Source organism: Salmo salar, chromosome ssa15 (assembly GCF_905237065.1).
Source record: "Salmo salar chromosome ssa15, Ssal_v3.1, whole genome shotgun sequence".
Classification (NCBI taxonomy): domain Eukaryota; kingdom Metazoa; phylum Chordata; class Actinopteri; order Salmoniformes; family Salmonidae; genus Salmo; species Salmo salar.
Genome location: NC_059456.1, coordinates 43,634,707 through 43,706,795, shown reverse-complemented (window position 1 = coordinate 43,706,795; position 72,089 = coordinate 43,634,707). Strand labels below are relative to the sequence as shown.

General features: G+C 42.2%; 1 protein-coding gene and 1 long non-coding RNA gene across 2 annotated transcripts; both read right to left on the bottom strand.

Moving 5' to 3' along the window:
• Positions 1-12,013: 12,013 nt before the first annotated feature.
• LOC106571492 (terminal nucleotidyltransferase 5A) lies at positions 12,014-17,935 on the bottom strand. Its single transcript, XM_014144653.2, has 2 exons — positions 16,701-17,935; positions 12,014-15,496 (listed from the first exon to the last, which is right to left on the bottom strand). The coding sequence occupies exons 1-2, from the start codon at positions 17,136-17,138 to the stop codon at positions 14,615-14,617; spliced, it is 1,320 nt and encodes a 439-aa protein (XP_014000128.1). The 5' UTR covers positions 17,139-17,935; the 3' UTR covers positions 12,014-14,614.
• A 22,436-nt stretch (positions 17,936-40,371) lies between these two features.
• Positions 40,372-42,372, bottom strand: LOC106571491 (uncharacterized). The gene is made up of 2 exons (XR_001320934.2): positions 41,834-42,372; positions 40,372-40,492 (listed from the first exon to the last, which is right to left on the bottom strand). It is a non-coding gene; the product is annotated as an uncharacterized lncRNA (long non-coding RNA).
• Between the last annotated feature and the right edge of the window lie 29,717 nt (positions 42,373-72,089).

Genomic DNA, 72,089 nt, shown 5'->3' with positions numbered 1-72,089 from the left:
ACTTTTTGTCCTGACTACAAAGTGTTATGTTTCGGGTAAATCCAACACAACACATCACTGAGTACCACCCTTCATATTTTCAAGCATAATGGTGGCTGCATCATCTTATGGGTATGCTTGTCATCGACAAGGACTAGGGAGTTTTTTAGGATAAAAATAAACGGAATAGAGCTAAGAAAAAAATATCAACAATTCAATCAATTTGAATCCCACTTTTGTAACACAACAAAATGTGGAAAAAGTAAAGTGGTGTGAATACGTTCTGAAGGCACTGTATCCTAAACATTAGTACTATAAAAATAGTAGGGGAATAGCTTCCAATTTATATTGGCATATTTAGCCCATATAGGAATGCAATACACTGTATCCCTCCTGAGGAGGATGAGTTGGCCAATCAGCGGTCTACTTGCATGAATATTTTTAATGGCCGGTATACACCCACACCATTATTTGTTGGGGCACACCCACACCATTCTAACTTAATTACAATTTTTTGGAAGGGGAACTATTTCACTCATATGATAATTAATTTTAGGTCATATTTCATAGAAAAAAACAGCTGCAGCACCCCCTGAAAATCAGAATTTAAATAATAATAATAATAATATTCAATTTTTAAAACTTTTTGCACAAAAGTAGTGCACTAGGCCTTTAATAGTCCTGTATTAACATATATATATATATATAAAAACTTTTTCCAACCCCGCAGTACCTCCACTGCCAAACTACTTCCCGCGGCTATGTACTGGCTAACTACAAGTGGCTAGCTTAACTAACAAACTAGTTACGTTGGTTGCAGCGCATGACCAGAATGACACATAGATTAATCACCAAAGGGACACCACATTTCTGTTTTAAAATTTAGAAAGAGGGGGAGTTTGACCGTTTTTCGTGCCAAAGTCGACTGTTAAAGCAAATTTCCTGCAATTCTACACATTTTGCCATTGCTTTCATTGAACAAAATATTGCGAGGGACATATCCCTGCATCCCACGTGGAAATTTCACCTATGACACACACATGTGCATGCACACCACACACACACACTGCTGCAATCCGGGGGGAGCCAGACACGAGGGAAAAGGTCCAAAGAAAATTATATTTTTAAGGTGTGTTGTTTTAATGGTTGACGTACTGTGTCTGGGGCAGGCACTGACAGGCACTGAAACATACACTCAGTCCCTCGCAAGTCGGACGTGAACGAGATCTCCAGGGACATCAGGAAATATGTTACTAATTTCAAATTGAAATCTGTGTGTAACTCAAATCGCACAAGAATCACAAAGACAGATATCAAGATATTAAATTCAGATTTGGCCCTGTATTTTTTACATTTTTTATTAATCATCTTCATACTATGAATGTCTCAAATAAATGTTACTACTGTATTAGGTACTTTATGAGATACTGTATTAGGTTTCTCATTGACTATCAGTTGCAATGATTTGTGAGTGCATCTGGATGACTTCTGGGGAAGTTCTTTATGTGCTAATATCCGTAAGCTACGAACAGGGTTTTAATATGGATATTAATATTTAATATTCCAGGCTTACATCCTTTAGTCTATATCAGTCTCTCTGTCAAGCAATAGGGGGATTGGGACATTTTCATCTCTTCATCTTCTCATCTGTCTGTTTTTCCTCTCCCTGTTTTTGTGTATAAGTCACCCAGCAGATGTTATTTTACAACGAGGAGGACCCTTCCATCTGGCCCATCACAGAGAATTGTAACAGTTGTGGAAATACAGAGACGCACACAGTGACAGAGCACTGGCATCAGGAGGAACCAGAAGTATTGTTATAATAAAGCCTGTGATAAATCACTGATCTGGCATAGATGTGGTACATTTACACACACACGAGCTCGTGCACATCGTATGTCTGTGCCAGTGTGTGTGTCGATGAAATCTTCAAGGAGAGGGACACCCAAGGAAGATTCATATTTGTGTGTGTGTGCATGCTCTCTGTCTGGAGGGATTTTATATTTATTGAGGCCTCAGCCCCAGGCTCTCAGTATAAGTGGATAGATTTACAAAATGATTCATAATTGACTATGCCCAGTCTGTTCATTCCTATTAAAAAGAGTAGCCAGTCACTTTAATGGCCTCCTCTCAAATGAATCTGCTGCTGGACCCAAACCTGCGTCACTGTCTAATGAAAACCTTGTAACTCCATATTTTCATTGTTGCAGTAACTCCCTTCAATTTTCTGAGTGTAGAACCAAGAAAATGTATTCTATATAGCTTCTGAAATTTCTAAATTGTATGTTTGTTAAGGGTAAAACATGGAAGTTTTTCCATTTCCTGAAAATACGTTTTTATTAGAAAGCAATGATTTGTGCTCAGGCACTTGGTTCGCCTGCCAAAATATTTATCATCAGGCACAAACACACCAGATTATGAATGATTTACTACTAAAACCAAAGGCAGTTATTTGGAATGGATGCTGGGAAAGTTCTCTAACTTAGTTGTATAGAGATGAGAAAAATGTGTCATTTTCCATTGTTTTTAAAATGGCCTAATAATAAACCAGATTACATTTAGCCAATGACTGGAACAAAGTAATCTGCAAAAGCAACAATATCCACAGATGGTTTCAACTAAAAATGAGACACCCTCCCTCATTTTTTCCTTATCAATGTAGCACACACACAAGCAGAGATGTTTCTCACAGTCTCACCCCGCCGTTGTTTGATTTAGTCTCTGACCTTTGACATTGGCTGGGTCGTGTTGGATGGACTACTGGTGCTGGTCCAACTGGGAGGCTTGAAAACTGGCCAGACTGTGTGTGTGTGTGTGTGTGTGTGTGTGTGTGTGTGTGTGTGTGTGTGTGTGTGTGTGTGTGTGTGTGTGTGTGTGTGTGTGTGTGTGTGTGTGTGTGTGTGTGTGTGTGTGTGTGTGTGTGTGTGTGTGTGTGCGCCCGCGCGCATGCATGTGAATGCGTGAGTGTTTTTGCGTGTGTACATGATTAAAGATTCCTGTACACATTGATTATTAAGAGACAAGAGACTGGCTCTACAACATTAGGATCCCTTAGTCTCTCTGATTTACTGTGTTTGGATAAACAAGAATACATCATGTTCCAACTCTTTCTTATTCACTTATTTTCCCCCTCAGTCCTGTGACTTTGAGAGAAATAGACCTGAGTAACTGGAGTGCAGTATTAGTCGTCCAGCTAAATGGCCTTCTCAATGCAATGGCACACAGAATTTTACTTTTGGTTGCAATGACACTTAGATTGATTGGACCATAAGAGGAGTAAGGAGTAAGTTAAAGAATTAGGATTCCCTGCACATACCAATGTAACCAATGATGACAGCCACAACTCCGTTAGCCAATCAGAATACAACGCTGAGGTGAGTGTCAAGCCAGATGGTAGAAAGAAGAAGAGTAAGTAGTGCATCATTCATAAATTGACCCCTGGGGTCAAAACCTGCATCATACAGTAGGTGATAGATCGACCTCATAGAGTGTATCAGCACATCAATGGACCAGATAGCACTACTATAAGCCATCTGTGATGTGTGTGTGTGTGTGATGACCTGGATTGCTGAGACATAACAGCCATGATAATAGAAACCCACCCTTGATAACCAAAGGTCAACAACCACTAGACCCTTAATAAAGTAATTCATGATCGTTACAAGTGGGCCAAAAAGACAAAGCTGTCATCAGTGTCGTGACTCAGTCCTTTGTGACTCCAACTCCCATGAGACCACAGTCATGAACTCTGTATGTTAAAGGAGGGAGCTTGAATACAGAAAAGCACTTGGGTAATCAGGTACATGGGAGTCTTTCTGTGATATATGGGCTATGTACTGTACATTGCTGTAGGATATGTCTGAAGAAACATTTCCTGCGCTTCAAGTTGAGATTCTGTATGTAATGAATAGCGCTATAAAAGTTGAATAAATTATTATTATGATTAATAATGTGATGATACTTCTTATTTCCTGATATCTAAAAAACAAAGTGCATCAATGTCACAGGCGTCAAAATGAGTAGACCAAGGTGCAGCGTGGAATATGTTCATCTTGTGGTTTAATGAAAGAATGAACACTTTACAAATTAAACAAAAAATGACAGCAGACAGTTCCGTCAGGTACTTACAACTAAACGGAAAACAACTACCCACAAAACCCAAAGGAAAAACAGGCTGCCTAAGTATGGTTCCTAATCAGAGACAACGATAGACAGCTGCCTCTGGTTAGGAACAATACTTGGCCCAACACAAAGAAATACAACACATAGAATGCCCACCCCACACCCTGACCTAACCACATAGAGAAACAAACCCTCTCTCTCAGGTCAGGGCGTGACAATCAAGAGACCGTTGATTCATTTACGACTAATTTCATTGCTAATGGATAGTTTTTTCCCACTGTTGTTTCAGTGTTATTTGTACTTATTCTCTGAATTTCTCATTTGAAGTCAGCCCACAGATGTGAGGGTTTCCAGTTCAGTCTCTGTATTCATTTTTCAAATACGTAAATCAAAGCATCTCTGCATCGGCCTATCCTGCGTGCCGATACAGGAACTGAAAGTCCCAGCAGCTCAGTTCTATTTCAGAGCATTTCAACGTTTCTTCTGTTGAGCACCCTCAGCAGAGTTTTCAGGGGAAATGGAGAGTCTGTGACACGACTTCTGTTTTTGGATGTTAACAAGGCAACACTCCATCTTAACTCCTCCACATTTACTGGATTGGTTGAATAGTGCAGAAGAGAACCTCCCCAGACAGTTTTTGTCTCTCATCAGAAACAGAACGCTGCTCAAGCGTTTCTTTTACGCCTGCTACAGAAGCCTGTTTCATCCAGTGTTCCTGAGGAGTAAATATTCCCCTGGAAATATAAAGGATTAACTGTTTAGAAGCATTTAAGTTGCGGCCTCTAATAATCATCACATTTGGTCAGTTCTGAATGGGAACCTCACAATACATGACCCTCATTATGACATCGTTAAAGTACCCTCATTATTGACTCTTCTCACTGTCCATATGACATTAAATGAGGCACTCTAATCGCTGTCTTTGGGACATTACAATGAGGTATTCTCATCACAATGAGGAATTTTAATTCCGGTTTTGATGACATCACAATGAGGTATTCTCATTACTGTCTTTGTGACATCACAATTAGGTAAACCCTCTTATTCCGGTCTTTGTGACATCACAATAGGTTACCAATTATCACTGTCTCTGTAAAATCATAATCCACTTAGAATAGGTCGTTATAAATAAAATGTCACAATATGGTGCTGAACTTTCGATTTGGCTGCTGGGGGGGGAAGGAGACCCCCATCTCCGCAAACCATTGACAACTACATGCCGTTTTCAAGGGATTGTTAAATAAATGTTATAACTATTTGGTTTTAATAGCATCACCTGTTGAAGAGCAACAGTCAGATCTACACATTTCCGATTATTCTACATTTAGCCCTATCATCAGAGCCCTATCATTATACAGCAAATAATGTGACGGTATAATGTGAGGGTAGACTATCCATTTGTCATTTAGCTAGCTAGCTAGCTAAGTAAACAACGTATCATAAGATTGCTTAATCAGAGATTAGGCTTTTGGAAAGAGCTTGACATGAGCAAGTCCTCGTCCTGGTAAAGTTGTCAATTGGACGCCGGTCATCATCACCACTATAGATGGCAAGCAAATGAAACAATATTTGGATATATCCATCTACTGTAGTAGTAGCAGTGCATGGGTAAAATCAATGAGGAAGCCAAACCAAGCCAGTAACAAATCCATATTACAATCCATGTTGTGATAATTGCGTTGTTTGCTCTATAACCCATTCGTTCATTTGCCAGCGTGGTATACAATAAGGCTGTGACAACAAACAGTCACACAGTGGCGGAATAAATTCAACTACACATACGTTTGTTTCATCACAAAACCAGAGAGCAACATCTGTCCAGTTAAGTCAACAAAGCAAATATTGCATGTAACAAACAGTTACAGTGCATTCAGAAAGTATTCAGATCCCTTGACTTTCTCCACATTTTGTTACGTTACAGCCGTATTCTAAATTGGATAAAAGTTTTGTTTATTTATCATCAATCTACACACAATACTCCATAATGACAAAGAAAAACTGTTTTTTAGACATTTTTGCAAAATAATTGTTTTTAATAATAATTGAAATATCACATTTACATAAGTATTCAGACCCTTTACTCAGTACCTTGTTGAAGCACCTTTGGTAGCAATTACAGCCTCTAGTCTTCTTGGGTATGTCGCTACAAGATTTACACACCTGTATTTGGGGGTTTTTCCCATTCCTCTATGGAGATCCTCTCAATCTCTGTCAGGTTGGATGGGGGGGCGTTGCTGGATTGCTATTTTTCAGGTTTTTCTAGAGATGTTCCATCGCATTCAAGTCCGGGCTCTGGCTGGGTAACTCAAGGACTTCAGAGACTTGTCCCGAAGCCACTCCTACGTTGTCTGACTGTGTGCTTAGGGTCATTGTCCTGTTGGAAGGTGAACCTTCGCCCCAGTCTGAGGTCCTGAGCGCTCTGGATCAGATTTTCATCAAGGATCTCTCTGTACTGCTCCCTTTATCTTTCCCTCGATCCTGACTAGTCTGCCAGTTCCTGCTGCTGAAAAACATCCCCACAATATGATGCTGCCACCACCATGCTTCACCGTAGGGATGGTGCCAGGTTTCCTCCAGATGTGACGCTTGACATTCAGGCCAAAGAGTAAAATCTTGTTGTCATCAGACCAGAGAATCTCAATTCTCATGGTCTGAGAGTCCTTTAGGTGCCTTTTGGCAAACTCCAAGCGGGCTGTCATGTGCCTTTTACTCAGGCGTGGCTTTCGTCTGGCCACTCTACCATAAAGGCCTGATAGGTGGAGTGCTGCAGAAAAGTTGTCCTTCTGGAAGTTTCTCCTATCTCCACAGAGGAACTCTGGAGCTCTGTCAGAGTGACCATTGGGTTCTTGGTCACCTCCCTGACCAAGACCCTTCTCCCCCGATTGCTCAGTTTGGCCAGGTGGCCAGCTCTAGGAAGAGTCTTGATGATTCCAAACTTCTTCCATTTCAGAATGATGAAGGCCACTGTTTTCTTGGGGACATTCGATGCTGCAGAAATGTTTCGGTACCCTTCCTCAGATCTGTGCCAAGACACAATCCTGTCTCGGAGCCCTATGGACAATTCCTTCAACCTCATGGCTTGGTTTTTGCTCTGACATGCACTGTCAACTGTGAGACCTTATATAGACAGGTGTGTTCCTTTCCAAATCATGTCCAATCAATTGAATTTACCACAGGTGGACTCCAATCAAGTTGTAGAAACATATCAAGGATGATCAATGGAAACAGGATGCACCTTATTGCAAAGGGTCTGAATACTTAAGTAAATAAGATATTTCTGTTTTAAGGTTTTTCGCTTTGTCTTTATGGGGTATTGTGTGTAGATTGATGAAGAAAAACTGAAAACAAACTTAAAGATACCAAAAACAATTTAGTCCAATCAATGTCGCTAAATATCATGTGGCTGTCCATGGTACTACTTTCTGTGTGCGTGTGTCTGTGTGTGTGTGTGTGTGTGTGTACGCAAGTAAAACATTTTTCTTTACTCACCCTACTTGTAGACTAGTTGAACGCCAATGCCATAATCCTTGCCTCCATGTTGGAAAAACAGTCTATGGCTTTGTCATACAGAAAGCTTTTCATTTTTGTTGTCATAGGCTATCTAGTTCAAATGCTTGCTAGCAGAACTTCCTCGCATGGTCAACAATGAACCAGCTAAAAGTACTAGGCTACATCTAGGCTACATATTGAACTTCAATCGTGTCAGGCCAGTGGCACAATATATTCAATTCATGATTAAGCCAGAATGGCCATCATAATCAGAGAATTAAGACAAAACCACAAGTCCAAATTACCTTCTCCATCCATGGCTTACGAAAGGGCTGATTTACCAAGCTAGCTACTGCAGGACATCAACACAAGCTAACCAGAAACTAAAAGGAAGTTTTGGTTAGGATGTTTTGATTGGTGTGAAGCCAAATCCAAACTGGCCTCCCTTGGGGGGCATTTTGTGCATCAAGGGAGGCCACAAAGGATGGGAAATTAACCTAAGCCACTCATACTTATCAGGTATAGTTCATATCACTTTTATATCACTCTTTATATTGTAAGGCTACCCTCATGTATCTGAAATTACATTATCGTTGATGTTTACTGATCATGAAAAGCAGGCAGTTACTTGCTGTATAACTCTGATGATAGAGCTAAATGTGCACAATGGTTTTGCATGAAATACGCAGACAATTGTAGTTCTGACTATGCTCTTCAAGAGGTGATGATATTACAACCAAATAGTTAACATTTATTTAACAATCCCTTGAAAACAGCACGCAGATGTCAATTATTTTAGTGGAGCTGGGAGTCTCCTTCTCCCCCAGCATGTAAATTGAATGCTCTGCACCTTACAGTGACGTTTTATTGATAACGACCTATACTGTCATTATCTTCACTGTGACATCACAAAGTGGCAAACTTATCACCTCATTATTGCGCCATCACAAAATGGACAGCTACCTTGATTAGTAACACTATCACAGTACTATGTAGGCCACCTACAGTATTACTATATCTAGGTCAGTCCTGTGTTGTGCAACATAAGAAACATTTCTGGCATTTTTTTTTAAGTGTTCACCTGAGAAGGAAGTGAACTGGTTCAGTCAGCAGGGGAGACAGGGTGACCTAACAGAGTGATGATCAATAAAGTGGTAGTAAATACCCCTGCAGCAACCACAGTAGACCATGATCAAAAGCTTATAAAGGAGCTAATCAGCTTTCCCAGACGACAGGGTAATGTCCTTATGATGGCCAGCACTATATTTAGCAGCCACTCTCCCTCTTAGCAGGGGATAACATTGCCCTGGTTCCCTACTGTTGGTGATCATACACACTAATACCCCCAAAGGGACCACACATAGAGAGAGAGGGAGGGAAGCGAGAGTCACCTTATGCAACAGGTGTGAGGAAAAACTACCTTTGTCCTTTCCTCCTCTGAGAAATTACAGAAAGACAAGGGGACAGTGAGACAGAAGAGGGCCAGGAGAGCCAGTTTGTCACCAGGGAGAGTGACTTCTGGAGGCCTGTCCTGGTTACATTAGTATGGCGCAGGCCTGGAGCAAATCCCCTCATTCCTCTTCTCTACTTTGCTCCTCAGCTCTGCTGGGAGTGCCACACTCAAGTTCATTACATTTACATCATTTAACAGACTTATCTAGAGTGACTTAGACAGAGTGCACAGAGTGCACAGACAGATTTTTCACCTAGCCGGCTTGGGATTCGAACCAGCGACCTTTCGGTTACTGGTAGACACACACCTGGCTTTTGTTTGACAAATACTCCCAGTGATGGTGGGTGACGTCTGACGATGACATCTGTGAAAGGGAAATCCTACACGGTCTGCTTGATGTGATACGAGCATTTTGGGCAGTCTCCCTATTGGAACATTGGCCAAAGCTGAGCCACAGGGATTCGTGTCACTATTCATTGTTTTGCACGTTTCGTCATAATATTGTTTTGATCTTTCTCTTGAGGACTGATGCCCGACTGAAGGTTCCACTCAATACATTCTCAATGGGTACTGATAAAGATTTAATCTTAAGTGCAACATAGTGGCTTGGAAACACGATACAATTTCAAAAGGAGGCAAATAATTAATAGGAAAACCTTTTGTCATCATTGGGATGTCACCAGATTTACTTTAGATGCAGGTTAACTTTAGCTAGCTAGCTAATTTGAGGGGACAGCACCGAATTTTAGCTAGCTAACGTTAACATTGCTAGCCATTTTTGACTAACTTTGCTCACTAACGGCAACATTGCCATCTCTCTAAAGTACATTTGACGACATCATAATGATGGCAAAGTTGTTTCCTACGAATTATTTGCATACTTTAACAATGTCATTGTATTTCCAGACCACTATGTTGCACTTAAGACTAAATCTTCATCAGCGCCCATTGAGAATGATTTGAATATTCAAAAAATATTATAATGAAACGTGCAACCCATGAATAGTGACATTGCTCGCCGTAGATGAAGTCATTAGACAGGTCATTAGTGGACTTTTGGGCACCACTATGGCGGGCCTCTTTTTAGAATGTTCAAAAACAATGGCATGACGCGACCGAGTGACGGAAGTGCACCGTTGATAAAGAAAAGTAAAAATGTCTGTATAAAATAATAAGAAATACAGAGCTATAATGTGATCTAGAGGTGCTCACTGTTCATTTGAGCTTGCAAACAAAAACACACAGAGGCATATATGTTGAGTTTGACAAATTGGGGTGGCTGGTAGCCTATTGGTTAGAACATTGGGCCAGTAACCGAAAAGTTGCTAGATTGAATCCCTTAGCTGACAAGATAAAAATCTGTTGTTCTGCCCCTGAACAAGGCAGTTAACCCACTGTTCCTAGGCTATCATTGTAAATAAGAATTTGTTCTTAACTGACTTGCCTAGTTAAATAAAAATCATTGTGGTCTATTTCTATATGTGTATTGCTAATGCAAATCACTATGACCCTGCCTCTTTGTCTAAGCTTTTATTACATTCAATCGCAGTGGGGGCACCAAACAGACTTCTCCAGACGCTTCAAATGTATGCAAAAAAATTACTCAGAGAAAGATATTTTGTTTAACAAGCAATACTTTTTCTCAAAAAGGTAGAGGTCAAAATGATTGACACACCTGCTTTCAATACCTCACCTTGGGAGGATAACGGCACTGAGCTTTTTTCTAAAATGTTTTGAGTGGGAGAACACATTGGGAGGGATCTTAGACCATTCCTCCATACAGAATCCTTCCAGGTCCTTGATATCCTTTGTCTGCGCTTATGGCTCTTCAATTCAAATCACAGGTTTTCAAGTGGTTTCAAGTCCAGAGACAGAGATGGCCATTGCTAAATTTTGATTTAGTGGCCCATTAACCATTTCTTTGTGGATTTTGATGTGTGCTTGTGTTTATTGTCTTGCTGGAAGATCCACTTGCGGCCAAGTTTTAGGCAACCCGTTTTTTTGGCTAAAATGTCCTCGTACTGGGCAAAGTTAATGATGCCATTGACCTTAAGTGCCCCAGGACCAGTGGAATCAAAATAGTGCCATAACGTCAAAGATTCACCACCATTTTTTACAGTAGGTATGAAGTTATTTTCTGCATTCACCATTTCGACACCAAACACACCACTGGTGTGCGTGGCCAAAGAGCTCTATTTTCATGTCTTCTGACCAAAGCACTGGTTCCAATCCAAGTGCCAATGCCGTTTAGCAAACTCAAGGCGTATACATTTGTTGGATGAAATGAAAATAGAGCCCTGGCCATGCACACCAGTGGTGGGTGTGGCATCGAAATGAGAATTAATGAGCAGAAAAGAACCACATACAGAAAGAGCATGGGTCATGAGGGACGTACAGTTATGAGTATTTAAATACTGTATACATACACTGAGTGTACAAAACATTAAGAACACCGGTTCTTTCCATGGCAGACTGACCAAGTGAAAGCTACTATCCCTTATTGATGTAATTTGGTAAATCCACTTCAATCAGTGTAGATCAAGGGGAGGAGACAGGTTAAAGAAAGCCTTTCGGCAATTGAGACTTAAATTGTGTATGTGTTGCATTCACAGGGTGAATCGGCAAGACAAATAGATTTTAGTGCCTTTGAACGGGGTATAGTAGTAGGTGCCAGGCGCACCGGTTTGTGTCAAGATCTGCAACGCTGCTGGGTTTTTCCACGCTCAACAGTTTCCCTAGTGTATCAAGAACGGTCCACCACCCAAAGGACATCCAGCCAACTTGACACAACTGTGGGAAGCATTGGAGTCAACATGGGCCAACACCTCTGTGGAATGCTTTTAACACCTTGTAGAGTCCATACCCTGACGAATTGAGGCTGTTCTGAGGGCTAAAGGGGGTGGAACTCAATATTAGGAAGGTGTTCCTAATGTTTAGTATAGTCAGTGTAGTCATAACTGAGTGCATAACTGATTTTCCATCCTTTTTAATTATAAAAGTATTTCATCTTAGACACTTGCTTTTAAACATTATTTCCAACTCTTTGACAAACCCCATATTGGATGGCAATCAAAATAGACATTTACACAACAATAAGACTCTAAGACATTCTCTTTCTTACATGCCGACTACACCAGCCACGTGTGTGCGTCTGCATGTTGATTTTGTCTATCCCCACCAGACACGATCATGACACATAGGGTTAAAATACCAAAATCAACTGTGAATCAATTATAATATACATTAAACATTCATGGACATTTAGCTAGCTAGCGGTTGCTAGTTAGTTTGTCCTGGGAGATAAACATTGGGTTACTACCCAGTCATACAAAATCTACTCCGACGATTAATCCACTGATAAAAAGGGATACCTAGTTAGTCATCTATAATTCATCTCTCCTCATTTGTCTTTCAAGCATCCCCTTGGGTCTGTAACTTCGTGAAATCCAATAAGGAGGGGACTTGACGCTCGTGGATGTTAGCGCTTGGCTATGCAGACACTCGTTCGCGGGCTGTGTGGGTGAAATTATTGAATAACATGTGTACATTTATTCTGCAACACTCACGCACGCAACGTGTTCGGTGTGGTTTGCGTGTTAGTTAGAAAATAATGTTTTTAAAACAAAAAAGAAAGTTAAAAAAGGTTACATGAGCAACACCGTTAACCTTGTGTGTATGAGTCATCATTAGGTTTGCAAAATTCTGGGAACTTTCAATAAATTCCCTGTTTTTCTAGAAATCCTGGTTGGAGTATTCGAGATTTCCTGCTTATTCCTTCCTGATTCCGGGAATCCTCCAATCGGGATTTGGGGAAAACCAGAGAATTTATTGAAATAACACTCTCCCACACATGCAAACACACACGCACACTTGCATTAACACTCTCTGTACAGCCTCTTGGAACGAGGCAATCAAGAAAACTATGGCATGAGCCGAACAACATGTACAAAAATAGAGATTGATACAAAAATAAGATATCCAAGAACAGGTTTAATAGAATGATGTGAGGTGTCTGCATTGATAGGGTTAGTTTTACCCAGTATTTTCACATGCTCAAAGTTTGCGCCTAACATCTTTATAAGGGGAATACAAGATAATTAGAAAAATACCTTTGAGATGTTAACTTAGTTATCCTTCTCTTAATCTTTACTTTGTTCATTATTTGATGTTTAATTACTTAAAAATTACAGGTGCAAACTTTGCAGAGGTGAAAATGCTTCCGCTCCCCCTCTCTCACATCACACATGGAAACATCTCACAAATAAAACATCAGAAATGTCACAAAGAAGAAAATGGCAAAGGACAATTTCCACCTTGTGAAAAACACATTTCCCATATATTTCCAAAATACACTTTCAGGACCCTCTCTCTACTGGTAAAAACACCTACAGTACGCTCTGTTGACATACTCTCCTTGTAAACTCCTCCCCTCTCTTACACTCTAACCCATCCCCCTCTCGTCATCCAATTATACTTTCTTGAGTTGGGAGATATGAAACACACTAAGTCAAAGGTCCAAACCGTCTCCCTCTACTTCAATAACAATTCCACATTGTGTCCCTTTCTGGTCCAAAATACATTCATTTACACAGGTAACACACTATCACCCTTAAAAGGCCCATGGTCCTTTGTCTAAAATGAACAGGCCTGGGTTTATTGACAAAATATAACAACCTATTTCTTCCTTTTAGACATGTAGGCACTTAAAGCAAAATATTCACATACATATTGCATATTTTCCCCCTTGATCAGCCAAATGGTGGGTATCTACAAGATAGCTCTTTGGTTTGTAAACTATGTCCAGTTCTTCTTTTGCATGTCTGCGGTCAGACTCTCACACTTCTTGTTTTCACTGGTCAGAGAAATGTCAACGCTCTGTCTTCTTAGCCAACCAATCAGGACATGTACACAACTTCCTGTATTCTCAGTGATCACTTTCTTTCACCGTACACTCAGTGTGTGCCTATGTAAATGTATGCAATCTCTGGGGTGTGAGATGTTTAATAGTGTGTCTGTGTTTGTATACATGTATGAGTGTTAGACATTATACTGTGTATGTATATTCAAGCGTGAGTCTCAAATACAAGTCATTGTTTGCAAAAACATAACCATTATCACGGTGGTTATGTACATTATTTCACTGCATCAACACTGGTAGTATTCAGCCCTAAGCCGAATGTTCCTATACTTGTCACTCTGTGGCGGTGCTTGGTTGTTCAGCAAGGTGCCTGGCATCTAGGCCTGGCTAATAGCCATGGACAAACTGGCCTCCTGGCTTCAACCTCAGCATCATCTTAGATCAGCATTCTTCTGGCTCGCCTCTTTTTACCCTCCTCCACCGCTGGCTTTCTGCCCTGGATGAAAGCCTTCTATCCAGGGTCTGACCATATCCAAGTGGCCTCTTCTCTCCTATCCATCCTGCTCGAAACCAAAGCAAAACTACACCTCTCTTTATCTCTCTATCAGAATACAGAGAGGAACCACGATCATCCTGTGATCTATCCATTTGTTAGGATGAGAATCCTGTCGTTCCATGAGTGACTGTGTGTATGTGTGTGTGTCCACACACACTCAGTTGCAGGGCATCCATGCAGTGTACATGGGGTGGTGCGGAGGTGGATGGTGTGGAAGGGGATACTGTGACGGAGGGTGGTGTTGAGGTGGGTACTGCTGAGGGGGGTACTGCTGAGGGGGATACTGCTGAGGGGGGTACTGTGGGTAAACGTGCTGCACCTGGGCCACGTAGTAGTTACTGAAGTTGCCGTCTGCGATGTAAGGGGCCGGCTGGTAGTAGCAGGTGACGTTGGCCGTGTTGGGGATAACGTTCTGCTCGGCAAGGACCCGAAGGGCCAGGGAGGAGATGAGGCCCAGTGTCTGTCTCCTCTCGTGGCCCATCAGGCACACGGTGCTCTCCCGCACTACTCCATGCAGAGTGGCCAGATAGTCGTATTTCCTGTCCTCGAGACCCACAAAGTGGTTCTGGAGGTAGGATTCCAGCTTCCTCCTCTGCTCGCCCACCTCTGGGAAGTCTATGAAGAACCTGGAGCACATGTAGCGTTGCAGAAGTTTCATTTCGGGTCCGGAAGCCGCACAGAAACCCCGGACCAGCAGATGGCAGTATTTCAGTAGACCTCCACCGCGAATTTCCTCGGGACTCCGCGTGCAGATGAGGCGTTTGCGTAGGTGGTCGAGGGCGGCGGAGAAATCACCATAGACGCTCTCTCCCAGGATGGTGGGGTGGAAGGTGGCTGCCATGGGGTGCTCGGAGCACTCGTAGAAGAGGAGAAGGGAGTCCAGGCGAATCTGGAAGGAGTCCACACTGAACTCAAACTGGCGACGCAGAGAGTCCACAAACTTTAACTCCACATTCTTGCCTCTGTTGTTGGAGAGGGAGATGAGGCTCCAGCGGTCTGAGTCATTACACACCTTCACCATCTTCTGCACATAGGCCTCCTGAAAACACAACAATAAAGTCATAAGAATACATGTCTATGGTAAATGGTAATAATAAATGAAAGATTAGATACATTAAATACATTAATTATATTTTGTATTTTATTAATTGGTTGGTTCGAGACCTGAAAGCTGATTGGCTGAAAACCATTGTAAATCAGACGTATACCTTGGGTATGACAAAACATTTATTTTTACTCTTCTAATTATATTGGTAAACAGTTTATAATAGCAATAAGGCACCTTGGGGACTGGTGGTATATGTCCAATATACCACCGCTAAGGGCTGTATCCAGGCACTTAGCAGTGATATATTGGCCATATACCACAACCCCTCGGGCCTTATTGCTTAAGTATAGCATTATCAGCATATCTATTAGTGATGAGCGGAAAAAAATCATTGATACAGTTACATATCGGGATATTATTTTTGACGATATATCGTAGGGGGAGTGTGAGTGCTTTTCAAATGTATTGTTTTATGCATTCTCCACACTCTCATCCCCACAAGAACGTACTCAAGGGAATGTCCTCGGAGAATGCACTCAGAACATGAGAGTGTGGACCACGGTAGTATGCATATTGAGAAACACCCTATATGTTTTGCATTGAACAGAGGTAATCTTCTCCCTTATTTGGTCTGCTGGACAGCTCTAGTGTCGGGTCATTCGTAAGTAGGTATCTAGGTAAATGAGCGGATCCCATTCCAATTGGATTAGTTTGAATCCTCTTTGTAGTGGAAACCACCGTTTCTACTATCTGCAGCCTTATCACCATGCAGCTTAGAATCCATGAATGCATCATAGGCATACTGCAAAAAAATAATGTTATTACGATGTGGATTGACATAATTTATTGCAGTAAACTCATTGAGGGGAAATGAAGATGTAAAACGAATGTACTGCATTCTCATACTGGAACATAACTTTCACTGGTTGCATTGTAACGCAAGCCATGATACGTTCTGCTCCCGAACAAGGCAGTTAACCCACTGTTCCTAGGCCGTCATTGAAAATAAGAATTTGTTCTTATCTGACTTGCCTAGTTAAATAAAAGGTAAAATAAAAAATAAAATACAAAAAAATACGCAGCATGCAATATTCATACAAACATTTGCGCATCTAAACTGTTACGTAATACACTGTATTAACCAGCAGTATGAATCTGAAATGATCATGTCAAATGATAATAAAAGTTAAATTACCTTTAAGGTCACTGGTGTGATCTTCTCCTTGTTCACTCCCTCGGGTAAGAAGTCTAGTAGAGCGTCAAGAACTATATCCTTCACCGTCTGGAACTCTAGTTCGCCTTTCATGTCGGCACAGAATATCAAGTCCAGATCCTTCCATCCCAAACCGCTGTCCTCGTGGAGAACATGGCTGGCTGCGGAACCGTTCAGGCGGACCTCCCGGACATGTATGCGTTTCTCCTCCATGCGACACCGGACCACTTTGACGATGTCCCGCGGTTTAATCTCCAGGGTTGGGAAGTTCCAGCGGCCGTGGATGGGGATGGACCCAGCCAGGATGGCGTCCAGGCGCTGCACTTGTTCCCAGTTCAGCACGCTGAGGTTGCTGCTCTCCCCGTCAACCAAACAGCCCTCCACTGGAGTCGATCCTCTTGAGTCGACTTTCTCGCCCATATTGATAAAAGGTAGATATGAAAATGGAAACGACAAAAGGGTTCACTCCCTCCGTCTCTTGCTTTGCTGTGAAATAAGGGAGCCGTGTTGCCGCAGGAGTAGCTTGCCAGAGTGCTTTGGCCACATCAACTGCCTGTATTTACCTTTATCGCCGTCCTTTAGATAACGTTGTTCATCATAACAAGCTGTGTCGTCTCCAATTTACGCACAGCAGACGTAGTTCCACTTCTCAGTTGCTTGTAGTGAAGTCGGGGTATATGTTCAGCTCGTTGCGCTGCGTAAAGCTAGCTGTCCAATCTCTTCCCTTTCCCCAAGTTCACCGGGATATTATTCGATTGTTGGGCGGGTCTCGCGGGCTTGTACAGCCGTGGGCCTAGCTCACTGTCCCGTATTAGTTAGGTCACTGTGCGCTTTCTCTTCCGTCTGGGTCGCCATCGCCTAAAGTTGCGCCTGTCAATTAGCATTGATACAGAATAGCGTCTTTCACTTTCTTAAGTTGTATCCCCACTCCTAACATAAATCGCCTCTTCTGTTAGAATCAAAAACATTTCAGCACCTCCAAAAGTTTATTTTCCTCCCACTTTTATACGCAGCAGGTTTCGCGTCCTTTCGAATATATCTCTGCTGCTCTTTTACGCGTCAGATTTAACCTACGAAAGACGTATTCCTATACACCTTCACATACCATGCCATAAAATGGTGTATTGCTTCTACTTGCGCGTTACATGTTGCCCGTGTTTCGCTTGATGGCAGTGCGTCGCACCACTGAGAGGTTCTGACGTCGAAAATGTTTTCCCCTGCGAAGGAACAGTGGTGATGGTTAGTTTGAGTGGCAGCTCGTTCCACCAATCGCTGTAATCGGTGCGTCAGGGTACATCGCTCGCAACGCGCAATTATTTTTAAAACATTTTGTTCACCTTTATTTAACCAGGTAGGCCAGGTGAGAACAAGTTCTCATTTACAACTGCGACCTGGCCAAGATAAAGCAAAGCAGTGCGACAAAAACAACAACAGAGTTACACATGGCATAAACAAACGTACAGTCAATAACACAAAATAAAAATATATGTACAGTGTGTGCAAATGTAGTAAGGGAATAAAGTTGTCCCATATGCTGATCTGAGATCAGTTTCTCCACCCCATAGATTAACGTTATATTGGCAGAATGAAGGCTGATTTTAGATCTGTCACTAGGCACATTCTACAAGAAGTCTTGCAGGGCTGTTTTTATAGATGCAACACATTTTGCACAGGGATTTTGATATGCTTTTCAGTTATTTTACACCCTGAAGATTCACTACTAAAAGCCACATGCATGTGTTGTTTGACAAACTCCAACATGTACATCATACTCTTCACATGTGTCACAGAGAGTACCTTTAATTATGTGTAGTATTGTGTCAGATATGTAGATCATGTTGTTTACACAAGTATTCATGTTAACTATCAGTCATATTCATCTCTTGATATAAACTGGGCGATGCAAGATCCTTCCCTATATCGCCCTCTAGGGGTTTCAAAATCTCCCTCTCGAAGTGTAAGCTCACATGTCAAATATTTAAAAAGTCAGTATTCACAATTCCCAATTTTACAGTACTTGTCACTCAGAATCCATCAGATAGAGCTTCACTGGCATATCTGCGTCACTGTTGACTAGGCCATAAACCATCTTACTGCAGATTACCCTGTATGTACAGTAACACAGTTGCGCACACACACACATATACATGCATACACACATAGTCCCACACACGCATGTACATGTATGTACACACACACACACACACACACACACACACACACACACACACACACACACACACACACACACACACACACACACACACACACACACACACACACACACACACACAGAGCTCATACTGTTCCTAGTAGACCTGTGTTTTTCCCATGACTGATAAACCTAAGTTGCTCTTTTACAGTGTTACATGTATAACTTCCCTGGCAGAAATCAGGAAGGAAAGACCACCCTGGCGAATGACCTGGCCCTATGCATGCTCCACATTGTAAAACCACTCTTTTACTGACACAGAGGGCATGGCCATTTTGGGTCTATAAACAGAAACCTGGAAGAGAAACCTTTGCACAATCACGCTATGAAACCATACACTCTTCCCCAGGGCTAGCCTGTTGGAAAAGACAGAGGTGTATGAGGGAAGAGGTGGCGAAAGACAACACTCTGACATGTCACACCTCTGCAAAGGGAGTCCCTATCCAGGAACAGAATGGAAAATAGATCCATTAACTACATTTGGATATCATAATTACACAGTGGTTTTTGGATTAATCGTTTCACAATAGTATCTAGAATATAGTCCATGCAGAAAGAATGACTGCAATTTCAACCCACCATTTCTGTATGGCTACTTTGCCAGACTTGCAAACTTGCCAATGAAATGACTCAAGAAATTCAGCACAGTATAGCCTACCCTCACCTCCACCCAAACAGTTTTACCCCAGAATCATAATGGATTAAGGAAGATGGTGGTCAACATCTGGGGGAAAGGGTAAGACACAGGACTTACATAATGTTACACAACCCTGGACCATCTACTCTAGTCTAGGGGATGTTCTGTGTGTCTGAGACTAAGTCGTAGAGGTAGTAGGGTTAGAGTTCAGAATGCAGCTACGTGTTTCCGGGTGAGATTATACATAGTCACGTTCACACAGGAGGGCAAAGAGAGGGCAGTTGAGTGAACTGATTGGTTTATAGAGGCTGATTTTTACCAAGAATAACAAAAGGATCTTTGAAGACTTATTGTAACAAGAGATTATTATGAATCCTCTAGTTACCTAGCCTTTTTCACCATGGGTTAGCTTCTGTTTGTCCCACAAGGAAGCTTGCAATAGAATATAATAAAATGCAGTGCAATAAATTAATTCAATACATTATACAATACAGTAAAACTGTATTTCTTCAAGGCTGCAGTGCATGCACATTAGGCTACATAGTAAGTACACACGCAGCTATAGTGCAGAAATACGATGTACCTGTATAAAAAAGGATATCAGCTATAGCGAATAGGTGAGAAAGAGAGGATCCATTTAACAGTCTCCAATCACCTATTGACTCAATGTCAGGCTTAGGAGACCCTCCCCATGATACAGCCATTTAGATGAACAGGCGAAGACTGCAGATCCCCCCCCTCCGGAAATTCATTATAAGATTACCATGAGCCTGTGAGAGCCGAATGTACATCCCCACCCTTCCTCCCTCCCACTGTCCCTCAGAGCAGGCCCAGAAAAGATGCATTGACCTACTGTGCTTAACTGATACTCATAGATAGACAGTACATAGAACTCACTGGACATTAGACAGTTTGGAGAGGTAACTTCAGTTGTACTGCAATTCCATACGTCTGTGAAATATAGATTCTAACAAGGATATATAGCTTGTAAAAAGCACATGGTTTATGGAATAGAAGTGCTAGCACAGGTGGAGTAGTGGCCTTTCTAGACAATGTACCTTGGAATTCTTGGCCCATGATACAGTATGTGTAAAATTACAGACATATTTTCATTCTACAGGTTGCATTTCTATATGGCCACTCTCACCCCTCCCTGTGGCACTGACCTTAATGAGCTACCGCTCCAGAACTGACCTTCTGGAGCACGCTTAGTAAGCCTTAGCTAAACGGCTCCATTGCTAATGAGATTCGCTGACTCGGCCTGCCAGCTAAACCAAGATGGACAGCTCCCATCCCTAAAGGGTACTATGTAACAGTGTGACTGTGTGTCTTGATAAATTAGTAACTTGTTAATTAGGCTATTTAAGGCATTGCTGTTCACAAGGCAACATCACTAAATAATTTCCTTTCGATTAAGACATTAATAAGCGAGTTAAGAAGGACATAGTCACAAAACTATTTGTTCAGCACTTTTGAAATGTACAGCGACATAATTCATAACATGGGCTGTTCTTACAGTAGTCTCCCAGTACACCAAGTCAGAACCGTAGGATAAATAAAGGGGGCATATAAGCAGAAAATGAAAGCTCTTACAATATTCGATGATGACATTTCTCTAAAACAGGCCCATGTGCATCACCAAGTCAGAACAGTCGGCTAAGTTATGTGGGGGAAAGGGACCAAATGATTAGGGTGAGGCACATGTGCTACTAATAGCTTAGAACAACATACACTTAGGATTACTTTCTTAGCTACAGTATATAAACTCAGCAAAAAAAGAAACGTCCTCTCACTGTCAACTGTGTTTATTTCAGCAAACTTAACATGTGTAAATATTTGTATGAACATAACAAGATTCAACAACTGAGACATAAACTGAACAAGTTCCACAGACATGTGACTAACAGAAATGGAATAATGTGTCCCTGAACAAAGGGGGGGTCAAAATCAAAAGTAACAGTCAGTATCTGGTGTGGCCACCAGCTGCAGTGCATCTCCTCCTCATGGACTGCACCAGATTTGCCAGTTCTTGCTGTGAGATGTTACACCACTCTTCCGCCAAGGCACCTGCAAGTTCCCAGACATTTCTGGGGAATGGCCCTAGCCCTCACCCTCCGATCCAACAGGTCCAAGACATGCTCAATAAGATTGAGATCAGGGCTCTTCGCTGGCCATGGCAGAACACTGACATTCCTGTCTTGCAGGAAATCACGCACAGCACGAGTAGTATGGCTGGTGGCATTGTCATGCTGGAGGGTAATGTCAGGATGAGCCTGCAGGAAGGGTACCACATGAGGGAGGAAGATGTCTTCCCTGTAACGCACAGCGTTGAGATTGCCTGCAATGACAACAAGCTCAGTCCGATGATGCTGTGACACATCACCCCAGACCATGACGGACCCTCCACCTCCAAATCGATCCCGCTCCAGAGTACAGGCCTCGGTGTAACGCTCATTCCTTCATCGATAAACGCGAATCTGACCATCACCCCTGGTGAGACAAAACCACGACTCGTCAGTGAAGAGTACTTTTTGCCAGTCCTGTCTGGTCCATTGACGGTGGGTTTGTGCCCATAGGCGACGTTGTTGCCGGTGATGTCTGGTGAGGACCTGCCTTACAACAGGCCTACAAGCCCTCAGTCCAGCCTCTCTCAGCCTATTGTGGACAGTCTGAGCACTGATGGAGGGATTGTGCGTTCCTGGTGTAACTCGGGCAGTTGTTGTTCCCATCCTGTACCTGTCCCTCAGTTGTGATGTTCGGATGTACCGATCCTGTGCAGGTGTTGTTACTGCGAGAACAATCAGCTGCCTGTCCTGTCTCCCTGTAGCACTGTCTTAAGTGTCTCACATTACGTACATTGCAATTTATTGCCTTGGCCACATCTGCAGTCCTCATGCCTCCTTGCAGCATGCCTAAGGCACGTTCACGCAGATGAGCAGGGACTCTGGGCATCTTTCTTTTGGTGTTTTTCAGAGTCAATAGAAAGGCCTCTTTAGTGTCCTAAGTTTTCATAACTGTGACCTTAATTGCCTACCGTCTGGAAGCTGTATGTGTCTTAACGACTGTTCCACAGGTGCATGTTCATTAATTGCTGATGGTTAATTGAATAAGCACTGTTTAAACCCTTTACAATGAAGATCTGTGAAGTTATTTAGACGTTTCTTTTTTTGATGAGTTTATATCTCCCTGGCATATTACATCATTTTTGGACTCACCTTGTGCTGTGCTCACTTGAACGGGAAGGTGGCACGGCGGTCAGCCACTGATTCCTTCCAAACCACTCATTGTTGAATTTGCGATTTCCAACTTGTTGTGTAATGTTTATGTCCAATGGCCGATGAGCACCGATACATTTTATCTATAATTTCTCTTTATTATTTATCTTCATATGACAAGGATTAAAAAGGATTTGCCAGTTGATTGTCGACTTGATTCATAATGATGACTGCTAGCTAAGATTTTTAAAGTATGATGTTGACATAATCAGTCCAATCAAAGCTACTGTAGATATGTGATTTGATGTCATTCTATCTGTGGCCAATGACCTTGAGCCTTCTTGGATGAGCATTTGTAATGTAACTATGGCAGCACCCAAGTGGCTTGCATTTTCTAGCTCTACCCTTAGACTTAGCGGTGACATAGTATCCCCATGAGTGACAGAACACTGAGCCAATCACGGTGCAACACTCGGTGCAACACTCTTTTTCTGCTGGCTTGCCCCACCACCACAGAAAGCACTGAGCTAGTCTGAAACACCTGCATTTTGGAGTGCCGTACTCAAGAAAACCAAAAAGAGACCATGTTTGTATGCAGCTTTATTAACTCAATGATATCTATATATTTTTTTTACCTTGTTTGCAAACGGATATGTGACAAGTATTAATGCCAAAATAACATGCTAAAAATGTGGGTCTCAAAACAGGTGGGGCCCCACCTGCCCTGAATGACGGGTCGCCACTGTGCATTAACAAATTAAGCATTTGTTAATGCTTAATTTGTCTAAATGGGTAATAGAAACACTTCAACCACTACCTTTTATTTGACATTGTAGTTTTTTGTGAACATTTTTGGTGTGACGTCATTACGTCCAGGTGTTTTTATCAACACAAGATAGTTAAATGGAAACGGAGCCTAGCAGACAATTGTCACATCTATTTTCTATGCAAACATTCTAAATGATGACAAAAATAATCACTGATCAAGTTAATGGAAACATAGCTATTGCATGTCGGATTGAAACCCATGTCCATTCTACTTATGTCCAATCTATTTCCATGGCTGATTGTCTTTAATCAGGCTGTTTTCCCCTTATGTTGAGTGACCTTTCCGGAGGACTGGCATTGATTGCCACAGCGACATAAACAGGAAGTGAGTCAGTTAGCTGAGAGAACTCTGACTCAGTTCCTGTTTGATTCCGTGTAATGAAATGTGATCTCCACATTAATATTATTAGCAATTATTTCACACAGGCACACACAGCAACACCCCACACTTTCCTGCTGCTTATCTACCCACAATATATCTTCTTAAGATACAGCACAGTCTTTCACCCCGTCACACACAAGCTGCTGTGGGATTCTCTACCCTTCTCCCTAAAGTGTACACTTGGGTAGAAAGGTAGGGAATAAGAACTGTCTTCTCTCTCCCTTTCACTCACTGTCTAACAAGTCATACAACTATAAGGTACCGTTCTGCCATCTGCTGGACTAAACAGCACCAGGTCCATCAACTAGACTTTCTATCAATGGAGAATGCCTCCAAGAAGTCTCCCTCTTAGCTGACACTAGGTGGCAGTCTTTACAGTTATTCACTGCACCCACAGAAAGGCAGGAGAGGACAGAACGCTTGAGTCCTTTTGTGTCCTCTCCACTGAAACAGTAAGGAGGTCTCAAATGGTAAGTAGGTTCTCTTCTGCTGGTTGTCAAGCACAGTGTTTTGATTTAAACAAAAGTTCAAACACAAATGAGAATCAGAATGTCAGAGACACATAGATGCGCATTACTTTTTTATGCAACTAAAGAAGTTATTTCTCCCATATCTGGTAGTAATTGATTTCAGATATGTTTTAGTCTATAAGCAGTAGAAACAACAACAAACTGCTCTCCACACCTGTTTCAGTAAAAAGCTGTGATGGGGCTGGAGAAATGTAACCACTCTCAAATTCATAGACAGAGCTACGGATGCAAGGTGTGACCATTCATGATATTAAAATGATAGTTTTAACCACGTTTTGAGGCTATATAATGTTTGTTTACATTTACTTTATTTACAAACATTGAAATAAAACAAGCTTACATTTTTATGTTCTGAGGGTTTATATCAACCATCTTTCTGTAGCCTGGAGTATCGAATAGAATACAACTTTATTGTCACATTTGTAAAGCAGTTCTGTTGTTATGGTTCTACGTTTGGTGTCTACAGGCTACTGGATTTGATACTACCTGTCAACCCCTCATTCACCTCCTACAGGGATTTCTCCCTGGTAACACCAACACTACAGAAACATACTGTGGGGTTAAATCAACATACAGTATCTGGGGTTTCCCACAGTATACGATCCTTCAGGGGCATCCCTGTAGGACCACTATCCAATCTTAATCTCACGCTCATAAGTAAGATAGATACGTGTGTATTACAGACCATTATATAACGCTGTAGTGTGTACTCTGTTATGTCCATGGCCTATTATCTGGTTCAATGACCATACAGGAAGTAAAAGAAAATAACTCTGCTAAGGGTGCTATTAAATTCAAATAAATAGTTATAAGAGATATTAGGAAATGCAAATGTTGTCTTCTTGCATGGGAAGAATTCGATTTTGACTCATCCGGAAACTTTGATTGAAAAGGGCCCGAAGGTTTTCATTTTTTTCTCTCCAAATAGCCACGATTTCAATCAAATATCCTTCTGTAAACATACTCTAATCCTCGCTCTGCTTATCCTGAGTTTATTTATGTTCCATTCTGTATCAATCACTGTTCTGATGGTTTTTGGGGGGAGAGAAAATGCTGACAGTGACTATACTTACTAACTCATGTGGTCATTATACAGTCAGTGAGTCTGAGCCAGCTGGTTTGGAGTCAGGCTCTATAGTCGCTGAGACCACGAGCGCACTGTCTCTGTCGCATGCACTGAAGGGTGAGTCACAGTCAGGCTTGAAGTGGTCATAACTACTATGTTTTAATGTCACATGCACAAGTACAGTGAAATGCCTTAGTTGCAAGCTCCAAACCCAATAATGCTGTAATGAATATAGCACTAAAAATAGCATACGGTAGAAAAAACACAGGAGAAAAAAAAAAGAAAAACATGAGAAAGTAAGAAGTTATATACAATCAGTTCAAATACCATATTTACAATGTGCAGGGATACTGGAGTGATCAGAAAGTATTCATACCCCTTGACATTCCACATTTTGTTGTGTTACAGACTGAATTCAAAATGGATTCAATTTATTTTTCTCACCCATCTACACACAGTAAGTGAAAACATGTTTTTAGAAACTTTTACAAATGTATTGAAAATGAAATACAGAAATATCCCATTTACACAAGTATCCACACCCCCGAGTCAGTACATGTTAGAATCACCTTTGGCAGCGATTACACGTCTCTAAGAGCTTTGCACCCCTGGACTGTACAATATTTGCACATCATTATTTTTTAAATTCTTCATGCTCTGTCAAGTTGGTTGTTGATCATTGCTAGACAGCCATTTTCAAATCTTGCCATATTTTCAAGCAGATTTAAGTAATTAATTAGGCCACTCAGGAACATTCAACGTGGTCTTGGTAAGCAACTCCAGTGTATATTTGGCCTTGTGTTTTAGGCTATTGTCTTGCTGAAAGGTGAATTTGTCTCCCAATGTCTGTTGGAAAGCAGACTGAACCAGGTTTTCTTCTAGGATTTTGCCTGTGCTTAGCTCTATTCTGTTTCTTTTTATCCTACAAAACTCCTTACTCCTTGCTAGGGCTGGGCGGAATACTGTATTTAACGATATACCGGTATTCATGCACGGTTTGGGTTTTTACTTTACCTTCTATTACGGTATTTGAATGTTTTGTTAAATGTGATACGCCGTGTGTAACGTCCATTTTTATAGTTTAGTACGCTACTTGAGTCCTCTCTATACGCTCTCTCTCCATACCGCTTAACACAGACATAGCCCCGCCCCCTGTCACTCAAGTAGCGAGTTTTGTTGTTCCTCGACCATTAGACACTTGCGTTTAGTCTGCATGGTCAATGTAGAACATGCAACAACGTTGATGACAATGATGCTGTTTTCACTTTGCTTCTTAATATAAATCCACTAGCGTTTTAGAATTACACAATTAGTTTGTGTTTCTTACATCTGCAAACAGCGAGTTTGTCTTTACTTAGCAAGTTGGGCCTTAATCCGGTTAGCTGCTAATCTCTAATACTAATCGCTAGCTAGCTGATAAAATGTACTGAGTCAGAGAAAACAATTACAGTACCAGTCAAAAGTTTGGACACACCTACTCATTCAAGTTTTTATTTCATTTTTATTTGTACTATTTAAAAAATTTTAATAAAAATGTATGCACGCTACTGTAAGTCGGTCTGGATAAGAGCGTCTGCTAAATGACTAAAATGTAAAATGTACTATTTTCTACATTGTAGAATAATAGTGAAGAGATCAAAACTATGAAATAACACATGGAATCATGTAGTAACCCAAAAAGTGTTAAAGAAATGTAAATAGATTCTTCAAAGTAGGCACCCTTTGGCTTGATGACAGCTTTGCACACTCTTGGCATTCTCTCAACCAGCTTCATGAGGAATGCATTTCCAACAGTCTTAAAGGAGTTCCCACATATGCTGAGGCTTCTTTTCCTTCACTCTGCGGTCCAACTCAACCCAAACCATCTCAATTGGGTTGAGGTCGGGTGATTGTGGAGGCCAGGTCATCTGATGCAGCACTCCATCACTCTCCTTCTTGGTAAAAGTAGCCGTTACACAGCCTGGAGGTGTGTTGGGTCATTGTCCCGTTGAAAAACAAATGATAGTCCCACTAAGAGCAGACCAGATGGGATGGCGTATCGCTGCAGAATGCTGTGGTAGCCATGCTGTTTAAGTGTGCCTTGAATTCTAAATAAATCACTGACAGTGTCACCAGCAAAGCACCCACACACCTCCTCCTCCATGCTTCACGGTGGGAACCACACATGCAGAGATCATCTGTTCACCTACACTGCGTCTCAGAACGACGTCAGACCAAAGGACAGAATTCCACCGGTCTACTATCAATTGCTTGTGTTTCTTGGCCCAAGCAAGACTCTTCTTCTTATTGGTGTCCTTTAGTAGTGCTTTTCTGCAGCAATTTGAACATGAAGTCCTGAATCACACAGTCTCCTCTGCACAGTTGATGTTGAGATGTGTCTGTTACTTGAACTCTGAAGCATTTGTTGGGGCTGCAATCTGAGGTGCAGTTAATTGCCGATATCTGAGGCTGGTAACTCTAATGAACTTATCCTCTGCAGCAGAGGTAAGAAAAAGGTCTTCCTTTCCTGTGGCGGTCCTCATGAGAGGCAATTTCATCATAGCGCTTGATGGTTTTTGCGACTGCACTCAAAGAAACTCATACAACCCCCCCAAAAATCTATTTTATTTCTAGGTTGTAAGGCAACAAAATAGGAAAAATGCCAAGGGGGGTGAATACTTTCACAAGCCACTGTATGTATACAGCCTGTTAATACCAGTAATGGTGTTGACCTAAATCAACATGTTGTTTGTGCAACAGTATCTTCTAAATCAGGTATTCCCAAAATGGTGTACGCGCAATGCTGTCGGGGGTACGCCAAATAAAAATGTGATTCATGTTTTTTTTTTTTTTTAATGTTTCTTCACATTTTCAAACAGTCCATTTATATTTTCCAACGGGGCTATACATTTGGGTGAGGTTTTTTTCTCGACCTGAGTAACCTCGTTTCACTGGCAAAAATACAATTACACCATCTAGTGTTCAGCAAAATAACAACATAATATCAAATACAGGTAACCTAGTCAAATAATTAACATCCAATCACATTAAACGTTACTCTCTCACGGGAATTCCACTAACGGTCCGTATGTAGCCAAACGTAGCTGCTGCTCATTCTGTTTGCTCAAAAAATTATAAATGGTAAAAAAAATGGCCCACGTCCATAGAGACACATACCAGCTCTACTGGTAGTACTGCTACTACCAGCAGTACTACACCTGCACCTGTCGACAATACAAGTTGTTCTGCTTCCACGAGCACATCCAATGCTAGCATCAGTAATTCTACCTTCGTTGTTATCCCAGCTATCATGGACACTGACATTTGTGAATATGATGCAGCCGAAGAGCTACTGCCCCCTTACCCGGGAAAGCACCGAACAACAGACAGGGACGTTGGACCATCGAAGAGGCGCAAATATGATGAACTACATTGATTTGGGGTTCACTTATATTGGGAGTAGTGCCTTTCCTCAGCCACAGTGTGTTATATGTGCAAAAGTATTCTCACAACTCAATGAAACCTTCACTTGCGCAGACATTTAGAAACAAAACATGCCAATTTGAAAAATAAGCCACGGGAGTTTTTTGAGCAAGAATTAAGACGACTTTTGAGTAGTAAGACATGTATAAAAGCAACATATACCATTGATAAGGGGCTAGAAATGTCTTATATGGTGAGCTACCGAGTGGCGAGGACAGGCAAACCCCATACTATTGTGGAGGACTTAATTCTTCCTGCTGCCGTGGATATGGCTGGGACAATGCTGGGGGAAAAGGCCCCCAAAAACTATACAGACAATTACTTCATCAAATAACAGCGTTTCACAACGCATCAGTGACATGGCAGGAGATGTTTTGAAACAATTACTGCTTCGCATATAAGCCAGTGAATTATATGCGTTACAGCTGGATAAGTCAACAGATGTGGCGGGCCTGGCACAACTCCTGGTATATGTCCGTTACGTTTATGGGGGGTCAATTAAAGAAGACATCCTCTTCTGCAAACCACTGGAAACCAGGAAAACAGGAGAGGATACTTTTAAAGTACTTGACTGCTTTGTGACATCAGATGGACTTTGGTGGTCAAGATGTGTTGGTATCTGTACTGATGGCGCAAAAGCCATGACAGGGAAACATAGTGGAGTGGTAACGCAAGCAGTTCTCCCGACAACACTTGGGTACACTTCAGCATCCACGGAGAGGCTCTTGCTGCCAAGGGAATTCCTGACAGCTTGAAAGACGTTTTGAACACGACAGTGAAAATGGTTAGCTTTGGTAAAGCAAGGCCCCTGAACATTTGTGTATTTTCTGCACATCTAATGATATGGGCAGAGACCATGTCACACTTTTACAACATACAGAAGTGCGCTGGTTATCAAGGGGCAAAGTATTAACATGTTTTTTTTAATTGAGAGACGAGCTTAAAGTTTTCTTACTGACCATAATTTTCAGTTGTCTGACCGCTTGCATGATGACGAGTTTCTCACACGACTGGCCTATCTGGGTGATGTTTTTTCTCAGCTGAATTATCTGAATCTAGGATTACAGGGACTCTCCGCAACTATATTCAACGTGCGGTACAAGATTGAGGCTATGATTAAGAAGTTGGAGCTCTTCTCTGTCTGCATTAACAAGGACAACACACGGGTCTTTCCGTCATTGTATGATTTTTTGTGTGCAAATGGACTCAAGCTTACGGACAATGTCAAATGTGATATAGCGAAGTACCTGAGTGAGTTGGGTGCGCAATTACACAGGTACTGTCCCGAAACTGATGACACAAACAACTGGATTCGTTATCCCTTTCATGGCCTGCCTCCAGTCCACTTACCGATATCTGAACAAGAGAAATTCATTGAAATTACAACAAGCGGTTCTGTGAAAATTGAATTTAAATCAGAAGCCACTACCAGATTTCTGGATTGAGCTGCGCTCAGAGTATCCTGCCTTGGCAAATCGCACTGTTAAGACACTGATGCCCTTTGCAACCACGTACCTATGTGAGAGTGGATTCTCGGCCCTCACTAGCAAGAAAACTAAATACAGGCATCGACTGTGTGTGGAAAATGATTTAAGACTGAGACTCTCTCCAATATAACCCAACATTGCAGAGTTATGTGCATCCTTTCAAGCACACCCTTCTCATTAACCTGTGGTGAGTTATTCACAATTTTCGATGAACAAATAAGGTTTTATATGTAAGATGGTTAAATAAAGAGCAAAATTATTGATTATTATTATTATATTATTATTTGTGCCCTAGTCCTATAAGAGCACTTTGTCACTTCCCACAAGCTGGGTTGTGACAAACTCACATTCTTATGTTTAATAAATGTATTGTATAGTGTGTATGTGGCAAGTTTACAATGATGCCAAAAAACAACATTTGAGAGTGCGCTGAACCTGGTGCTAGAGTGGGTACTCAGCTGTAAGTTGAATGTTTGAAGGAGTACGGGACTATAAAAAGTTTGGGAACCACTGTTCTAAATCAAAGAGGAATATGTAAATCAAAGAGGAATATGTGAAGCAAGAATATGTTAGCTACATGAAGTAGCTAAGAGAGAACATTCAGTGTAGCCAAATATTACAGGGTCCCCTTGGAAACACTTATAAACACTTTGGTTCCTACCCTGTCACAATAACTCCTCCCTGGCGTTTTCATTCGTAGTCATTTCGAACAACTCTGTATTCATCATTATATTCTAACTTATAGAATTGGAATAATCATTCTATTTCCATGATTCCAACAGTTCACCAAAGTGTTTTTTTTTAACAGTATAAAACAATCAGAATGGAAAAATACCCATTGAAATCATGTAGACTGGATGTGTTGCCACCCTACTAGGGTCATGCACTACTCATAAAGAACATGTTGAACTTGTATTACTTAAAAATGTAAAATACTGTCAAATACCATCAATTTCTTTTTTTAAATACTGTGATATATTTTGGCCATATCGCCCAGCCCTTGCCGATGACAAGCATACCCATAACATGATACTGCCACCACCATGCTTGAAAATATGAGGTGTGGTACTCAGTGATGTGTTGGATTTGCCCCAAACATAACACTTTGTATTCAGGACATAAAGTTAATTTCTTTGACACATGTTTTGCAGTTTTACTTTAGTGCTTTATTGCAAACAGGATGCATGTTTTGGAATATGTTTTATTCTGTACATGCTTTGTTCTTTTCACTCTGTAATTGAGGTTAGTATTGTGGAGTAAGTACAATGCTGTTGATCATGCTGATGTACTGCTCGACTGAGGGACCTTACAGATAATGATTACATTTTACATTTACGTCATTTAGCAGATTACAAATTGGTGCATTCACCTTATGATATCCAATGATGAGGTAGTATTAAGAAATCATGTTAAACACTAGTATTATGTCCATGCAACTTATGTGACACATTTTTACTCCTTTACTTATTTAGGCTTGACATAACAAAGGGGTTTTATACTTACTGACTCGAGACATTTCAGCTTCTAATTTTTTATTAATTTGTAAAAAATGTCTAAAAACATAATTACACTTTGACATAATGAGGTATTGAGTGTAGGCCAGTGACACAAAATCTAAATGTAATCCATTTTAAATTCAGCTGTAACACAACAAAATTTGGAAAAAGTAAAGGGGTGTGAATACTTTCTGAAGGCACTGTAGATATGTATAGCGGATAGGTGACTAGGCATCAGAATATATGATAAACAGGGTAGAAACAGCATAAATTATAATTGTATGTGAGTGTGTGTCTAGAGTCAGTATACTGTGTAAGTGAATGTTACAGTATGTGTGTGGAAGCTGTGAGTGTGCATCGAGACCATGCAAAATAAAAATTAAATACAAGGGTTAACTCAGACTATGGTATATAATGATGTCTATAGGAATTATCTAGTTATTTTTCAAATACTCTTTTCGATGTCGTACTATGAGATACGCCTGGGTGTCCATAAACTCAAAGTATCCAATCACAGTCTGTTGGAGACAGACAAGTCGAGTGGCGAATGGGGTGAGCCCCTCTCCTCTATTAGGGGAGCCACTCCCCCGCCAAACAGGTAATTCTCACCTCTCATCCTTGCGGAAGTGAATACGTTCACTAAACTCTACTCAGCTTGACTAGATTCCTGGTTTCCTACTGAACTGTTCACGTGAACCGTGAGGTTAGCGCTGCGAAACATAGGACTTCAGCTCCTGTTAATAGTTGAGTACCGACCGAAAGGTTTTTGCTTTGAATAGAATTCATTTTCTAATCTTCAGCCTCCATCTAGCTAGCTCCACATGGCTAGCTATCGAGGTTCGTTTAGCCCTCGCCGTTAGGCTTCGGCTGACCAGGTTAGCACAAGCCTTCAACCAACACTATCTTCACGGTTGTAGCTAGCTTTAGCTGTAAGGCTTCTACTAGTTAGTTTATGCCTAACTAAAGCCCAGAGCTTACATATTTTTGTTCAGTACAAAAACAAATGCAACATGTAAAGTGTTGGTCCCATGTTTCATGATCTGAAATAAAAGATCCCAGAAATTGTCCATACGCACAAAAAGCGTATTTCTCTCAGATGTTGTGCACAAATTTGTTTACATCCCTGTTGGTCAGCATTTCTCCTTTGCCAAGATAATCCTGACAGATGTGGCATCAAGAAGCTGATTAAACAGCATGATCATCACACAGGTGCACCTTGTGCTGGCTTCAATAAAAGGCCACTCAAATGTGCAGTTCTGTCAACAAAACACAATGACACAGATGTCAAGTTTTGAGGGAGTGTGAAATTGGACTGCATGAATGTCCACCAGAGCTGTTGCCAGAGAATTGAATGTTCATTTCTCTACCATAAGCCAACTCAACATCATTTTAGAGAATTTGGCAGTACGTCCAACCGGCCTAACAACCGCAGACCACGCTACACTAGGACCTCCACACCCGGCTTCTTCAACTACGGGATCGTCTGAGACCAGCCAACCGGACAGCTGATGAAACTGAGGAGTATTTTAATCTGTAATAAAGCCCTTTTGTGGGGAAAAACTCATTCTGATTGGCTGGCCTGGCTCCCCAGTGGGTGGGCCTGCCCCTGCTCAGTCATGAGAAATCCATAGATTATGGCCTGATTTATTTATTTAAATTGACAGATTGCCTTATATAAACTAACTCAGTAACATCTTTCAAATTGTTGCGTTTATATTTTTATTCAGTATACAACAGGTGTTTTTATCATAGCTCTATTCTACACCATGGCCAACGCTGCTCAATCCCTAGACGAGCCTAGCGCCTAGACGAGCCTAGCGCCCAAACCACCACGTTGTTGTGCTTGCAGCACCACGGTTGTGGGGAAGGATTTTCACGCTCTATGCATCAATTGTCTGGGAAGAGAACATGCTCAGGAAGCAGCCGATAACCCAGAGTCGTGTAAGCATTGTAAATTGCTCTCTAGAGCAGGTTTGAAAAGGAGGCAAAAACTCTCTGCTATTACTATCCCCTCCCTCCCCGCTCAGCCACCGGCCGAGGTGGAGGCTCAACTCCCCACAGCCGAGCCAAGCTCGATTCCCTACTCTCGCTGTCTGACAAAATAGTGTCGGGGGAAGTCGAGCTAGGGGATAACGAAGACAATGACGAGAATATCGTGGGTCTCGTCGACTTTGTGACTGACATGGAGGGTGAAGGCCCCGTTTCTCCCCCATCTTAAGTCCCAAGATCCCCCCGCCCCCAAGACTGAGGAGCCGATGATATCCCCTTGGAGTACGGGCTTCTCAACATTTGCAAGCGAACCGCGGGCAGACTTGATGTTGTGTGGCCAGCTCTTTTGGCGAGCCAGGACCCCGGAAGGGACCTATATGATGAGAAAGGACTCCCATCCCGCATAGCCCCTGCTAAGCAACTTCTTCTTGTGGTCCCAGCCTGTCTCAAAGAGGCTAGGAGCTCATGGGATAAGTCCCCTTACCAGCAATATCCTGGCTAGTGGTTTCCCGAGCATGGACATGCACAATATGGAAGAATCTGGGTGTTGCAACCCTCTCATGGTGGAGCCGTCACTGGTGGACCACCTCCACCCCACATGCAGTGCTACTAGCACTACTGGCACTTCTCTCCATGGAAAGACAGAGCGCTTTTCTGCCTCCATTCTTCATAAGACGTACAAAGCCTTGGCCTTATCAATCAGAGCACCTAACGTGTTGGCTTACCAGACATAGTTACTGGAGGATGTGGGGAAGCAACTGGACCCTGAATCAGGATGCTTGGGATGAGATCTGTATGATTACGGATCTAAACCTCCAGGCCTCCCATAATGCCATCCATCTGTGGTCGCACCATGAGCCTGGCGGTGGTGGAAGAAAGGGCACTTTGGCTAAGCTTGTCCAGCTTAACAGACAAAGAGAAAGTGGAGCTCCTGGATGTCCCTGTGACACCCAAAGAGTTGTTTGGCCCTGCTGTCGCCGCCATGCGGCAAAAGTGTGATGTGTAAGAAAGAAGTCGAAGCCCGTTGGTCACTGCAACTCACCCTAGCCTCACAGCAGGGAGGGGGCAACAAGCTGGCTTTGGGGGCCCAAGACCCCCCCGGCGACTCCGCAGACTACACTCTTAGAAAAAAGGGTTCTGCGGCTGTCCCCAAAGGAGAACCCTTTTTGGTTCCAGGTAGAACCCTTTTTGGAACCCTCCGTGTCAAGAATTCTACATGGAACCCAAAAGGGGTCTACCAGGAACCTAAAGGGTTCTACCTGAAACCAAAAGGGCTTCCTCAAAGGGTTCTCCTATATGGACAGCCAAAGAACAATTTTTGGTTCTAGATAGCACCCGCTAAGAAGCAAACCTGTAGTTAAACAGTCCTTTCCTGCGGCTGAAGCCGTCCCTCCCCCTCTCGGCTTCGCACAACAATGGGGAGGCGCATCTGCATTGGGGGGGAGATAATATTTCCTGTGTAGCAGTTCCTTTTCAGGTCTTCGCTCACATGGCAAAATGGGGGATGTGCACACTTAACCCCAAGTGCCATCCCCCCTCCAGCTATCCCCTTGGCACCTTCTCAGGTTTTGAGCCAGGACGAAACTCAAAATGTCCGCTCTCCCTCTGGTCTTGTGACTTACAGAGCTGGATGACAGATTGCCATTTGTCATAACCATGGCTCCCACTCTAGGTGGGTAAGTCAGGGAAGAGACCTGACACAATTCCCTGTTTTCATATGATAAACTGGAAAATAGGTTTCCCGGGTTCACTTCAGACATCTTCTCTGGATCTTTTTTGGGAAATCTTACGGCAACTTAGCTCTATTAATTGAAAAATAGAAAACAGTCAATACAGAATTCCATTATTCATACTTTGCTGGGAAGCCACAAACAGCCATCTCAAGTCTACCGCACTCTGGTATTTTTCCTTGTCCCATTCTTACCTGCACTTGGTTCACACAGTTGGGCACTTGTAAACTGCTGAGGATATTTTTGCTCGTCAGCCCTTCCCTCCGGAGTAGGGCTAAGACAGACCAGACACATAGGATTAGGACATCAGGGTTACCAGCATATTTCCTTCTTCCTTTAAGCTACACCTATTGGCGCCTTATTTCATTCCGTTGGCCGCTCTCATGCAAAAGCCCTGCCCAGTGACACGGTATAGCTATACCCATTGCAATCCCCGTAACGTTATCACACCCTGGGGTGTGCATGACACGCACGTACTAGCACTTCAAACCTGTTCCTGAGAGCTCGCCCTCCGCATCTATCCAGACTGACTCAAAAGACAGACTGTTAGAAAGCGACAACCCTATGAGGGTTTTGGAGAACCCCGTCCCTATATGGTGGTTACACACCACTATGGGTGGAAGCACCGGCACACCCTCTCAAGAGAATGCCTTAAGCTTTCCCCTCTCCTAGGCCTGACACCCTCCACTCTAACTGAGCGAGGTAACTGTCTTATCCCTCATCTTCGAGCCCCTCTATTAGAGGTCGACCGATTAATCGGAATGGCCAATTAATTAGGGCCGATTTCAAGTTTTCATAACAATCGGTAATCCGTATTTTTGGCCACCGATTTGCCGATTTATTTTTTATATATATATTTTTCTTTTAATATAGATATTTTTTAACTAGGCAAGTCAGTTAAGAACACATTCTTATTTTCAATGACGGCCTAGGAACAGTGGGTTAACTGCCTTGTTCAGGGGCAGAACAACAGATTTTTACCTTGTCAGCTTGGGGATGCAACCTTACGGTTAACTAGTCCAACGCTCTAACCACCTGCTTTACATTGCACTCCACGAGGAGCCTGCCTGTTACGCGAATGCAGTAAGAAGCCAAGGTAAGTTGCTAGCTAGCATTAAACTTATCTTATAAAAACAATCAATCAATCATAATCACTAGTTAACAACACATGGTTGATGATATTACTAGTTTACCTAGCCTGTCCTGCATTGCATATAATCGATGCGGTGCGCATTTGCGAAAAAGGTCTGTCGTTGCTCCAACTTGTACCTAACCATAAACATCAATGTCTTTCTTAAAATCAATACACAAGTATATATTTTTAAACCTGCATCTTTAGTTAATATTGCCTGCTAACATGAATTTCTTTTAACTAGGGAAAATGTGTCACCTCTGCAACAGAGTCAGGGTATATGCAGCAGTTTGGGCCGCCTGGCACGTTGCGAACTGTGAAGACTATTTCTTCCTAACAAAGACAGCCGACTTCGCCAAACGGGGGATGATTTAACAAAAGCGCTTTTGCGAAAAAAGCACAATCGTTGCACGACTGTACCTAACCATAAACATCAATGCCTTTCTAAAAATCAATACACAGAAGTATATATTTTTAAACCTGCATATTTAGCTAAAACAAATCCAGGTTAGCAGGCAATATTAACCAGGTGAAATTGTCACTTCTCTTCCGTTCATTGCACGCAGAGTCAGGGTATATGCAACAGTTTGGGCCGCCTGGCTCGTTGCGAACTAATTTGCCCGAATTTTACGTAATTATGACATAACATTGAAGGTTGTGCAATGTAACAGGAACATTTAGACTTATGGATGCCAACCGTTAGATAAAATACGGAACGGTTCCGTATTTCACTGAAAGAATAAACGTGAAAGTTTCCGGATTCGACCATATTAATGACCTAAGGCTCGTGTTTCTGTGTGTTATTATGTTATAATTAAGTCTATGATTATGATTTGATAGAGCAGTCTGACTGAGCGATGGTAGGCAGCAGCAGGCTCGTAAGCATTCATTCAAAATAGCACTTTCGTGCGTTTTGCCAGAAGCCCTTCGCAATGCATTGCGCTGTTTATTTATGACTTCAAGCCTATCAACTCCCAAGATTAGGCTGGTGTAACCGATATGAAATGGCTAGCTAGTTAGCGGGTGCGCGCTAATAGCGTTTCAAACGTCACTCGCTCTGAGACTTGGAGTAGTTGTTTCCCTTGCTCTGCATGGGTAACGCTGCTTCGAGGGTGGCTGTTGTCGATGTGTTCCTGGTTCGAGCCCAGGTAGGAGTGAGGAGAGGGACGGAAGCTATACTGTTACACTGGCAATACTAAAGTGCCTATAAGAAAATCCAATAGTCAAAGGTATATGAAATACAAATCGTATAGAGAGAAATAGTCCTATAATAACTACAACCTAAAACTTCTTACCTGGGAATATTGAAGACTCATGTTAAAAGGAACCACCAGCTTTCATATGTTCTGAGCAAGGAACTTAAACGTTAGCTTTCTTACATGGCACATAATGCACTTTCACTTTCTTCTCCAACACTTTGTTTTTGCATTATTTAAACCAAATTGAACATGTTTCATTATTTATTTGAGGCTAAATTGATTTTATTGATGTATTATATGTATTATAAATTATGTATTAACACTTAAGTTAAAATAAGTGTTGTATTGTTGTAATTGTCATTATTACAAATAAATAAATGGAAAAATAAAACGGCCGATTAATCGGTATCGGCTTTTTTTGGGTCCTCCAATAATCGGTATCGGCATTGAAAAATCATAATCGGTCGACCTCTACGGCCAAGTTCGTTACTGACTGGATGCGACTGCACATTTTATGGGGCATACTCTCTCACGTTCGCAACCTCAGTGGTGATGCTGATGATGCATAGTCCTCTCACTGTCAACTGCGTTCAGTTTCAGCAAACATAACGTGTAAATATTTGTATGAACATAAGATTCAACAACTGTGACATAAACTGAACAAGTTCCACAGACATGTGACTAACAGTAATAGAATAATGTGTCCCTGAACAAAGCGGGGGTCAAAATCAAAAGTAAGTCAGTATCTGGTGTGGCCACCAGCTGCATTAAGTACTGCAGTGCATCCCCTCCTCATGGACTGCACCAGATTTGCCAGTTCTTGCTGTGAGATGTTACCCCACTCTTCCACCAAGGCACTTGCAAGTTCCTGGACATTTCTGGAGGGAATGGCCCTAGCCCTCACCCTCCGATCCAACAGGTCCCAGACGTGCTCAATGGGATTGAGATCCGGGCTCTTCTCTGGCCATGACAGAACACTGACATTCCTGTCTTGCAGGAAGTCACGCACAGAACGAGCAGTATGGCTGGTGGCATTGTCATGCTGGAGGGTCATGTCAGGATGAGCCTGCAGGAAGGGTACCACATGTGGGAGGAGGATATCTTCCCTGTAACGCACAGCATTGAGATTGCCTGCAATGACAACAAGCTCAGTCCGATGATGCTGTGACACACCGCCCCAGACCATGACGGACCCTACATCTCCAAATCGATCCCGCTCCAGAGTACAGGCCTCGGTGTAAGGCTCAATCCTTTGATGATAAACGGGAATCCCACCATCACCCCTGGTGAGACAAAACCGCGACTCGTCAGTGAAGAGCACTTTTTGCCAGTCCTGTCTGGTCCAGCGACGGTGGGTTTGTGCCCATAGGCGACGTTGTTGCCGGTGACGTCTGGTGAGGACCTGCCTTACAACAGGCCTACAAGCCCTCAGTCCAGCCTCTCTCAGCCTATTGCGGACAGTCTGAGCACTGATGGAGGGATTGTGCGTTCCTGGTATAACTCGGGCAGTTGTTGTTGCCATCCTGTACCTGTCCTGCTGGTGTGATGTCTGGATGTACCGATCCTCTGCAGGTGTTGTTACACGTGGTCTGCCACTGCGAGGACGATCAGCTGTCTGTCCTGTCTCCCTGTAGCGCTGTCTTAGGCGTCTCACATTACGGACATTGCAATTTATTGCCCTGGCAACATCTGCAGTCCTCATGCCCCCTTGCAGCATGCCTAAAGCACGTTCACGCAGATGAGCAGGGACCCGTGGCATCTTTCTTTTGGTGTTTTTCAGAGTCAGTAGAAAGGCCGCGTGTCCTAAGTTTTCCTAACTGTGACCTTAATTGCCTACCGTCTGTAAGCTGTTCGTGTCTTAACGACCGTTTCACAGGTGCATGTTCATTAATTGTTCATGGTTCATTGAACAAACATGCAAAACAGTGTTTAAACCCTTTACAATTGAGATCTGTGAAGTTCTTTTGATTTTTACAAATTATCTTTGAAAGACAGGGTCCTGAAAAAGGGCGTTTCTTTTTTTGCTGAGTTTATGTACAAGAGCTAGCAATATCTATACCACAATGCAGTTGTGAGCATACTAGGCATTCTATATTATACTACAACATCAGTTTAACTGAATATGGCTGAAGGCTCCAGCTTCCAGAGTGTTCTTCAGCTGGTGAACGTCATCTTGTTGGGTAATGGAAGCTGGTGTTGCAGACTTTGACGCTGTGGCGATGTTGGCAGGGATGTTGGGTTTGGGGAGCTGTGTCTCTGGCTCCTTGTAGACAACATTCTAAGTTGTTCTGCACTACACAGACAGGTGGACAAGCCTCTCCCTGAAGTGGTGGGTTCTGGGCTCATACACTTTCTTCACCACCCACTGCGTCGACCTCTTGCAGAAGATGTGTTTGTACTGCAAGTCTCCTGGAAAGACATGAATACTGATGAGGATGTGTAAAACAATGACTGATCATGAGGATGTGTAACCATACAAGAAACCATGTTAATCTGTAAACGGCAGACGAAATTTGGCATGCCGCCCCGGGTCCTCTCTAAATACTCCTGCTGCACCATCGAGAGCGCCCTGACCGGTTGCATCACAGACTGGTACGGAAATTGCTCCGTCCACATCGGCAAGGCCCTCCAGCGGGTGGTGAAGACAGCCCAGTACATCACTGGGACCGTGCTTCCACCCATCCAGGACATCTACTCTTAACGGTGCTTGAGGAAGTCTCGCAGCATTATCAAGGACCCCACACACACACCAGACACAAGCTGTTCTCTCCCTTACCGTCAGGCAGATGGCATCGGAGAATAAGGACTGATAGAAACTCTCTGAGCCTGTTGGTATCTACAAGACTGCTGAACACTTGAACTTGACTGACCACCTGCTTTGATTCTCCGCACCTTAGCACACATCACAACTACTGCTACCAAACACATATTATACTGCTCATATTATACACTTGCCCCCAACCCCCCCTTCTCCAATACACATATTGTACTATACATTGTGCCTTCCTGTATAATACTTATGGTAAAATGTTTATTATATTCTACTGCCATTTACTTTGTTTTTATTCTTATTTTTTACAATTTCTCATTGTTGCATTAAGGAACCTGCAAGTGAAGGAACCTGCAAGTACATTTTGTGGGATGATGTATACCATGTGTATCCCGTACCAACGACCAATAAAACTTGAACCAAAAAAGGATACAGTAGACTGGTACAGTATGTGTTCTGTTACGTTCAGAGTCAATAATGGGGCATTGAGATGGACTGTTAGCAAAGACGTGAAACGTTTGATGGGGGCTTGACTTGTAGACAGTCCAGTTGTGTATTGTTGTATATGAGGGCTTACAGTTGTGCTGTTGGGTAGACAAGCACTGCCAACAATAGAGTAAATATGTTAGAAGAGCATACTAACAGCCTCTCTCCCCCATGCCAAAGAATATGTAGGACACTCAGTATTAGTGATTAGCCAACATTTTACAAATGTGTCCCTCATCAATACACACACACACACACACACACACACACCATCCCCTCCTTACTAATACCTCCTTTTCTCCAATGTAGAATACGTCAAGCCTTGTATGAACAATCAACTAAGCCTCCACTACACAGAGAAAACGACAGTAGTTGTAGCCTACTTGTAAACACACCAGCCATGACAACAAGACATGGACCATGTATAAGCCTAGCTCCAGAATATTTATTTACTCATCGTGGAGTCATGAAAAGATTTAGCAAAGGTAACTTACACTAGTTCCTTGTGCTGAGTTTGAGTTTGATGTTGATGCCGCTGCAGATGTTGATGGGATCGAACACATAGTCACGTTAGCCTCTACGGTACTGTTAGTCAGTTAGTTAGCTAGCTACGATCCGGTAGGCTGTAGTTAACGTAGCCTAATGTAGCTAATGTTAGCTTGCAAAGTTACAAATCACTTTGCCAGATAACAGCTAGATAATTACATTACTTTGGAATGTCTAGGCAGCGTATTATGAACGCTAGCTAGTTAGATTTTGGTTTAGATAAACAAACGTAGTTAGCTAGGTAAAGTTAGCTACGTTATCTCAGCTCGACTTCTTTTCTGCTGTGCTGATGTTGGCTGATCGGGTACCTTTCCTCTTTGAAGTGAATGGGAAAATCTATGGAACAGCATCACTTTAAAACTTTCGATGTCCTGGCAACCTCATCAGTTGAGACTTCAGGTACATATCGAAATCCTCAGGCTGAAAGTGCTGGCTACAAACACAGACATTTTGATATTTCTCCACGTGAGTATTCAACTGGATCCACCTCCGCTGAAATCGCAAGGAATTCTGGATATTGCGGTTTGCTTACAACCAGGAAATGTAGATGACCCGTTTCTACCAATGAGGTGCAGAAACGCTCATGTTTGCGTGTAGTGAGGAAATTCTCGATTTCTATGACACATAATATGTTAATAACATATTAATGAGCACACACTGTGTAATAGAGCAGCGGTGAAATTTCCCTTTAACGATTTCTAGCATGCATTGTTGCTGTATAGAGCGCAACATGGTAAATGTAGGAAACTTTACTGAACAATTTGCTGTTTTATCAGCCTCCAGAGAGTGGTGAGGTCAGCGGGATGTTCTGGACCAAACACAAATGACTACACTCCAATTTATGACCAAACTCCAAGGGATCCACTTAAACTCCCACAAAATGAACACAGCCAGTAAGATATGCATATAGTCAGCCACAGTCCTCCATCCACAGAGAGAGAATACCACAGTTATTCAATCATTGAAATTATGGAGAATATGGAGAATAGACTTGAAGTGCTGTAGTATGTACAAGGTCAAGGCTGGAAATGAGTGACAGCATGGTTTAGTTTAGTTTTTTAAGATCCCCATTAACTTCTGCACATGCAGCAGCTACTCTTCCATGCACCAGCAAGGTGGTTGTCATGGCAAGGGGCTGGCCTATCCTGTGACATTCCCTGAGTAACCATAGTAGGGTAAATGCATGTTATTTGGACTTGTAGATTGTGATCAACAGTGCAACTGGACTTCATGAATGTATTTTCTAAAGATCTTAGGCCAGTGACATGGGTTGGGGCTGGATTGGTACTGTAGTGTCACAAGAATAATCTTTTGGTCATTTGTGAATTAGTTGACCACTGTACTATGTGAGGCCACAAAGAATGCTTTTTTCTCTCTCTCTCTCTGATGAATTGACATACTGTAATCTAAAAGAGTGACCATGACTTCACATCATTAAAGACGGAATATGACCGTGATGTTGGACATTTACAGTCATCCTGCATTTGATAAAAAGGGATATAAAAATGAGAATGGAAATGTAAACCGGGATTAAATGATCGATAGAGTGGAGGGGAATGTGATGACATTATGTTAAAGGAACTCCAAGCAGATTTGGGGGATAAATTATTGGTTCCATTTTGGCATAAATGTTTTTACAGAGAGAAATGATGGATTTCCCTTCAGTTTTGGACCAAGAGAGAGAGAGCGAATGTAAAAGAGATCCTGCATCTCCAGTTGTTTATGTGTTTACCAAATTGTCAGAGATGCTGCAGTTTGGTAAACACATAAACAGAGAGCGAATGGAGGAGGACGGGGAGGAGAGGCAGAAAAGGAGTAAAACAGTAGAGAGTTGAATGATTTACCCCCTGTCCTGATATTTCACTATGTGGGGTCAACAGTGCCAACTCTCTCCCACTGTCTGATATTACACTGTGTTTTCCACTGCACTGTTTTCCTCCCCCTTTGTCTCTCTGTGGTATACTTGGTGACAGCGTTGGCCTTACAGAGAATCCCTCTTCACCACACCTTGTGCATAAGAAAGTCAGAAGAGAAAGAACTAGTAAACACTGGTAATTAAGCAGCACACACAGTCGGTATTGGTCTCGTGTGGCTCAGTTGGTAGAGCATGGTGTTTGCAACGCCAGGGTTGTGGATTCGATTCCCAAGGGGGACCAGTACGGAGAAAAAAATGTATGAAATGTATGCATTCACTACTGTAAGTCGCTCTGGATAAGAGCGTCTGATAAATGACAAAAATGTAAAAAATTGTAATATCTAGGAGTTTGCCTTCTTTTCTTTGTTCTACCACTAATTACTTGATGTGATAACTGATCTGACTTGGATAGGTGAAATCATTATGGTAGAAAACCGGATTTAACCCATCTCTGAGTCAAAGGATGCATATCTTAAAGTGATGTTCCAGAACTTTTGTATAATTTCAGCCAGTAGTTTTGAAAGTGGTGCTCACAAGCTATAATGGGTCCCTGTTTTTTTTTGTGTACTACATCATATTTCGTATATGTTATGTCCTGTTTGTTTGTTGCAATTCGTATGATATGCTAATAATCCAATTCATGGGGCCTCCCAAGTGGCGCAGTGGTCTAAGGCCTCCCAAGTGGCGCAGTGGTCTCTTCACTACATATCTGGGTTCGATCCCAGGCTGTATCACAAATCACCGTGATCGGCAGTCCCATAGGGCGGCGCACAATTGGCCCAGCGTTGTCTGAATTAGGGGAGGGTTTGGCCGGGGGGGGGAGGCTTTACTTGGCTCATCATGCTCTAGAGACTCCTTGCCGGGCGCCTGCAGGCTCGGTCGTCAGTTGAACAGTGCTTCCGGGTGAAGCGGGCTGGTGTTAAGAAGCGCGGGTCATGTTTCGGAGGACTCATGACTCGACCTTCGTCTCCCGAGCGTGTTGGGGAGTTCCAGCGATGAGACAAGATCGAAATTGGGGAGAAAAAGGGGGGTAATCTAGTTTGTACAATATGTTCCGAATTTGTTGTGCTTAATATCCCAGACTGCATCTTTCAGCGTGAGATCAAGACTCCAGATGACATGGTGGTCTGTGTGTATCTCATGGTTTACAGGCCAGAGAGACTGAGGACAGTAAATACAACAACACTCCAAACGAGTGAGTATTATCATAATAACAAATGCATAAACAGGCAATATGGTCCACACACACAGAGAGAATGTAGAGATGGAATGGAATCCCAAAAACATCTGGAGTTGATATAGAATAAAACTATTACGATATGTGATGACACTAACACACAAGAAGCTGTGTTTATACAAATGCTGCCAGAACTGCTGAATAGTACTATAATCTGAAGAAAACAACATGGCAGGTAGTAATATTTCAGTGTAGTTGGACACACTAAATCGGTGGTCATTATAAAGTTTGACTGTTCAGTGGGGTTTTGTGGCAATGCTTGAACAAGATCCATCTCATTGGCTTTGGTAAAGGTATATGCTGTCTCTGTCTCCCTCCCTCCCTCTCTCTCTGTATATCATTTATCTTTGTATATCTCCTCTGAAGGTGTTTCATTCTGAATAAGAGGTGTGGGTTGTCAGTGTGGTTCTGATTAATTAAAAAACGATCTATAGTCAATGCTAACACACAGAGTATCAGCTCCTTGCAAGATGCCTCATAGTTGTTATTCCAAGTTTTAGAGGGCAGGCACCTGTTAGGATTTCACAACTAGCTACCGTTTGAGCTTTTCAACTAGACTCCAGAGCAGTAACAACTGGTTGTCCATAAGAATGTACGATGTTGACCTGAGATGTCTATTTAAACAGTCAGACACTGATATGAACCACCAGACACCTGCTTTTACTATATTAGCTTATAGAGTAACACTGCAAACAAACATTCTATTTTCTATACTCAATGTGTACACGATCAAGAAAATGGCTGTTGGATGAAGTCCAGTTTCTCTCTGGACCTTGACTAGTTTCCAATAGTTCAAGAGGTGATTATGCATAACATTTATTATTGGAAATAGGAATTCACAAGAAATTCATTGCAGCTCCAGAGTAGTATTTCATAGAGGAAAATGACATGTGTGTGTATGTGTACGTACTCAACAGACCCATGCTCTGTACTATTGTTCTCTTTCATCTCTTCAACACATACACATCAAATCTAATCTACCAAAACAAAGTGTCTCTCTCTCTCTCTCTCTCTCTCTCTCTCTCTCTCTCTCTCTCTCTCTCTCTCTCTCTCTCTCTCTCTCTCTCTCTCTCTCTCTCTCATAACCCTGTGCTCTCTCTCTAGACACACATGCCACTATTAACACAACTGATACAATAAGGGCCACAATGAAAAATACTGTGTGTGTGTGTATGGGAGGTTGTGTGTTTTCTCCCCAGATGTTCCTACGCTATGCCTGTATTTCCAATGGCTCAATCTCATTCCTACAAGCATGACTTCCCCTCTATTTGCAGTCTGTAATACAGCCAATATGCTTGGAAGCAATTTTTTTTGTGTATTTTATTTATTTACTTTTATATTTCTTTTATGTTTCTGCTAACATTTGTTTTTGTAAGTCAGGAAATGTAAGCCTGTGAACAAATATAAAGATTTCTCTCCTCACTCCTTTATTCTGGTAAATAAATAGATTTGCATTTGGAGTGGGTTGTGTTTTCCCTGGACAGTAAACAGCTCTAGGATCCTACATAACATCAGTAAGCACTTGTCTATTGTAGCAACCACATGGATTTACTCACTGATCCGTTTAACAATTTACGAATCACTCAGTTTATTTTCCTTTCTGATCATATACTGTACCAATACACACCAACCCAGCTGTTTCATATACTGTACTAATACACACTAACCCACCTGTTTCATATACTGTACCAATACACACTAACCCAGCTCTTTCATATACTGTACCAATACAGACTAACCCAGCTGTTTCATATACTGTACCAATACACACTAACCCAGCTGTTTCATATACTGTACCAATACACACTAACCCAGCTGTTTCATATACTGTACCAATATACACTAACCCAGCTGTTTCATATACTGTACCAATACACACTAACCCAGCTGTTTCATATACTGTACCAATACACACTAACCCAGCTGTTTCATATACTGTACCAATACACACCAACCCAGCTGTTTCATATACTGTACCAATACACACCAACCCAGCTGTTTCATATACTGTACCAATACACACTAACCCAGCTGTTTCATATACTGTACCAATACACACTAACCCAGCTGTTTCATATACTGTACCAATAGTACAGCTAACCCAGCTGTCACGTCCTGACCATCAAAGAGAGAAACGGGAAAGAGGTGGCCACCGACGTGAGGCTGCTCGCCCAGGGAACAGTCATTTTTGAGGACATCACCTACAAATATTTGTATTTGTAGGTTGGTCAGGACGTGGCAGAGGGTATTTGTTTTATGTGGTTCGGGGGTTATGAGTATTGTAGAGGGGTGTTTTATTTATGTATTACAGGGTTTTGGTGTATGTTCTGGGTTTTGTATTCTAGGTTGGTTTTCTAGTTTGTTTATTTCTGTGTGGTCTGTGTGGCTCCCGATCAGGAACAGCTCTACGTCGTTGTTCCTGATTGGGAGTCATATATTAGTTGCGTGTTTTCACCTGGGGATTTGTGGGTAGTTGATTTTTCACTGCTTGTTATTATAGCCTGTAAAACTGTTCCTGCCGTTTCTTTGGTTATTGTGTTTCCGTGTTCACATTTTAATAAATAATAATGATGAGCACGCAACCCGCTGCGCCTTGGTCCTCTCTCTCCTTCGACAGCCGTTACAGAACGACCCACCAAACACGGACCAAGCAGCGGAGGAGGGAGCAACGGATGGACTATCGTGAGACATGGGCAAAACTGAGGATAAGCATTTCCAGGGCTATGGAGGAGTTAAGGGAGCCCGAGAGGAAGCCCCAATGATTTTTTTGGGGGGGGCACATGGGTAGTTTGGCTGGGCGAGGATTGAGCCCCAGGCCAAATCCCCGTACCTTTTTTGGGCAACATATGACTGGACAGGTCCCGTGCTTTGGGGTGATGGGTGCTGTGGCGAGGCCGGGTATTTTCAGGCCGGTATGTGCAGTACCAGCGCCCCGCATGTGCCAGGAGGAAGTGGGCATCCAGCCAGTAGGGGTGATGCCAGTCCTGCGCTCGAGACCGCCAGTGCGCCTCTACGGTCCAGTGTTTCCCGCTACACGCACTAGCCTTGAGGTGCGTGTCTCCAGGCTGGCACGTCCAGTACGAGCACCACGCATCAAGCTTCCAGTGAGTCAGCCCTGTCCAACTCAGCCTGTCCCCGCTCCCCGCACTAGCCCTGAGGTGCGTGTCCCCAGGCTGGTACCTCCACTACCAGCCCCACGCATCAGGCTTCCAGTTCGTCAGACCAGGCCCAAGATTCCGATGACAGTGCCTCGTCCAGAGTGTTCGGCAACAGTGCCTCGTCCAGAGTGTCCGGCAACAGTGCCTCGTCCAGAGTGTCCGGAACCGAGTGAGTCTGCCTGCGACCCGGAACCGAGTGAGTCTGCCTGCGACCCGGAGCTCCCAGAGTCGCCCTACAGTCCAGGGTCTTTAGTGACTGTCCTCAGGCAGAGGTATGCAGTGGGGGTGGTTAGGTCAGGCAGGGGTTTAAGGCCTGAGCCTAAGCCACCTCCACTATCGGAGGGTTGGGAGGGGGGGTGTAGCACAGGTGCCATCGGTGACGGCAGCCACCCTCCCTTTCCCTCACTTTAGTTAGGGGTTTATTTTTATTTTTTTTGAGGTGCATCCGGGTTCTGCACCTTTAGGGGGGGGTACTGTCACGTCCTGACCAGTATAGGGGTTATTTGTAGGTTGGTCAGGACGTGGCAGAGGGTATTTGTTTTATGTGGTTCGGGGGTTATGAGTATTGTAGAGGGGTGTTTTATTTATGTATTACGGGGTTTTGGTGTATGTTCTGGGTTTTGTATTCTAGGTTGGTTTTCTAGTTTGTTTATTTCTGTGTGGCTCCCGATCAGGAACAGCTGTACGTCGTTGTTCCTGATTGGGAGTCATATATTAGTTGCGTGTTTTCACCTGGGGATTTGTGGGTAGTTGATTTTTCACTGCTTGTTATTATAGCCTGTAAAACTGTTCCTGTCGTTTCTTTGGTTATTGTTTTTCCGTGTTCACATTTTAATAAATAATAATGATGAGCACGCAACCCGCTGCGCCTTGGTCCTCTCTCTCCTTCGACAGCCGTTACACCAGCTGTTTCATATACTGTACCAATACACACTAACCCACCTGTTTCATATACTGTACCAATACACACCAACCCAACTGTTTCATATACTGTACCAATACACACCAACCCAGCTGTTTCATATACTGTACCAATACACACCAACCCAGCTGTTTCATATACTGTACCAATACACACCAACCCAGAAGTTTCAAAGACCTTTAACACAGAACCAACATTGGCAAGGTAGTCAGTATATTTTAACAACCATTTAATTGTTATTTGCATACATTTTTGTGTTGATTACTGATAAATAATTTGTTATTCTGAAATAGCACCACATGTTTTGATTTCACCACTTACTCTATGTCTAAAGCGGTATTGTTTATTCACATGAATCTTGAGTCAATCATGGTTTTAGCAATCATAATTACTTTAATGATCGTGGTAAGACCTAGTTGATTATGCAAGCACAGTGATGAGAATGTACTACTGTGGGTTAAACATGACAAAGATGGAATTAATATGAATGGGTTCAGACAATGAAGTAGCAAGGGTTTATGTATAAACACATGCTGTAGGTTTCCCCTTAAACAAGGGCACACACGGTAGATGTCTTCTTACTGTACTTCTTACTGTCATCTTCTGTTTGACATGAAGGGTTTACGCTCCAAATCACTAGTTAGTCTCCAGTGAAAATGTATAATGTTTGTATTGACGTCATCAAGACAGTGTTTATTATGTTAGACCCTTGTATGTTGGTTAGTGGAATTGGACAGGGTGTGTGTGGTGGGATCCAGGCTGATAATGAGATTGAATTAGTTTTTATCCATTTTGGTGGATAGGTCTGGTCGCTAGAGGGCTAGTGATAATAACACTGTATTGCCTGTGTCTATGAGGTGAGTCATCAACAGGACCTGTCATGCCCCTCTTCTCACTCTCTCACACTTATTTGTTGTGTTGCTGACCCTCTTCTCATCTCTCTGGTTCTCTCAGTGTTTTAGTAGTCAGATTTCTGATGTAGCCTTGAGCTGTTGATGACCAGCTGGCAAATGCTAACAGGGCCATTTTAGATTTAATAGTCTATATCTGGTCTTGATGAACTTTCCACAGCTCAACACAATCATACTTAAACATGTTAACATTACTCACCTCTCTAAATAGGGAGGACTATTCACACTTTGAGACTATACACACATCTGGGATTAACTGACATACATTATAGAGGTGAGGTGTGTGTGGGGGGAGGGGGGAAGGTGTTTACTTTCCAAATGATGTTGCTCAAGTCATAGGGTGTGCAAGATACTTAATAGGACAGGTTGGAGGGTACAATTATACCATCATATTAAATGCCAACTGGAATCCTATGGGCTCTAGGCAATTGGCATGGGCACATGTATAACATGCTCACACATTCATTTTATGTCTATTTTATTGTGTTACTTTTATAGGAATATTTCTGTTTTCTGATGTGTCATGTCACTCGTAAGCTCAACTCACCCTGGGGGAAATTAAAACATTATATATTCTCAGGGTTTGAAATGATAGAGTGAGTGGTGGAAGGATGTTTGGCCTGTGAAGATATTGCCTTGGGAGAAGGTCCAGGATGGAGGGTCCTGTGAGATGTTGCCGCTGGAGAAATACCAGGATTAAAGGTCCTGTGAGATTTTTGCCTTGGGAGAAGGTCCAGGATGGGAGTTCATGGGAGTTTCATGTTTATTCAGACCCTTTGCTATGAGACTCGAAATTGAGCTCCGCTGCATTCTGTTTCCATTGATCATCCTTGAAATGTTTCTACAACTTGATTGGAGTCCACCTGTGGTAAATTCAATTGATTGGACATGATTTGGAAAGGCACACACCTGTCTATATAAGGTCCCACAGTTGACAGTGCATGTCAGAGCAAAAACCAAGCCATTAGTTCAAAGGAATTGTCTGTAGAGCTCCGAGACAGGATTGTGTCGAGGGACAGATCTGGGGAAGGGAACCAAAACATTTCTGCAGCATTGAAGGTCCCCAAGAACACAGTGGCCTCCATCATTCTTAAATGGAAAAAGTTTGGAACCACAAAGACTCTTCCTAGAGCTGGCCGCCAGGCCAAACTGAGCAATCGGGGGAGAAGGGCCTTGGTCAGGGAAGTCACCAAGAACCTGATGGTCACTCTAACAGAGCTCCAGTGTTCCTCTGTGGAGATTGGAGAACCTTCCAGAAGTACAACCATCTCTGCAGCACTCCACCAATCAGGCCTTAATGCTAGAGTGGCCAGAAGAAAGCCACTCCTCAGTAAAAGGCACACGACAGCCCGCTTGGAGTTTGCCAGAAGGTACCTAAAGACTCTCAGACCATGAGAAACAAGATTCTCAGGTCTGATGAAACCAGGATTGAACTCTTTGGCCTGAATGCCAAGCGTCATGTCTGCAGGAAACCTGGCACCATCCCTACGGTGAAGCATGGTGGTGGCAGCATCCTTTTGTGTCCTCTCCAGTCAAACAGTAAGGAGGTCTCAAATGGTAAGTAGGTTCTCTTTTGCTGGTTGTCAAACACAGTGTTTTTATTTAAACAAAAGTTCAAACACAAATGAGAATCAGAATGTCAACTATTGTTTGTCATTATGGTGACTGAGACATATGCAAATAACTTCTCTAGTTGCATAAAAAAGTTATTTCTCCCATATCTGGTAGTATTGATTTCAGATATGTTTTAGTCTATAAGCAGTAGAAACAACAACAAACTGCTCTCCACACCTGTTTCAGTAAAAAGCTGTGATGGGGCTGGAGAAATGTAACCACTCTCAAATTCATAGACAGAGCTATGGATGCAAAGTGTGACCATTCATGATATTAAAATTATAGTTTTAACCATGTTTTGAGGCTTTATAATGTTTGTTTACATTTACTTTGTTTAGAAACATTGAAGTAAAACAAGCTTACATTTTGGGTTCTGAGGGTTTATATCACCCATCTTTCTGTAGCCTGGAGAATTGAATAGAATACAACTTTTTGTCACGTATGTAAAGCAGTTCTGTTGTTATGGTTCTACGTTTGGTGTCTACAGGCTACTGGATTTGATACTACCTGTCAACCCCTCATTCACCTCCTACTGGGATTTCTCTCTGGTAACACCAACACTACAGAAACATACTGTGGGGTTAAATCAACATACAGTATCTGGGGTTTCCCACAGTATACGATCCTTCAGGGGCATCCCTGTAGGACCACTATCCAATCTTAATCTCACGCTCATAAGTAAGATAGATACGTGTGTATTACAGACCATTATATAACGCTGTAGTGTGTACTCTGTTATGTCCATGGCCTATTATCTGGTTCAATGACCATACAGGAAGTAAAAGAAAATAACTCTGCTAAGGGCGCTATTAAATTCAAATAAATAGTTATAAGAGATATTAGGAAATGCAAATGTTGTCCCTTGCATTGGAAGAATCCGATTTTGACCCATCCGGAAAAATTTGATTGAAAAGGTTTTTATTTTTTCTCTCCAAATAGCCATGATTTCAATCAAATATCCTTCTGTAAACATACTCTAATCCTCGCTCTGCTTATCCTGAGTTTATTTATGTTCCATTCTGTATCAATCACTGTTCTGATGGTTTTTGGGGGGAGAGAAAATGCTGACAGTGACTATACTTACTAACTCATGTGGTCATTATACAGTCAGTGAGTCTGAGCCAGCTGGTTTGGAGTCAGGCTCTATAGTCGCTGAGACCACGAGCGCACTGTCTCTGTCGCATGCACTGAAGGGTGAGTCACAGTCAGGCTTGAAGTGGTCATAACTACTATGTTTTAATGTCACATGCACAAGTACAGTGAAATGCCTTAGTTGCAAGCTCCAAACCCAATAATGCTGTAATCAATATAGCACTAAAAAATAGCATAAGGTAGAAAAAACACAGGAGAAAAAAAATGAAAAAGAAAAACATGACAATGTAAGAAGCTATATACAATCAGTTCAAATACCATATTTACAATGTGCAGGGATACTGGAGTGATCAGAAAGTATTCATACCCCTTGACATCCCACATTTTGTTGTGTTACAGACTGAATTCAAAATGGATTCAATTTATTTTTCTCACCCATCTACACACAATAAGTGAAAACATGTTTTTAGAAACTTTTACAAATGTATTGAAAATGAAATACAGAAATATCCCATTTACACAAGTATTCACAACCCCGAGTCAATACATGTTAGAATCACCTTTGGCAGCGATTACACATCTCTAAAAGCATTTCACCCCTGGACTGTACAATATTTGCACATCATTATTTTTTAAATTCTTCAAGCTCTGTCAAGTTGGTTGTTGATCATTGCTAGACAGCCATTTTCAAATCTTGCCATGTTTTCAAGCAGATTTAAGTCAAAACTGTAATTAGGCCACTCAGGAACATTCAACGTGGTCTTGGTAAGCAACTCCAGTGTATATTTGGCCTTGTGTTTTAGGCTATTGTCTTGCTGAAAGGTGAATTTGTCTCCCAATGTCTGTTGGAAAGCAGACTGAACCAGGTTTTCTTCTAGGATTTTGCCTGTGCTTAGCTCTATTCTGTTTCTTTTTATCCTACAAAACTCCTTACTCCTTGCTAGGGCTGGGCGGAATACTGTATTTAACGATATACCGGTATTCATGCACGGACCGGTTTGGGTTTTTACTTTAGCTTCTATAACGGTATATGAATGTTTTGTTAAATGTGATACGCCGTGTGTAACGTCCATTTTTATAGTTTAGTACGCTACTTGAGTCATCTCTATACGCTCTCTCTCCATGCCGCTTAACACAGACATAGCCCCGCCCCCTGTCACTCAAGTAGCGAGTTTTGTTGTTCCTCGACCATTAGACACTTGCGTTTAGTCTGCATGGTCAATGTAGAACATGCAACAACGTTGATGACAATGATGCTGTTTTCACTTTGCTTCTTAATATAAATCCACTAGCGTTTTAGAATTACACAATTAGTTTGTGTTTCTTACATCTGCAAACAGCGATTTTGTCTTTACTTAGCAAATTGGGCCTAGATCCTGTTAGCCGCTAATCTCTAATACTAATCGCTAGCTAGCTAATAAAATGTACTGAGTCAGAGCAAACAATTACAGTACCAGTCAAAAGTTTGGACACACCTACTCATTCAAGTTTTTATTTCATTTTTATTTGTACTGTTTTCTACATTGTAGAATAATAGTGAAGAGATCAAAACTATGAAATAACACATATGGAATCATGTATTAACCAAAAACTGTTAAAGAAATGTAAATTGATTCTTGATGACAGCTTTGCACACTTTTGGCATTCTCTCCACCAGCTTCATGAGGAATGCATTTCCAACAGTCTTGAAGGAGTTCCCACATATGCTGAGCACTTGTGGCTGCTTTTCCTTCACTCTGCAGTCCAACTCGTCCCAAACCATCTCAATTGGGTTGAGGTCGGGTGACTGTGGAAGCCATGTCATCTGATGCAGCACTCCATCACTCTCCTTCTTGATACAGAGGAGTGTTGGGTCATTTTTCCTTTGAAAAACAAATGATAGTCCCACTACACGCAGACCAGATGGGATGGCGAATCGCTGCAGAATGCTGTGGTAGCCATGCTGGTTGTGTGCCTTGAATTCTAAATAAATCACTGACAGTGTCACCAGCAAAGCACCCACACACCTCCTCCTCCATGCCTCACAGTGAGAACCACGCATGCGGAGATCATCCGTTCAACTACACTGCGTCTCACAAAGACGTCAGACCAATGGACAGATTTCCACCGATCTACTATCAATTGCTTGTGTTTCTTGGCCCAAGCAAGTCTCTTCTTCTTATTGGTGTCCTTTAGTAGTGCTTTCCTGCAGCAATCCGAACATGAAGGCCTGAATCACACAGTGAATCACACTCCTCTGCACAGTTGATGTTGAGATGTGTCTGTTACTTAAACATTGTGAAGCATTTATTTGGGCTGCAATCTGAGGTACAGTTAATTGCCAATTTCTGAGGCTGGTAACTCTAATGAACTTATCCTCTGCAGTAGAGGTAACTCTGGGTCTTCCTTTCCTTTGGCAGTCCTCATGAGAGGCAGTTTCATCACAGCGCTTGATGGTTTTTGCGACTTCACTCAAAGAAACTTTAAAAGTTCTTGAAATGTTCATTGTTGACTGACCTTCATGTCTTAAAGTAATGACGGACTGTCATTTCTCTTTGGTTATTTGAGCTGTTCCTGCCATAAAATGGACTTGGTCTTTACCAAATAGGGCTATCTTCTGTACACCAACCTCATATTGTCACAACACAACTGATTGCCTCAAACGCATTAAGAAGGAAAGAAATTTAACAAAATATCTTTTAACAAGGCACACCTGCTAATTGAAATGCATTCCAGGTGACTACCTCATGAAGCTGGTTGAGAAAATGTTAAGAGTGTGCAAAGCTGTCATCCAGGCAAAGGGTGGCAACTTTGAAGAATCTAAAATATATTTTGATTTGTTTGAACACTTTTTCGGTTACTACATGATTCCATATGTGTTATTTCATAGTTTTGATGTCTTCACTATTATTCTACAAAGTAGAAAATAGGAAAAATAAAGAAAAACCCTTGAATGAGTAGGTGTGTCCAAACTTTTGACTGGTACTGTAGCTACAGTGCCTTGCAAAATTATTCATCCCCCTTGGCGTTTTCCTATTTTCCTATTTTGAAATTACAACCTGTAATTTAAATGGATTTTTTTGGGGATTTCATGTAATGGACATACACAAAATAGTCCAAATTGGTGAAGTGAAATGAAAAAAATTACTTAAAAAAAAAGAAAAAAAAGTTATAATGTTAAACGGAAAAGTGGTGCATGCATATGTATTCACCCCCTTTGCTATAAAGCCCCTAAATAAGATCTGGTACAACCAATTACCTTCAGAAGTCACATAATTAGTTAAATAAAGTCCACCTGTGTGCAATCTAAGTGTCACATGATCTGTCACATGATCTCAGTACATATACACCTGTTCTGAAAGAGTCTGCAACACCACTAAGTAAGGGGAACCATGAAGACCAAGGAGCTCTCCAAACAGGTCAGGGACAAAGTTGTGGAGAAGTACAGATCAGGGTTGGGTTATAAAAAAATATCTGAAACTTTGAACATCCACGGAGCACCATTAAATCCAATTTAAAAAAATGGAAAGAATATGGTGCCACAACAAACCTGCCAAGAGAGGGCCGCCCACCAAAACTCATGGACCAGGCAAGGAGGGCATTAATCAGAGAGGTAACAAAGAGACCAAAGATAACCCTGAAGGAGCTGCAAAGCTCCACAGCGGAGTTTGGAGTATCTGTCCATAGGACCACTTTAAGCCGTACACTCCACAGAGCTGGGATTTATAGAAGATTGGCCAGAAAAAAAACATTGCTTAAAGAAAAAAATAAGCAAACACATTTGGTGTTCGCCAAAAGGCACGGACTCCCCAAACTCTGTTCAGAATTGAAGGAATGATGGATGACGCTAAATACAGGGAAATTCTTGAGGGAAACCTGTTTCAGTCTTCCAGAGATTTGAGACTGGGACGGAAGTTCACCTTCCAGCAGGACAATGGCCCAAAGCATACTGCTAAAGCAACACTCGAGTGGTTTAAGGGGAAACATTTAAATGTCTTGGAATGGCCTAGTCAAAGCCCAGAACTCAATCCAATTGAGAGTCTGTGGTATGACTTAAAGATTGCTGCACACCAGCGGAACCCATCCAACTTAAAGGAGCTAGAGCAGTTTTGCCTTGAAGAATGGTAAAGAGTCCCAGAGTCTAGATGTGCCAAGCTTATAGAGACTTGCAGCTGTAATTGTTGCAGAAGGTGGCTCTACAAAGTATTGCCTTTTGGGGGGGGGGGTGAATAGTTATGCATGCTCAAGTTCATTTTTTTTTGTCTTCTTTCTTGTTTTGTTTCACAATAAAAAAAATATTTGGCATCTTCAAAGTGGTAGGCATGTTGTGTAAATCAAATGATACAAACCCCCCAAAAATCTATTTTAATTCTAGGTTGTAAGGCAACAAAATAGGAAAAATGCCAAGGGGGGTGAATACTTTCACAAGCCTGATAATACCAGTAATGGTGTAGACCTAAATCAACATGTTGTTTGTGCACATAGGGGTACGTGCTATGCCGTCGGGGGTACGCCAAATAAAAATGTGATTCACATTTTTTTTTTAAATGTGATTCACATTTTCAAACAGTTCATTTATATTTTCCATCGGGGCTATACATTTGCGTGTTTTTTTTCTCGACCTGAGTAGCCTCGTTTCACTGGCAAAAATACAATTAAACCATCTAGTGTTCAGCAAAATAACAACACAATATCAAATACAGGTAACCTAGTCAAATAATTAACATCCAATCACATTAAACGTTACTCTCTCGCGGGAATTCCAATAACGGTCCGTATGTAGCCAAACATAGCTGCTGCTCATTCCGTTTGCTCAAATTGATAAATGGTTAAAAATAGTAAGGCCCACGCCCATAGAGACACATACCAGCTCTACTGGTAGTACTGCTACTACCAGGAGTACTACACCTGCACCTGTCGACAATACAAGTTGTTCTGCTTCCACGAGCACATCCAATGCTAGCATCAGTAATTCTACATTTGTTGTTAGCCCAGCTAGTATGGACACTGATATTTGTGAATATGATGCAGCTGAAGATCTACTGCCCACTTACCCGGGAAATCACCGAACCACAGACAGGGACGTTGGACCATCGAAGAGGCGCAAATATGATGAGAACTACATTGATTTGGGGTTCACTTATATTGGGAGTAGTGCCTTTCCTCAGCCACAGTGTGTTATATGTGCAAAAGTATTCTCACAACTCAATGAAACCTTCACTTGCGCAGACATTTAGAAACAAAACATGCCAATTTGAAAAATAAGCCACGGGAGTTTTTTGAGCAAGAATTAAGACGACTTTTGAGTAGTAAGACATGTATAAAAGCAACATATACCATTGATAAGAGGCTAGAAATGTCTTATATGGTGAGCTACCGAGTGGCGAGGACAGGCAAACCCCATACTATTGTGGAGGACTTAATTCTTCCTGCTGCCGTGGATATGGCTGGGACAATGCTGGGGGGAAAAGGTCCCCAAAAAACTATACAGACAATTACTTCATCAAATAACAGCGTTTCACAACGCATCAGTGACATGTCAGGAGCTGTTTTGAAACAAGTTCTGCTTCGCATACAAGCCAGTGAATTATATGCGTTACAGCTGGATAAGTCAACAGATGTGGCGGGCCTGGCACAACTCCTGGTATATGTCCGTTATGTTTATGGGGGGTCAATTAAGGAAGACATCCTCTTCTGCAAACCACTGGAAACCAGGACAACAGGAGAGGATATTTGACAGCTTGTGACATCAGATGGACTTTGGTGGTCAAGATATGTTTGTACCTGTACTGATGGCGCAAAAGCCATGACAGGGAAACATAGTGGAGTGGTAACGAAAGCAGTTCTCCCGACAACACTTGGGTACACTTCAGCATCCACGGAGAGGCTCTTGCTGCCAAGGGAATGCCTGACAGCTTGAAATACGTTTTGGACACTACAGTGAAAATGGTTAACTTTGTTAAAAGCAAGGCCCCCGAAATCTTGTGTATTTTCTGCACATCTAATGATATGGGCAGAGACCATGTCACACTTTTACAACATACAGAAGTGCGCTGGTTATCAAGGGGCAAAGTATTGACACGTTTTTTTAAATTGAGAGACGAGCTTAAAGTTTTCTTTACTGATCATCATTTTCAGTTGTCTGACCGCTTGCATGATGACGAGTTTCTCACACGGCTGGCCTATCTGGGTGATGTTTTTTCTCGTCTGAATTATCTGAATCTGGATTACAGGGATTCTCCGCAACTATATTCAACGTGCGGTACAAGATTGAGGCTATGATTAAGAAGTTGGAGCTCTTCTCTGTCTGCATTAACAAGGACAACACACAGGTCTTTCCATCATTGTATGATTTTTTGTGTGCAAATGGACTCAAGCTTACGGACAATGTCAAATGTGATATAGCGAAGTACCTGAGTGAGTTGGGTGCGCAATTACGCAGGTACTGTCCCGAAACTGATGACACAAACAACTGGATTCATTATCCCTTTCATGCCCTGTCTACAGTCCACTTACCGATATCTGAACAAGAGAGACTCATCGAAATTGCAACAAGCGGTTCTGTGAAAATTGAATTTAAATCAGAAGCCACTGACAGATTTCTGGATTGGGCTGTGCTCAGAGTATCCTGCCTTGGCAAATTGCGCTGTTAAGACACTGATGCCTTTTGCAACCACATAACTATGTGAGGGTGGATTCTCGGCCCTCACTAGCAAGAAAACTAAATATAGGAACAGACTGTGTGTTGAAAATGATTTAAGACTGAGACTCTCTCCAATACAACCCAACATTGGGCTTATGCCTAACTAAAGCCCAGAGTTTACATTATATTTTTGTTCAGTATAAAAACAAATGCAACATGTAAAGTGTTGGTCCCATGTTTCATGATCTGAAAGAAAAGATCCCAGAAATTGTCCACACGCACAAAAAGCATATTTCTCTCAAATGTTGTGCACAAATTCGTTTACATCCCTGTTAGTCAGCATTTCTCCTTTGCCAAGATAATCCACTCAAATGTGCAGTTCTGTCAACAAAACACAATGCCACAGATGTCAAGTTTTGAGGGAGTGTGCAATTGGAATGTCCACCAGAGCTGTTGCCAGAGAATTGAATGTTAATTTCTCTCCCATAAGCCACCTCAACATCATTTTAGAGAATTTGGCAGTACATCCAACCAGCCTCACAACCGCAGACCATGTGTTACCACGCCAACCTAGGACCTCCACATTACATTTTAGTCATTTAGCAGACGCTCTTATCCAGAGCAACTTACATACATTTCATTTCATTCATTTTCTTCATTTTCTATTATTTATTTTGTACTGGCCCCCCGTGGGAATCGAACCCACAACCCTGGCGTTGCACACACCATGCTGGCGTTGCAAACACCATGCTCTACCAACTGAGCCACAGGGAAGACTGTGGCTCACCCGGCTTCTTAACCTACGGGATTGTCTGAGACCAGTCAACCGGACAGCTGATGAAACTGAGGAGTATTTTGATCTGTAATAAAGCCCTTTTGTGGGGAAAAACTCATTCTGATTGGCTGGCCTGCCTCCCAAGTGGGTGGGCATATTTCCTGCCAGGCCCACCCCATGGCTGTGCCCCATTATAAGTCATGTGAAATGCATAGATAATGGCCTAATTTATTTATTTCAATTGACAGATTTCCTTATATAAACTGTAACTCAGTTAAATCTTTCAAATTGTTGCATGTTGCGTTTATATTTTTATTCAGTATACAACAGGCGTTTTCATCATAGCTCTATTCGACACCATGGCCACTTCTGCCCCATCCCTAGATGAGCCTAGCGCCCAAACCACCACACTGTTGTGCTTGCGGTTGTGGGGAAGGATTTTCCCCCCTCTATGCATCAATTGTCTGGGAAGAGAACATGCTCAGGAAGCAGCCGATAACCCAGAGTCGTGTAAGCATTGTAAATTGCTCTCTAGAGCAGGTTTGAAAAGGAAGCAAAAACTCTCCGCTATTACTACCCCCTCCCTCCCCTCTCAGCCACCGGCCGAGGTGGAGGCTCAACTCCCCACAGTCGAGCCAAGCTTGATTCCCTACTCTCGCTGTCTGACAACATAGTGTCGGGGGAAGTCGAGCTGGTGGATGACGAAGACAACGACGGGATTAATATTGTGGGTCTTGTCGACTTTGTGACTGACATGGAGGGTGAAGGCCCCGTTTCTCCCCCATCTTAAGTCCCGAGGTCCCCCTGCCCCCAAGACTGAGGAGCCGATGATATCCCCTTGGGGTACGGGCACCTCAACATTTGCAAGCGAGCCGCGGGCAGACTTGATATTGCGTGGCCAGCTCTTTTGGGGAGCCAGGACCCAGGAAGGGACCTATATGATGGGAAAAGACTCCCATCCCGCATAGCAACTGCTTCCTGCGGTCCCAGCCTGTCTCAAAGAGGCTAGGAGCTCATGGGATAAGCCCCCTTACCAGCAATATCCTGGCTAGTGGTTTCCCGAGCATGGACATGCACAATATGGAAGAATCTGAGTGTTGCAACCCTCTCATGGTGGAGCCGTCACTGGTGCACCACCTCCACCCCACATGCAGTGCTGCTAGCACTACTGGCACTTCTCTCCCTGGAAAGACAGAGCGCTTTTCTGCCTCCATTTTTCATAAGACGTACAAAGCCTTGGCCTTATCAATCAGAGCACCTAACGTGTTGGCTTACCAGACATAGTTACTGGAGGATGTGGGGAAGCAACTGAATCAACTGTACTCTGAATCAGGATGCTTGGGATGAGATCTGTATGATTACGGATCTAAACCTCCAGGCCTCCCGTAATGCCATCCATCTGTGGTCGCACCATCAGCCTGGTGGTGGTGGAAGAAAGGGCACTTTGTCCGTTAAGCTGGACAAGCTTAGCCAAAGAGAAAGTGTAGCTCCTGGAAGTCCCTGTGACACCCAAAGAGTTGTTCGGCCCTGATGTCGCGTGATGTGTAAGAAAGAAGTCGAAGCCCTTTGGTCACTGCAACTCATCCTAGCCTCACAGCAGGGAGGGGGCAACAAGCTGGCTTTGGGGGCCCAAGACCCCCGGCGACTCAGTAGACTACACTCTTAGAAAAAAGGGTTCTGCGGCTGTCCCCAAAGTAGAACCCTTTTTGGTTCCAGGTAGAACCCTTTTTGGAACCCTCTGTGGAAAGAATTCTACATGGAACCCAAAAGGGTTCTACCAGGAACCAAAAGTACTGCAAAAATTGAAATCTAAGTAAGATTAAATATCTTAAATCAAGGCAATATATGCTTGTTTTCTGTCTGACAAGATATTTCTTCTTACCAGGCAGTTTCTATGTTAGAGCATTTAACTTCTTTCAAGCTTTTTTGTCCTTAATGATCTTAATAAGATAACTTGTTACTGAGATCGTATTACTGGTTCTGAGTAACTTAATGCTCGAAACTAGAATTACCAGAATTATAAAGCTGTTTGATCAACTCTGACAAGTACAAAACTGCTTTGTCAAAGTCAGAATTTCTTATTTCAAGCATCTTATCCTTTTCATCTCTTAACATATTAAGAACAGATAATGATTAAATTGAATTCATTGTTTTATTGTCAATCACAGCACAGCAATCATGTAGACAAAATACAGTACAGAACAAAGACAGTACACTTTTCATATCTGGGGAACACACTATGCGTCATTCTATTACATCCCCAAGATGATATTTGACTAGTACATAAGTTTGGATCTTGTTGCTAATTGTGTAATAAGAGGTCAAATCAACCAGCTTTTCAGCATCCACTAACTCAGTAGCCTGTGCAAGGTGTGGGACCTCAACTTGATAAGCCATGACGTTTCTATCGAAGCGTATAGTTTGAAATGGTTGATATTCCAAACAATAACGCCTAGAATAAACCAGAAATATGTTTTTGACCAGTCCAAATTCAGGCATATTACCATTCAGTACTTTTGCAAAGATCATGGACTTCTGAGTTATGTATTTATTACAAGCTATTTGACTGATACAGCATGGTTTACTTCATTGAAAACTAGGAAGTCCCCTACATTTTCCACATAAATATTGTAGATCTTTAACCTCTGATACAGGTCCCATCTCCCTTTTCATTTGAAAAAATTGGGTGCATTGAACTGTCAACATTTTGGCAGCTTTCATATACACTGCTCAAAAAAATAAAGGGAACACTTAAACAACACATCCTAGATCTGAATGAAAGAAATAATGTTATTAAATACTTTTTTCTTTACATAGTTGAATGTGCTGACAACAAAATCACACAAAAATAATCAATGGAAATCCAATTTATCAACCCATGGAGGTCTGGATTTGGAGTCACACTCAAAATTAAAGTGGAAAACCACACTACAGGCTGATCCAACTTTGATGTAATGTCCTTAAAACAAGTCAAAATGAGGCTCAGTAGTGTGTGTGGCCTCCACGTGCCTGTATGACCTCCCTACAACGCCTGGGCATGCTCCTGATGAGGTGGCGGATGGTCTCCTGAGGGATCTCCTCCCAGACCTGGACTAAAGCATCCGCCAACTCCTGGACAGTCTGTGGTGCAACGTGGCGTTGGTGGATGGAGCGAGACATGATGTCCCAGATCTGCTCAATTGGATTCAGTTCTGGGGACCGGCGGGCCAGTCCATAGCATCAATGCCTTCCTCTTGCAGGAACTGCTGACACACTCCAGCCACATGAGGTCTAGCATTGTCTTGCATTAGGAGGAACCCAGGGCCAACCGCACCAGCATATGGTCTCACAAGGGGTCTGAGGATCTCATCTCGGTACCTATTGGCAGTCAGGCTACGTCTGGCGAGCACATGGAGGGCTGTGCGGCCCCCCAAAGAAATGCCACCCCACACCATGACTGACCCACCGCCAAACCGGTCATGCTGGAGGATGTTGCAGGCAGCAGAACGTTCTCCACGGCGTCTCCAGACTCTGTCACGTCTGTCACATGTGCTCAGTGTGAACCTGCTTTCATCTGTGAAGAGCACAGGGCGCCAGTGGCGAATTTGCCAATCTTGGTGTTCTCTGGCAAATGCCAAACGTCCTGCACGGTGTTGGGCTGTAAGCACAACCCCCACCTGTGGACGTCGGGCCCTCATACCACCCTCATGGAGTCAGTTTCTGACCGTTTGAGCAGACACATGCACATTTGTGGCCTGCTGGAGGTCCTTTTGCAGGGCTCTGGCAGTGCTCCTCCTGCTCCTCCTTGCACAAAGGCGGAGGTAGCGGTCCTGCTGCTGGGTTGTTGCCCTCCTACGACCTCCTCCACGTCTCCTGATGTACTGGCCTGTCTCCTGGTAGCGCCTACATGCTCCGGACACTACGCTGACAGACACAGCAAACCTTCTTGCCACAGCTCGCATTGATGTGCCATCCTGGATGAGCTGCACTACCTGAGCCACTTGTGTGGGTTGTAGACTCCATCTCATGCTACCACTAGAGTGAAAGCACCACCAGCATTCAAAAGTGACCAAAACATCAGCCAGGAAGCATAGGAACTGAGAAGTGGTCTGTGGTCTCCACCTGCAGAACCACTCCTTTATTGGGGGTGTCTTGCTTATTGCCTATAATTTCCACCTGTTGTCTATTCCATTTGCACAACAGCATGTGAAATTTATTGTCAATCAGTGTTGCTTCCTAAGTGGACAGTTTGATTTCACAGAAATGTGATTGACTTGGAGTTACATTGTGTTGTTTAAGTGTTCCCTTTATTTTTTTGAGCAGTATATTTGGTTCTGACTGATCAAAGACTAGCAAATATTTTTTTTAATTGAGCTTGGAAGCCCATTGTTTAAAGAAACAATGTTTAGACTCGAACCGCATACACATCAAATCAAAGTTTATTTGTCACGTGTGCCGAATACAACAGATGTAGACCTTACAGTGAAATGCTTACTTACAGGGTCTAACCAATAGTGCAAAAAATGTGTTAGGTGAACAATAGGTAAGTAAATAAATAAAACAACAGTAAAAAGACAGGCTATATACAGTAGCGAGGCTATAAAAGTAGCGAGGCTACATACAGACACCAGTTAGTCAGGCTGATTGAGGTAGTATGTACATGTACATATGGTTAAAGTGACTATGCATATATTATGAACAGAGAGTAGCAGTAGCTAACCATTGGACCCAATGACTTTATCTGTGATGGCAAATGTATCATATAATGCTGTTTAGGTGCAACATTGCGGTCTGGATAAGCTCCTTCCAATGCTTCAAATGATTTTCAATGAGTAACTTCAACCAAGACACAGTCGCAATGGAAAGAACAGGTGCAAATACTATCTGTACAATCTCTATTAGCTCAATTATCAGTCGTATATATGCATTGACTTCCAAACTCTCCAAAACAAATGGCAATATCCTTAGCAGGACAAGCATTTGCCCAGATGACTGTTTTAGTTTACCATCACTTGACGTTAATGTACTAACAGAAATTGGGGAAGGCCGATCTCTAACATCTAGAGGGGAATAAGGGAAACCAAGAATAGCAGAATTCACTGAGTCCAGATCAATCTGTCCTGACACAACAAGATGATTCAAAACACATTTGATTTCCAATGGGGCTCTGCCCTCCAGAATTACATGCATAATGTCTTGCGGAGTTTGTTGTATGACATCAAAGGCTGGGAATTCAACTAACTTGCTCCTTCTATTGTTCCCATATGTTGTTCTCAGGCTGTTGGAAAGCAAGTCCATCTGTGCCTTTTCTATTTCATCACACTGTCTGACATGCTTCTCCAATGTCCTTTTAGTATATGCATCCTCATTGAAGTGTGACTGCATGTCCTCAAAAGAACACTCACAGTGTCTGCACTTACTGTAGGTAGAGCCCACACCCTCTTTGAACCCTGCTAGTTCATGTTGTGCCAGGGTATCTCCACAGAGAGAGACCATGGCACCATATATCGTTTTCTCTCCGTTAATAGTTTGCATTTTAACCCCACTGTACAATGCATCCATGTCTTCCTTGATTCTATTCAATATTACATCTACACCAGATTGACGCAGGTCTGCTGATCTAGCCATGGCAAGTATCCTGATAGCAACCAGTTTAGACCTGAATTTTGGATTTATATTTCCTAGGGTGTAGTACACCATTAACAACTTGTTTTTTGATGAAAAGAATCCTAATGGAGTACAGATCTCTATTTCATCCGCGTACAGAACAATCTGCAATGCCTTTGGTTTCTCTGAAAATAAGGGATGTGATTTTAGAAGAGCACCATCAACAATGTCATGAAAAAAACTTTCCCTGCACATCTGGGGTCCCTTTTCAACCACAGACAAAATCCTTGGGTGTGATAAGAACTGTTCTAGACTTTTGACTAATGGTACATAATGAAATCATTTGTCTTTGATGAAAAAGTATTTTGATCCTCCACATTTGATCCTGCATATGGTTAGAGCAATTGGAATTTCCTCTGCGTCCTAACAGCTAAACTGCTTCTTAATAACGCTGTCCTGTCTAAATGTTGTTGCAACGCCAGTAAAAGGGTCAATGAAATTGTCAAATATATCCATTGCATCTTTTTCAAGTTGACCTGATGTGCTTCCTGAATGCTTATTTAGCACTGCCTCCATCTGCTTCCTGAGGTTGTCCAATAGTGATGATTCACGCCTTTCTGAAAATGAGAGAGAGAGAGAGGTGGGGATGTCATCAAACATGGAGGTTGAAACACACCATCATGTATACCTATGATATTCAGATTTGCTTATGACATATTCATTAACATAAGGACATAAGGGATCAACAATAGTAAGGTGGACAACCTAGCACTAAGAATGAACTCAACCATCACTGAACCACTACAGAATGCTCTGCATAATGCATCTAACCAAATGCTGTGCTCTGTTCAGAAAAAGCATCTTACCTGTGAGAGACGATGCTTGGCTCTGGCATTTATCACAAAAGCAGTGGCATGTGTTGTCAGATCCCCCCCAAAAAATAGACATCGAATGTAGTATCCTGACATGTGCAAGCTGGACATTACTAGTTCATGACAAGTACAATGTTTGTGACAGGAGAAGTGTTTGCGAAGACTGACTATGAATGCTATTAGTAAATCTAAGTACTTAAAAAAATATGGTCAATTTCAGTAGATTGCCACCAACCGAGTAACTTACTTGTTGCACTGTGACAGCTCCATGTTGGTCAATGCCCCTTTGCCCTTCATCTGAGTCAGATGTATGAAGTTGCTGATCAGTGATGCTGGAGTTAGCTAGAAGCTGATCGGGTTGAATGTTGTCCTGTGTACCACACATCAAAGAAACAGATTATTATTTGAAATTGTATTTAGTTTCACCAATAGAGCTATTTAAGTGTTTTGTTCCTATTTATCATTGATTATTTTCACATTAACCCAGCTTTAGCCATGAGAGTCATTATAGCTCAAATTATCGAATAGCCTATGGACAGTATGACTTTGGTCCGTGTATCGTCCGTTCATTAAATTATTTTTTTTAATCCAGAAAACAAACCAAAAAATGCTAGCTAGCTACTTACTTGTTCCGGTGGTACTTGGCTTTCCTCCGATGGCTGTTCATCTGGTCGGGTGCATTCAAGTAGGTGTTGAAGGTGGCTTCTCTTTACATGATGATAGAAGGAATTGTACACTCTATATTCCTCAGTGCATCTGTCAATACCACAGAGCAACCAGAAATCAGGGCTGCGACTGTGCAATCTATTGATATGGCTCAATAACAGTTTCAATGAAAAAGTAATAAAAACGTAGCAGATAACGCACCGCCAAAGCATCTTGAACGTTACTAAAAGCAAACGCAAGTAAAACATTCCCTCTGCTTTCGATGAAAAGGGCGAAAAGAACTGAAAATGATGTTCACAAGTATTTATAATACGACCAAGTAATTTGATTGGAGTAGAGTATAACAGCACTGGGACTTTTAACTATACATGTATCACTCCACTTTACAGGTGTTCTAATAACCGTTAATTATATTAACGATCGTTATCTACCTTAGATTGTAACAAACTTCGCACCGCAAAGATGAACATATTTACACAAATAACATTTCAGTTTTATTTTTTTTATTTCCAATTTATTTAACCAGGTAGGCTAGTTGAGAACAAGTTCTCATTTACAACTGCGACCTTGCCAAAATAAAGCAAAGCAGTTCGACACATACAACAACACAGAGTTACACATGGAGTAAACAAACATGCAGTCAATAGTACAGTAGAAAAAGTCTATATACAGTGTGTGCAAATGAGGTAGGATAAGGGAGGTAAGGCAATAAATAGGCCATGGTGGCGAAGTAATTACAGTATAGCAAATTAACACTGCAAAGGTAGATGTGCAGAAGGTGAATGTGCAAGTAGAGATACTGGGGTGCAAAGGAGCAAGATAAATAAATAAATACAGTATGGGGATGAGGTAGTTGGATGGGCTGTTTACAGATGGGCTATGTACAGGTGCAGTGATCTGTGAGCTGCTCTGACAGCTGGTGCTTAAAACTAGTGCGGGAGATATGAGTCTCCAGCTTCAGTGATTTTTGTAGTTCGTTCCAGTCATTGGCAGCAGAGAACTGGAAGGAAAGGCAGCCAAAGGAAGAATTGGCTTTGGGGGTGACCAGTGAGATATACCTGCTGGAGTGAGTGCTGCTATGGTGACCAGTGGGGTGAGATAAGGCGGGGCTTTACCTAGCAAAGACTTATAGATGACCTGGAGCCAGTGGGTTTGGCGACGAGTATGAAGCGAGGGCCAGCCAACGAGAGAGTACAGGTCGCAGTGGTGGGTAGTATATGGGGCTTTGGTGACAAAACGGATGGCACTGTGATAGACTGCATCCAATTTGTTGAGTAGAGTGTTGGAGGCTATTTTGTAAATGACATAGCCGAAATCGAGGATTGGTAGGATGGTCAGTTTTACGAGGGTATGTTTGGCAGAATGAGTGAAGGATGCTTTGTTGCGAAATAGGAAGCTGATTCTAGATTTAATTTTGGATTGGAGATGCTTAATGTGAGTTTGGAAGGAGAGTTTGCAGTCTAACCAGACACCTAGGTATTTGTAGTTGTCCACATATTCCAAGTCAGAACCGTCCAGAGTAGTGATGCTGGACAGGCGGGCAGGTGCGGGCAGCGATCGGTTGAAGAGCATGCATTTAGTTTTACTTGCATTTAAGAGCAGTTGGAGGCCATGGAAGGAGAGTTGTAATGGCATTGAAGCTCGTCTGGAGGTTAGTTAACACAGTATCCAAAGAAGGGCCAGAGGTATACAGAATGGCGTCGTCTGCATAGAGGTGGATCAGAGAATCACCAGCAGCAAGAGCGACATCGTTGATGTATACAGAGAAGAGAGTCGGCCCGAGAATTGAACCCTGTGGCACCCCCATAGAGACTAGTAGTTAAATTAGTTAAATTATGAATGGTCGTCACGAGAGGACGGTGACGTGTAGACCTACACAAAGTAGCAAGCTAGTGTGTAGGAAAATGTATGTGGTGCTTGGCAACAGTCCAGTTCCAGTCCAATTGTGGAACTATGTGTCCCAGTCCAGTTGTGGAACCATGTGTCCCAGTCCAGTTGTGGAACCATGTGTCCCAGTCCAGTTGTGGAACCATGTGTCCCAGTCCAGTTGTGGAACTATGTGTCCCAGTCCAGTTGTGGAACTATGTGTCCCAGTCCAGTTGTGGAACCATGTGTGTTGGCGGAGCTGTCACGTCCTGACCATTGTAAGAAGTCATTTTTCTATAGTAGATGGGTCAGGGCGTGGCAGGGGGTGTTTGGTTGGTTGTCTGGGTTGCTATTTCTATGTTTTGGGTTCTAGGGTTTCTATTTCTATGTCGGGTTTTGTTTGGGGTTGATCTCCAAATGGAGGCAGCTGCTTCTTGTTGCCTCTGATTGGAGATCATATTTATGTAGGGGGTTTTCCATTTGTATGCCGTGGGTTGTTAATTTTGTGAGTAGTGTATGCCTGCTCTGCGTCACGGCTTTCTTGTTTTGTATTTCAAGTTTATTGTATATTGCATTAGTTTCACGATTGAATAAAAGACGTGGAACTACGATCACGCTGCGTATTGGTCCGATCCTTCTGAAAGCCCTGACAGGAGCCAAATAAATGATTAAATAAATAAACAAATCATAATCTGTTGTCGCTTATTACTGTAAACTAATAAATGGCGCTTGTAGAACTGTTATATAAAAGCAATATCACACTCGAGGTCGTGCTGTTATACTGAAAGATTAACGTAACTAAGATTTTCAATATGGGCAACAATTTAGCATTAACGTTAGTTTCATTAGCTTGCACTATCTTTTGGTTTAAAGTAATTAACGTCAACGTTAATGATATACTGGTAGTCTAATTTTGTTAGCTTGGTAAATCATTCCTGCATTAACTGGAAAGGGAAGACAGTATGCTAATGTCTCATAACCTATATCAACCTGACACTTTGCGTCTATAAAACTATGATTTAGTTGCTAATTACTTAACTATTTACCATGTGGTTAAATGTGTTTTTCAGCTGCTAATATAAGCACAGACATGCTGCCCAGCCTCTCTAAGGAGGATTTACGTGATCTATTTCCTGGGCCAGAGCACTTCTTCAGAAGGAGAACCATTTGGAGATTTACTCATGGTGAAAATTAGGTAATGTTAGATTTTGACATTTGGGAAACATTTAATCTATCCATGCAGACAGTGTTTACTATTATCAAAGTAGCATTTCCTGGCCATCATTACAGTACATGTATCTAAAGATGTAGATTTGGTGTTTGCTGTTGGGTTGTTGTTAAAGTGTGTTCTTTTTTCTTTATAATTACCATTGAATAAATGTATGTCTTATACAGGGTGAAGAATCAGACCTGTGTAGACCAGGCACCACCTCTGGGACCTGTGATTTCACTCTTCAACCCTGTCGTGATTGTCTGCGTAACCAACTGCGTACTGGCCATTGCAACCATGCCTGTGGTGACCTTCCAAAAAGAGGACATCTATGCCAGCGTGACGCATCTCATGGCGTGTTATTATGCCTTTCACCTCACATATCCCAAATGCATTACGGCACTCCTCTCTGTGCTGCAGACAGAAGTCCTCTCGGACGCCATCCACGACCGGGACATGACTTCTTCATATAAAAAGGCTATGGCCGAGTGGAAAAAGTTAATTACTGACTAAGGTTGCACGATACAATTTTTTTTCATTTCCGGTCCCGATAACAGAACTGTGTGTATTGGCCCACCCGAGAACCGATCCGATAACCTTTAATAAATAGGCAGGGCGTTTGTTGTTTATTATAAGAAGGTTTAAAGCACTGTTACGTTTGTTATCTTGTTGTTTTTGCATCCTTTTGTTCTGCCCATATCAGCCTCAATAAAGTGAAAAGAAATTAGATTAATTCTTTCTTTAAGCAGACCAATCTCATTTCTAGTAGTAATACAAGTACATTTATCTTAGTCAGGATCACTTGTTTTAAGCACAATATGCAATTTTTTCTGTAAATTCCAGGGAATATAGCCTTATTTCAAGATGATTGCAATAGCATTGGATGCTAAATTTAAGCACATTTACCTACATATTGAGACAATAATTCTTAAATCTTTTCTTTGAATCTAGACAAATGTACTTGTTTTTAGTGTAGCTGTACTGGTTTTTATATTTACTAAACATATAGCCTTATTTCAAGATGATGGCACTAGCATTTGCTAAAATTTAAGCACATTTTCCTACATATTGAGAAAATGATTCTTAAATATTTTCTTTGTATCCAGACAAATTACTTGTTTTTAGTCCGGCCGCACTAGGATTAAGATATCTGTGCGTTCTTTGAGACAAGATTTTTTAAACAAGTAAAAATATCTAGGGAAGTAAAATTTTCCTGTTCTGTTGGCAGATAATTTAGCTTATTTTAAGTAATATTTCCCTCATTTTATTGCTTTTTTTTCTTGTTTTTGAGAGCTGACTTTTTGCAGTGAGGGTTCTACCTGAAACCAAAAGGGGTTCTTCAAACGGTTCTCCTATAGGGACAGCCAAAGAACAATTTTTGGTTCTAGATAGCACCCGCTAAGAGGCAAACCTATAGTTAAACAGTCCTTTGCTGCAACTGAAGCCGTCCCTCCCCCTCTCGGCCTCGCACAACAATGGGGAGGCACATCTGCATTGGGGGGGAGGATGATATTTCCTGTGTAGCAGTGCTTTTTCAGGTCTTCGCTCACATGGCAAAATGGGGGATGTGCACTCTTAACCCCAAATGCCATCCCCCCTCCAGCTGTCCCCTTGGCACCTTCTCAGGTTTTGAGCCAGGATGAAACTCAACATGTCCGCTCTCCCTCTGGTCTTGTGACTTACGGAGCTGGATGACAGATTGCCATTTGTCATAACCATGGCTCCCACTCTAGGTGGGTAAGGCAGGGAAGAGAGCTG

Coding starts and splice junctions, on each gene's coding strand:
- LOC106571492 (XM_014144653.2), bottom strand. CDS start 17,138: ATGGGCGAGAAAGTCGACTCAAGAGGATCGACTCCAGTGGAGGGCTGT. Junction 15,497..16,700: donor TCACACCAGTGACCTTAAAG/GTAATTTAACTT, acceptor TTGTGTTTTCAG/GAGGCCTATGTGCAGAAGAT.